Source organism: Cyanistes caeruleus, chromosome 4 (genome assembly GCF_971803275.1).
Source record: "Cyanistes caeruleus chromosome 4, bCyaCae1.hap1.1, whole genome shotgun sequence".
In the NCBI taxonomy this organism is placed as follows: domain Eukaryota; kingdom Metazoa; phylum Chordata; class Aves; order Passeriformes; family Paridae; genus Cyanistes; species Cyanistes caeruleus.
The window spans coordinates 36,965,477-37,037,565 of record NC_141704.1 but is presented as its reverse complement, the minus strand read 5'-3'; the positions used below and the strand labels follow the sequence as shown (position 1 = coordinate 37,037,565).

The following is a 72,089-nucleotide window of genomic DNA, read 5'->3' as shown; positions in this document are numbered from 1 at the left end:
GATTTTGGGATCTTGGATCCCACCTCTTGAAACTGCATCCTGTGGTTTCCTCTATTGCACTTGAGATGGTCTGTGTTCTTTAAAGTTATACCAGGAGCAGCTTAATTTTGAGCCAGGCTAGCTAGATTTTTATGTCACACCTGTAATTTTGTGTCAGACAAGATAGATTTAATAGATTCTGACTCTTTCTCTCCCTGATAAGAATGATTTTTTTTTCTTTTTAATTTTATACTGGTAGAGAAAGAGGGCTTTGGCTGAATAAAATCTATTTAAAGTTTGATTTTCTATTAGAAGTTTTATAATTAGGGAAGGAAAAAATACCAGAAATTACTTGTTATACTATTTTTTTTTTTTCTTGTAGCTTCTTGATCAGTGGCAATCTGGAATATTTTTGGAATCAGCCCATTAAAGCATATTTGAGGCTTAAATTCCAGGTTTATGATAGTATGCTGATTATTTCTGAAAAATGTGGCTGACACATAGTGAATTGCGCTGTTGAGTTCCTCAGTCTTAAAACAAATATCTACAAGTGCATCACAGTCCATACCCACCACTGTTCTTTCATTATTGTAGTCTCTCTTCCTGGAAGATGTAAGATAAGACTGGAATCTGGTGGGGATGGGCTTAGGTGAGTGGGAAAGACATTAACAGTACTGAAGACTTATAGTTACTTTAGATTTTTGAAATCTCTTCTTGGGCTTTGAAGTTTAGTATATTTAGTAATGAAAAAAATGCTAATTTAATTAGCATTTTAATTTATGGATAATTCTGTTTCAAGTTGTCCTTTCCCAAGACTAGTTTTAATATTGGTGTTATCTGTTCCAAAAAATAGAAAGCAAAGATTGCTTTTAGGTAGGGGGTTGAGAATTTACTTAAACATGAATCCCTGAGGAGGAGAATCACTGAGTTCTCTTTAGCTCTACCTTAATTGTATTGAAAAGTCTCAGGAGGTAGTTATATGAAATATCCTCCATCATTTAGAAATTTATAGAAAATTGTTTTAGAGTAAAAATAGTAAGTTTACTTGAGTTACTAGTTCACAGTTTTGAACTGTGCAAAAAATAGCCCATACATGTTGGGATGGGCATTAATTCTCTTGGTAACTGACAAAATTATATTGAAACATTATACATATATACCACTTATCTAAGTGGTATATCTCTTAGAAGCCTTGAACCTGAGTTCCTGGAAAATATTTTCTTGTTATATTAAACAGTATAGCAATATAAATTGTTAAAGCCCAGAGGAACATGTATTTTTGTCTTTATTGCAAATCTTGTTTTTGGCATGTAAGTGCATATCATGGCATGTGCATCCTTTGTTTTCTAGAATTCCAAAATCCAAGGAACATTCTTACAATATTTTTTCTATTCTAATCCGCATTTTATATCTGTTTGCGCAGCAAAATTTTAATCACTGAAAACTACAGATTCATAAATTGTAAGCTTATATTTCATATTTTGTTCCTGAAAATACCTCTTTTTCCTGGAAGAAGATCTGAGATGGAGCACTTTGGTCAGAAATAGCCTCAAGTTTCCATGTACCAAAAGACCTTAGTATTTCATAGCTCTTCCTAGTTTGATTTCAACCTAATTTGGCACATAAATTGTAGTTGACCTCAGACAGAATAATTCAGATGTTTGAACCTCTTAGATGTGTAGCCAAAAGCGAATTGTCTTGTTGCATGTATTTTTAAACATCTGCAAGCTGAGCCAAGAAGCAGAATGCAAATTCTAGGACTTGAAGATACCTGTGAGATTATGAAAATCCCTTTGGGACTGCAGAGAATCTTGGTGCCTATGAACACAATTTTTTTTCCTAGACATGGTGTATTTAGTATTTGCTTTAATTTCTGGTATCAGAAGTAAAAATGACAATAGAAGGAGCTCATCAATAATTTAATAGTAAATGTACAGTCTGAGATAATAACTTTTGTTGAACCTTTGAATGCATATTCCGTGAGGAATGAAGGAATTATTTCCTGCAGTTTGTATTTATGTTTTATTGGGATAGAAGAAGAATCTTTTGTTCATGCATTAAAAAAAAAAAAAAGCTGTAGAAATTAACACTAACAGAATTGGTTCTTTCAATAGCTTTATTTTAGTTAAGTAGGTACCAATACACAGACAAATGATATTTTCAATAGATTGCAGAGGAATTCCCATGCCTCTTAGTTAGGAATAAGAAACTGCTAACTTCTCAGCTCATAAGTGGCATTGAGGTTGGGAGCTTTGAGTACTTGGAAAATTTGACTAATAAAAACTTTGGTGATTTTTTTACTTAATTAAATGTTGCATATATCTCTATAAATTCCCGCCATTATACAGCAATTTTTGCTTGAGATATTTCATTCTCTGTGGTTGTTTAAAGTAGTGGGGGAAGCCCAAGTTTCAGCCTAAGTTTGAGAGAGAATTGTGTCTAAACTTTGATTTTGGACATGCTTGTATAGTCTGAAGCCATGGGTTGGATTCCAAGATGGGATTGTTTGATCCTTCACCATTATAAAGCTTATACAATGGGCTCTGATGAGGTTTTTTTCTGTGGAGGCTGTTCTTACCTACAGTACAGGATTCTCTTGACTACAAAAGACTTTTTATAACTCTTTTGGCCAAACTTCTGTCTATAACATACACTCAACTTCTTCCACCAGCCATCCTGAACCAAGTTTCAAGTCAGTGGTTGGTCAAAAGACTCGTCTGTGCACTGATTCATAAGATCCTCTCAGATTTTGAAAAGTTTCAGTATATTTTCAGAAGCATCAGGAGCATTGATTAAAACAAAAGATCTCATGTGTTAAGGTAATGGGTGTGTGGCACCAAGTTTAGATGGGTTCATATCATGTGCTACTATCCAGCAACACACATTCTGTAGGTTCTAAACTTGCCTTGGGCTTCCTTAGTTTGTCTGTAGGGTTATTGATTCTGAAAGCTGTTGTGTTATGAAACTAAAAGCAACAAATTACATGGGCTCCCACAGGTTTGTGAGTTCATCCTGCATCCCCATGCAGGATCTGCTGCCAGTGTGAATCCACAGATGAGGCCAAACATGCTGTCATCTCTCCACAGAGATCCCTTTTCCTCTGAAAATGTTGATGTTGAGCTTTAGCAGTAGAAGCCACAGCAGAAGTTGCCATGTGTGTTTCCTGTGATATTGGGATCATGTTTGCCTCTTCATCTTTAGTGTCAAGGTGTGCAGGAGCTGTTCCTCTGAATAGTCCCCTCCCTGATCTCATTGGACTAAAATATATCTAACATCCTGCTAGTGATAACTGAGTGTGGTATCTTTTGCAGCCAGTGAAGGTAAGAAGCTGTGGTTATGGTCTTTTTCCCATCTGTGTCATGGAAATCAGCTGTGGTTTCCACCCACAGAGCTCAGAAAAATGTTGGCCTTGAGCTTTGGAAGCTTGAGGTGGAGAAAAAGGAAAGAAATTAACTGAGCTCCATTCCATAAAGCAAAGTATCCAGAAACAAAATCCAGATGGGAATTCGAGTGTATTTTTGAGCACCAGGTCACGATGTTTAGGAGCAATGATTTAGTTTATCAGCAATGAGGAGTAAGCAGTGGCCTTAACTGGTTTAATTTCATTTGAGGATAATAGACTACTGTGGATTTCTGACTATACATTAAAACAGGTTGGCATACCAATACCTGATCCAGAAGAATGTATTAGAACTGTATCCTTAAATACCTTTTAACTTAGATAGGAATCTTTTCAAATCCAGGTTTGAAAGGTGCCAACGATTCACAAGGATGCTCATTGTCAGGGAAAGTGGAGCTCCTCCGAGACTGGTAGTTTTGAGATGTTGAGCTCAAAAACAGCTGCTTGAGCAGTGTTCCAGGAGAGTGTAAACAGGGAGGGAAATCTGCTATATCCTATTTGAAAAAAACAATAGCGTGATGTGGTTTTCTGGGGTTTTGTTTCCTCAAAACTGTGATGCTTTTGATTAACTAACGTTTTTGACCGTATCTAATCATGAGGTAAACTGAAGTGCAGAGCCTGTTTGAGAACTAGTTCAGTTATGAAATGAAGGCTAATTTATTATGAGTTCAAAAGGAAATTATGTTTTTGGGGAAAAAAAATTGGGATCTATCAAGTCAAGTTTTTATGTGAGCCAAAGTGTATTTAGCAGTTCTCGTGGGTTTATTCCTGTCATCTCTTAAGACAGAAAGCAAGGTGTCTTTGTCACAAAGCAACTCCAACTGTATAATTTCAAATGAGGATGTCATCTGTATTGTGGAAAACACCCTTTTTACTTTCTATTTTTCAGGACTTGCTGACAGAGCAGCAAATTTACCACCAACCACCTTTGCCTCACCTTGCTCTTTCCCTCCACAGATGCTGTGGTCTTGCTGAGCCCTTGCCGACCCTTGGCAGCGAGGCTGTGCCGAGCAGGAGGATTGCAGTGAACCTCTTCCCATGCCCCAAATGCTGAGTGTGGCAAAACCCTCTGGGAGGGTAACACAGGTGCGTGGAAAATGTTGGGAACGTGGCTCCATATTGATTTTATATTAATGTTTGACATGCAGAGTGGGAATACTATTCCAGTGGCAATTCCTCTCAAGACATCCACCACTATACAAAATAAATGTCAGTGTTTGCCCTCCCTGCATACAGCCTTCTGTGTCACACAGATGAGTTGAAGATTTTGAAATTTAGGTTGTCCACTCCTCCTTAGCAGAGAAAAATTATTTAGCATGTCCTGAAATCATTGTTTAGAAAAAAACATCAGGGATTTTTTTTCTGTTCCTTTTGCTCTTCTGAGACTTTGAGCATCACTAAATGTTCAGGCTTACCAACAAAGATAAGTGATGAGGTCTGATCCATCCTGCTTTTCTGCTGTTCTCTGCTGCACCTTCCTGTATCTCCCTCTGCCTTTCTGATGACTTCTTAGTGAAAGTCCTGTTCCAGGTAGCCAGTATCAGAGAGCACAGAGATAGAATGCTGATTCTAAGCATAAATGTATTCTGATAAATCACAAGCCAGTGATTGGTAAAACTGAAGTTTCGATAAAAAATTAGTCAAGTTCTGAAAAAACATAAGCCAGGCCTCATAAGAAATTCTAATATTTTTCTTGAATATGCTAGTTTCTAGGCTATTAAAATTATGTTTGGGTGCGATGTGAAGTGTTTGCAATTTTATTGTCAGTGAATAAGTGCACACTTCATAGCTGGAGACTGGAAACCACTATTCCTTTAGTAAAAAAATTATGCACAAAAAAGGAAAAAAAAATAATTCCACACTCTATACTGTCAGCGTACAAAGGCTGATGGTGTGGGAGTGCCTTGAAATTTGCACTGAGAGGTTTTACTCTCCTCTGCTAAGAATGACATCTATAAACATCATGGTGGAGAACACTATCCACGGATACATGAAGAGAAACGTCTAATTGAATTATTTATTGCCTGAGAAAAAATTTGAATAATGCGAAAGAATTTGATTGTCTCTACACTGAGCCTGAAGGCAAGACTGAAAAAGTCTAGGGTGTGATTTTTCCATGATGACTGAAATCAACCAGATTGGTGGGACTTGTATGACCTGTGAACGTAGCTGGTACCTTCTGGCATTAGGACTTGATTGTTGCTGAAAATTTTTTGGAGCTGTCTGTTCCTTTCTGTGGTCTTTATTTTCCTATAGACAGGGAAAAATTAAAATGAGTAAGTTATCATGTCAGTAGGCTTTACAAAAGGAAACATTTTATTTTCATTAAACCAAATATGTTCTCAGAAGAAATTACTTTGGTCAGAGAAAAGATGGTATCCTCACTTCCAGTTTCCCCTGTGACTTAAGAAAACAAACAGAAAAATCCCCATGGTGAGCTAGGATATTTGCCTATTTTAACATTAAAGGACTTAGTTCAGTCACTTTAAAGTAGTAAGAAACTGTAGATACCATATTAGCTGTTAAAAAAAAAAAAGAATCCTTTTTAGAAAAAACAGAAGCACTCATTTATTCACTTAAGCTTAAAGAGGAGTTACCAGGTGGTCTCTTTCCCAAGGTTTGGGCAGATAATGCATTCAAGGCTTACAGAATAAAGAAGCATACATCTCAAGCATCTCATCTCCTCATATTCTTTTGAATTACTGTACAGTAATTTATGTAAGTGGCTTCTGTTGCTCCCTTAATGACTACATAATTTTCTTGCTGTGTTTCCTCGCATAGGATCACAGGATGACTACACAGTTACTGCAGTGATATCAGTACTGAACTAGATAATCTTAGATTTCTAGACTGGCATATCTCCACAGAAAGTGAAAAAAGGGAAAAAACGTTGTGCTTTTCATACTTGAACAAATATAAGAGTGATGAGAAACTAGGTTGTTAAGATTAAGGCAGTGGAGAGGTATTGCTTGAAACTGTGATAGGTTTTCATATCTTAGTTTTAAAATAATACCCCAATATACTCCACAAAAATACTGAATAAAAATATGGCTTTTTGACCATTTTCAGTGCTGTTATCTTCAAAATATTTTCATTTTTCCCCTAGTAAGCTGTCAATTTTAGAAAAATATTTTAAGAAGAGTAAGTCTTTGTGCAGGATTTTGAGTGGATAGTACACCAAAATTATTGCTTTTTTACTTACTGGCAATATATCTAAGGGTAAATGGTATACCAAGTTAATTGAACAATATTTTCTTGTTACTTACTCTTTGGTTAAATAAGATTTTTTCAACAAGATAGAAAATGTCTTTCAGCTTTCAGTTAGATAAAAAGACATACAAATATTGCTTAGTAACACTCTTTTATTAAAATTATTTCTATGAAAAGAAAATTAGGACTATTTAATGTTTCTCCTCACCAAGGAAAACAATACTGAGAACAGAAGAAACTGTTTATGAGGAGTATAAAGTGCATCTCTGTTCTTAGGAGATGCCAATACCTTTTGTTTCATTGTATCAACAAATTTCTCCGATGTTGTGGAGCGCAGTTCCCCTATAGCTTCCGGCCCAGAAAATGATTTTGAGATGCAGTTTAAGCAGTAAGCCTGTAATAGTTTATTATGTTGTGAATTTCCATTGCTCATTCGTATTGTGCAGGTAATGACTTTGGGGGCAGAGAGTGAAATGAAATTCCCCATTGAGTAGATAAACACTCATTTATTACTGCTTCTCTGGGTGCAAAATCATAGGCTAGTTGTTAGTGAGAACCTCTATCAGTTTTTAGCCTTTGACTCCCGATGACTGAGGTAATCACATGACTCATATCACCTCCAAAGGAAAAGGTTCTCTTATGAAAGAGTGGTTGAAAGACTGTTGCTGCATTATTAATAAAAAACAGAGGTAACACAGAATCCCTGATGTCTGAGGATGATGAGGTGAGACTTTGAATTGTCCCACAGGAAATGGTTTTATTTTATTTATTTTCTTCCAGCAAGTTTTGCATTTCCTTTGTTGCCACAGGCATCTGTAGCGCTTTCATGTATAGATTATAAAATGCAAATAGCAACTCTACAGTTGATAAGTGGTTGGAAATGCTCAGTGCCACAGAATAGCAAACCTACTTGGAATGTGTTATCTCATACATACATTTCTATTTTGTAGTACATTCGCTCAGGGTTCCTGGGTAACCTTGATGAGCAAGGATGCTCTGCTAAAGTCACAATGATGGTGATAGGGGATAGTAAAGTACTTGGAGCAAGCATCAAAATAGAGTTCTATTCCTTCAGTGGAAAAAAAAAAATCACTCTTCCTAATCCCACACTCATTGAATTGGTGAAGGGAATGTAGTCAGAGGCTTGGTGTTCCATTAATGATGGATGATGTAATTCAGTAATTTAGTTTAAAATTAACATTTAGTAAGGATTCATCTATGGTTAATTTGTAATAACTTCACTTTTATTTTGATGATTTAGGTTCAATGCTCCAGGAGCCCTGCCTTGGGAACGCTCTCTAACATATTTAGCTGATAATGTTTAACTGGATCCAGGGGAGCAATGACACCTAATCCATGTGAGATTTAAGGAGCAAGAGATTCCCCCCGATCTAGAATATTCCTATTGCTTATAGCTCACTATCATTGTCACCTCTTTCAAAAGGAACTAGTTATCTTCATAAGATAATGCATTTCCTTATATTTCTTATTTAATGGATTTAACTTTCTTCAGGTGTATGAACATATGATTATTTTTGTGCCCCCTGATTTTGCAAAGCAATTTGCAATGGGTGTAAGTGAAATGTCTGTCAACCTAATAAGTACCTACCTAATGAGATAGTACTCTTTAGCAACAATGTGCTTTGGCTAGGTGATATGATGAGACAAGGGTAAGTCACACCATAAAACAGAGTGCAAAATCTAAGTTAATGAGGCCTGGGTTGGGGTTTTTTTTTAGTTAAATTGATTTTAAGTTAGTCATATGTTTGTCTTTATTGCCTGTTCAACAGTTTTATCAGTAAAAAGCGCTGAGGTGCAGCACTTTCAGTAGAGGAACAGCAGCACTCAGCAAGTTCTAAGTGCAGTAGGCTGGTACCATTTGTGTATGTTGGCAGTGGAAAGAACAGCGCTGTGGAAGTTAACAATGTTTGTAGCTCCTTATCATACTTCAGTTGTTCTGTGACTTCCATGCAAGTCCAATGAAAATCATACAGGACGGTCAGCATTCTAGAAAACTTTCCCCAAATCCATAATTCGAGAGTTAGTCAATTGAAGAGAAGAATTTTGGATTGAGATTCAAATACATGAGATGTTATTGCAAAGAGGAAAGTACTAAACCATCCTTTTGTCTATGGGGAGCAGGAGAAGAGCAACAATGTTTTTACATTCCAGTGAGGGAGATTTTAGTTAGACATTGGGGAAACCATTGTAAGTGTAAAATTAGTGAAACACAGCATCTGATGGATTAGAGATGCTGCAGCGTCCCTGTTGAAGATTTTGGGAATGAGGTAGGCAAACTTCTGTCAGAGGCAGGTTAGTGATCCTTGTTGTGAGCAGAGGGGTGGAAAAGATGGCTCATGGCATCCCTACCCACCCTGTCTAGGTCAGCTCTGTTTTTATACTGCGCTTGGGAGGCTGTGAGGTTAAAAACTTTGAATTGCAGTGGCTTCTTTACCCTCATCTCTTTTATGATTGTGTCTCTTTGCTCTTGTTGGGGTATAAGATAAAACCTAATTATACTTTTGACCAGCAAATTTCCACAGCTTTCTTTTCCCAAGAAGGGTATTAAAAGAAAATGCAGTACGTCTGTTTAATACTACCTTAGCCCTGGTTTTGTGTTATTTGGCAGTATTCTTTGTTCAATGAAATCTTTCTTTAATAATTCAAAATGAAAGTTTCATATTGTCATTACATAAAATTAAATCCCAGATTTATGGGTTAACTTCCATTTTTAATTGAAGAATATTTTTGGAAATTAATTAAATTGGGGATTGTAAAATGCTCTTCTAGTTTTTTGGGTTTTTTTATATTGTAGCATAAATAAATAAAGTCCCTTTTATTCTAAATCTATGTAGCATTACATAATTTCCCACATCAATTTAAGCTTCTGTTCTCTAGAGAAGGTGTTATTTACAGTAAAATCCTGTGGTATTCAAAGTAATAAAATGTGTCTTGTCACAGCTGATGAAGACATTGTTTTCTAGAATGGATGGTAAAGTCCATTGGAGCATTAAAAAAGGTATTCTTGGTTTCTCATATGTAGATACAGCCTAAGCACTCGAGTAACCAGAAGAGTCATTGGGATGTCTGCCTGTAAAAATACTTACATGTGGTGGTGAGAAAATAGAAGTACTTTTTGCTCATCACTGTCTTTATTCTTTATTTTTCCTTAGTATCTGACCTTTCTTGCTTTAATATTAATTTGCCTGACCCGTAGTTTGCCTTTCCGTTTCTTCTTTTTGTTTCAGTTCAAGAGCTGGAGCAGGAAAATTGTATTGGAGCCCCACTGATATATTTCCTTTGAATGGTAAAATAATTTAACTGACTGATATCATACAGTCCTAATTAATTTCATTTACAGCATTGGGGATTAGAAAAACACTTTCTAACAAAAACCAAACCATTGTTTTCCACACAAGTGCTTTTTCCAATGTGCTCTTAGATTTGGGAAAAGAGCAGTGCAAAGTTCCATTAACATTTTTTAATTAGAAAAAAAAATTAATTGTGATCTCAGACTTCACAAAGGTCTGTGGCCTTTCTGAGTGCTAAAATAGTGGCATATATATAGCTTCTTCCTCTGTTAAACCTCTTCTTTGAAAAGCACAATTAAGTATATTTTTGCTGCTACTGTCACCACACTCTAGTTCTGTGACAATTTTAAAGGAGGAATTTGCTTTGAGTCCAACAGGATGGGGCTGAAGTGCTACACATGAGAGAGAATATATTCTAGTGGGCTTTTAATAGATTTAAAAAAAACCCACTGTTTGTCTTACAGAAACAAGTAAAGGGCCTCCTGTGACACATAAGATTTTGTAAGCACACTGAACTGGCAATCAGCTAATCTCTAGTGTCAGAACGATATCAGTAATTGGATCCCCTATGAAACAACAGGAGTCAGTGGTGGGTGGATTGTTTCTGTGCAGTGCAGTGCAGGCAGCTGAGTGCTCCGTGCTCAGCTGCGAGGTTGTGGGAGCATGATTGCCACAGTACCAGGAGAATTGAGACAGGTTTTTAATTACCGCTTTATTGAATTATTTGGTATTATTTCTTGCAAGTGCGCAATGAAGCACCATGTGAGAATACTAATTTCTACTAGGTTAATCATGGGTAGTAGGACTTCTGTTGCATGCTTGTAGCCTATTTGTGTCTTTTAGTTTTATAGTAATCATGAGAGATGCCACTTTTACAGCTCTATACTTACTGTAGGTAAATTTTGAGTCAGAAATAATATTGTTTATGTGTTTGTCATATTACGATAAAGTCACAGGAGAGATTTTAGCTTTTCAGGATACCACAATGGGAATGCCTTGTTGTTCAAGAACACAAAAAAAAATTAAAAATGTGGAAGGGAGTAGCAAGAAATATTCTTATTTCTATTTAATTTATTGTTTGTAGTAAGTAGTCCTGTTTTGACTCAACTAATTATCAGAAGCCCCTATTCTGCTGTGAGTATTTTCTCCAAGAGCAATAACTCCTACAAGACAGATGTACTGATATTTTGAAAGAGTTGTTTAAATATTTATGTGTATAGTTTTTTGCATCTATTTGATGTTAAAATATATTTTAGAGACAGCCATGATGTAAGGTGCTCTTTTTCCTTTACTGTCTCAGTCCATACTTCTGTGAAATAGTATAGCATATTTTCTGGGCCATTTAGGCCCCTCAAAATCTAACTTTTTAATCACCAAAGTACCAAATAGAGCCAAGTCTTTGAAACTGTATAAAAACATTTACTATCACATTATGTAGTTAGCATGACTTGAATAACAGCTTCAAGCTTCTGAAGTTAATTTTTCCCTCAGCTTTGACACAATTTTCCTTCACCCATCACCTGCAAATATTATTGAAGATTGAATGAGTCAAAATACTTGAAAACAGTTTTACTATCTTATTCTAAATCTGGAGGAACTCAAAGTCAGTCCCTATTTAAATTATATTCTTTGAGTGGAACTGGAAATGGAGACTATCCCTATGGGGAATAGGGAATATATAGGCAGAGGAATACATAGAGGGAGCATTTTAAAAAGGGTTTTATTTATAATGGATGTTTGTGTGCTCTATGTTTACACGCTATTTTTATAACTTCTTCAGAAACGAACATAATTTCAGCATTTATCATCCATCCACAGTGACACTTTAATTGTTACTTTGCAGATCAGAACTAGGCAAATAGAGGGAGAACAGTGTTGTGTCTTCTCAGCCATGTGTCATTACTATCTGACTAAAAACAGTAAACTGTGGTTTCATGCAGTTAAGGCACGTGCACGTTTCGTGCAGTTAAGGCAGGATTGTAACTGACTTTGTAAAGAGATCAAGGAAGGATCAAAAAAGAGATTTAAGTCCAGTAAGTTTTAATAACCTTTCAAAGAAAGACAACTTTTGATCAGATTTGGCATAGAAAAGATGAGAGTTTTTTCTCTTTTAAATTAATTGCTCCTCTTCCAAGGACTGTTTCATGGAAGTTAGTTCCTTAAATGAAAGTACTGTGGGTGAGCCCAAATTATTTTTGTCTTTTCTTCCCTCACGGGTTGAATTAAAAAAAAAAAAATTAAAAAAAATCAGGTGTATTTGCCTCATTATTTTATTTTGCCTGAATGAATTCTACACATTCTACACAAAGTGTCCTCTTGCAGAGCCCTTAAATATATGACTATGTCTTTACCCTACTTCATTGTCCTCTCCCTGGAGCATTGGTTCAAAGGGGGATTTGGGTTTTTCCTTGTCCTTTCCAAAACTGCTACTGCGGTAGACACACACATGCTCTTAAGTTTTGGGGTTTTTTTGCTTGCCATAACATTCCCAACCTTTAAATGTTTTTCTCCCCTATTTCTGTGAGAAGGCATGTTGTGCAGGGTTTTGCTTCAGCCACTTTTCACATTTTGAGTACTGCCTTTTCAGCTTATTTTGGCAGATTGAGCAAAGTGATAAGATTGCTATGTTGGAAAGTTAGACAAATAGATCAGTCCTGTCCTTGGCACTGATGCTTTTACAAATACTCTGTTTTCTTAGTTGTCTTTTTCGTTTTCCACATAATGCCAGCATCACAGATTCAGGGTCTCAATCAGATCCCAACTCTGTGGTAATCGCTTCTCTTTTTAGGTGTATTTTTTTTCCAACAGCATAAAAAAGATAGTTTTCTTACCTTATTTTCTTTGTGTGAGAAATGCCATTTAGGTTTTACTTTACTTTGACCAATTATATATTTTTTTTTTTTTCTCCTGCTGTTTCTGTGGCTGGGTGTGAAATGAGGCAGCTTCCTGGTTCTCAGCGCTGGGCTGCTTGACAGGCTGTGCTGACTAATTGGTCTCTGCCATTTTCTCTTTCTTTATCTCCTTTCCCTGGCTCTCCCAGTTGGAGCAGAGCCTCACGGAGAACAGCCCACAGGAAAGCATTCTCCTTGAGCTGCTGACAACCACCTCCTCTTCGGTGCTGTTATTAGTGAAACAAAAGCAGAAACCCTCGTGTGGGCTTCCCGCAAGTAGTGAGGAGTCCAGCTGTGAATTAAACATCCATCCCCTACTTTGCAGCTAGGAAAGAAACATATCACTGGTGTTTGAGGCACATATCAGGCGGCTTTTTCAGAACACCAAAGAGACTGCTAAGTTTTTGATGCAATGTTTGTTTTGCCCTTTCAGGAGAAATAATCCTAGCATGTCCCATTTAGTAAGGTAATAGATTTAAGACATGAATCACAAGGTAGGTATAATGTAAGTGTGTAGCACTCCATTCCCACACACTGTATATAAACTTTGAGCATCCTTCTGCTCTTCATATTGAATGACCCCAAATAAAAATGGGTAACTTTACCAGTGTTCAGAAAAGTTAAAAAAAGTTAATGCTTAAAGTGGTTTAATACTGTATTTATCTTCTTCACTAGAATTTTAATTCAATTTGAAAATTACAGAAATTATTTCTATTCATGGCATTTCATAACATCATTTGAGTAACATTTAAATCGATGTTATCATAGAGCAAAGTCAAGTTTTGAATGTGTATTTCAAGTTGGGCATTTAAATATAACATTTGATGAGTTCACACTTGAAGTTCTACTTTGAAAAAGTGCACTGAACAGAATATAGGAATTTACAACTACAGAATCTAACCTGTCTTGATTTCGCCCAATCAAAATACCCTGTAAGTATAATATGATTGTGTTTGCAAAATTTTAGCATTGAATAGTAAATTGACTCTAGTTTTGCACATATTTTCTTTTGTTTTAAGAAGATATATGGTCCAAGGAGGAAGCTTTTGGAGCATCTTTATTGTGTATATCCCTGTTTAGCTTGCTAACAGCTCTTTGCTTCTTTTTTTCTTTGGTCTATTGCTCTGGACTAACAGTCAATTTAAAACCAATGCATGTATTTTTTATTTCTGTTATAAAGACAGTCTTAATTCCAAGGCAAGGTATTTTGATAATTTTGGGATTAGGTTGCTCTTTGCTATGACATATTCCTAATGAACTGAAGTACCATGATTAAATCTTGTATGAACTGTAACTTTAATTTGCATCAGGATAACATTGATAACATCCCAAACACCGCTGTTAGAGACACACAGTTGCCCAAGTGCACTATAAACTGGCGTTGAGCTGCTACAGATTCTGCAATTGACTTGTTGGAGGATGTGCTTAGCAAGATCAGAGTCAGTGTCTTGATATTAAGGGTTTTTCTTGTACATCAGCTTCTTTGATGTCCACAGGAGGTATTCAAACCAATGCAGCTGCACAGTGTGACAAACACCACCAGCCACTATGGCAGATGGCCACCAAAGTTGCTGACCTGCAGGCTAAATACTCGGTTAATTTGAATATTGAATCTTGGATCCATTCTCCCTTACCCCACTGACTCTTAAAAATCAGTGGAAGGCATCAACAGAGAAGTTTGATTTACTTCTTTTTGACCTGACTTCATGTATCTTGCATGTGTATGCATACCTACACACAAAAATAATTCCCAAAGTATGTAGATTGAAATTCATTACTAACTTGGTTTAATTTCAGCTTTTTCAAATTTAAATTCACAAAATATTTAGGTTGAAAAATTTTTATAGTATGAACAATTGAATTTCAATTGTGGTCACTCAGGATTACATCTAATCCTGACTGCTAGATCCCTTAGCCATTTTAAAATATTTTAATTACTAATTATACCTGCACAAAACTATTTTTAAAATAAATTCCAATCTTCAAATCAAGGATATGGTGTGTTTTTCAGACATTTCAGCTGACTAAATGGCTTATAACAGCTTGTACTGGACAGCACCAAAATTATTTTCATCATCATTTTCTCAGTAATATACAAAGCAAAAGTTTGTTCAAAGAAGTTTACTAAGCTGTGGGTTTATCTGGCATCCCAGTGTTTAAGGATCTGTTTAAGATCTGAAATCACTTTCCTGGGAAAGATGTGATGAAGTGCAAGATACTATCTCTGACCACCAGTATCCATCTCCTCCACCCATCTGTTCTCTGGGAGGAGCGGAGGTCCAGCTCACAGAGCCCTCTGGATGGATACAAGGAGGCAGCTGATGAATGCTATGAAGCTTGTCCCTCCTGCTCAGTCCTGTTTCTTCCTGCTGGTGTCTGTGAAGGATGGCCCTTTCCTTGACTCACCTTTGAGCAGGAGAGAGCCACAGAAAAGGCAGGACTGGGCTAGGCAGCAAACATCCTTTATGCAAAGACAAAAAGAGAAGCTTAGGGAGGAGGTGTGAGTGTTGTCTAGCCCATTTTGTCTGCTGTCAAATGCCTTTCTGTACTTCTAACTAGTCAGTGCAGGCAGTTTCCTTAAAAATCAAAATGGGTAACATTCTGGTGTACGTCAATGAATATGCAAACAGACAAATTTGGGGATTCTTTGCCTTCAAATCTCTTAACCAAATGAGAAGTGTTAAAAAACTTCACAGGGGAAGCAAAACAGAACTAGGACAACTTATTATTTAATAGAAGGCATCACTGCTGTCTTTAACTGCTCACAGCTGTGGGTACATATGACCACCTTTCCTTGCTGTTATTCTGTTAACAGGTTTGAGGTAATGCCCCTCACAAAAACAAGAATAGAAATGAATCCTGAATGAGGATCCATTCGGAGATTGCTCTTAAAACTAAATATAGTTTTTAAAGGGCATGTTATGCAAAGTATAGGCCTACATAGCAACCTATGATGGCTGTTCAAGATTTTGAGAAAAAATTAGAAAGATTTTTTATGTTTGTCATAAGTTTTTCTTCAACACCATCTGAACCCTTCTCTGCTGATCACTTAAGTTCATTTGCAAATATGAAGTGAGGGAAAAGAGATTATTCAGAAGAAAAATCTGTATTGCATAAAGCCTTCTATTTCATAAAACAAATCAGATCCAAATTCAACTAGTAGTGATTTCGTAGTTAGCAGTAAACAGTTATTGCTTGGTCAATAACAAAATGAGAAAATAAGGTGATACCTGCTTGGTATTTCTGAAAAACTCTTTCCACCTGAAACAAATGTATTTGCTGTTGTTAATGAACCCTGGAATTGCATGGGAAATGAAGCTGCAGGAATTTTGTAGGACATTTGATTTTTATTTATCTAATGCTCATGACTGACACTTGTGGTAAATGGGGCCAGATGTTAGATAGAAAGTCCACTGTTTTGGCTGCATTTAATTTTTTATTAGACATTCTCTACTATTTAAACCAGAGTACACTTTTCATTAACTTCAGGGGATGGAGGATCATATCCTTGCATCATAATTTTATTGAGTCTTGTTGGAAAAAGTGTTCACATAGACCCTGGAAATGTTTGATGTTTCAGAGGAAACAGACTACATTACGATTATGTTTAGAAAATGAGGAAGAAGACTTTAAATTAGAACAGATTCCTATAGATGGTATTTACATCAATGTCAAGTGCTAGAAAGTTTTACATGGTATAATTCTCACTTGATGACTGGGGTGTGTATTAAAGATGGAAGCTGTTTCCAAGCCATTGCTGTTACTTGTTAGTCTGTTCTACAGCAAAAAATTCTGGCTGTTCATGTGGAAATGACTGAAAAATATCTGTGAAATTAAGAAAAAAACATCTTAAAATTTACCATCTTCAGTAGAAGCTTATCTAATTTTAATGTATGCTGTGGCTTCAAATTAATGTTCCTTTGTCAATAAGCTAATCTGAAAGAGTTTAATTGGGAAGTACCTATTACCCTTTTCCTCAGTGGGACTGAGCTTTCAAACCTATTCCAATTCATCATCAGTCTTGCACAAATTATCTTAGAAAGCCCAAGGAAAATTCAATGGGAATATTTCCCTCAGGATCCACCATACTGATTACAAAAAATATCCATACTTAATACTGAGTTTATGCTTATATCTTCGCACGTTATCATGAAAGAGACTCAGTGTATACATTTGTGTGGAGCCAGTCATGTTGCAAGTGCTTACAGCTCTGATAAATTTTGTAACAGCTTGCATTTACACCAAACTCTGCTTTGCACTTCTGACAAAAATACATATGTAACTCCCAGGGCATAACATGTGTGTTCATTTTCTCACCACGCATGCAAATCTGATGCATCAGACTTGACAGTGTATAACAGAACATTTCCTATTTTGAACTAGCTCTACTAACACTCTGTCACCTTCTGTAATAACCCTTTACCTTTCCTAGGGTGAGCCACAAATGTTTGCACTCATGAAAAGTTGACAGTGCTATGCAACACTGATTTCTTGTCATTACCATCAACTGCATGGTACTATAATGTACCAGATCAGCTGGAACTCAGTTGTGAAATAAAGACCACACAGTTGGTTTTTGGGACCTCTTACATTAGTGTTGTGGAATTCCTATGGAGTATGACATCCTTTTTTTTAAGAATGCATAACTTTCTTACAAGTAGTGTTACTGTTTGGTTTCTATTAGACTGGAAAAATCGTGATTGGCACAGTCTTGGTAGAAGCTTATTTTCCTTTTATGGTTGAACTTAAATTTTGCTGTGTAGGAAACTCGACCTGATTTTCACGAGGTCGAAGGTCAAATTCTTTTACAAATTAGGACAAAATTAGATTAAGTTCCCTATTTTTGGAGAACCTCAGTAATGTTAACATTTCTTCACTTCCTGTATCAAATTTCTGATGCCATCAGAAAGGATGGTTAGCAGCATTGCCATCAGAAAGGAGTGCAGGAATGGCAGGGGAGACCTCTAATTCATATGAGTATTTTTAAATCCATGACAAAATGGTGAAGGCAGTAGGAGATGCAGATTTTCTTCAATGTCCACCTTATTGTAGACCTCTGTTGTCTAGTCTTATCTCAGTTTTACAGTCAAGGAGCTGTTAAATTTTGTCCCTTCTGTTCTCTTATGTTTAAACATGTGTTTTTCCATGTAAAATTACTGACATCTTTAGCATCTCATCCTTTTGCCCAAGAATGCTCTTTTGCACATGAGGAGAAGCTGTTCCTCTGACTGAAACAGAGCTCATATGCCAGGCTTGCTTGAAGTCTCTGGAATAACAGCATGAACGTTTTACCACAAAAAAATCAACTCGTTGCCTTCTTAGGTATTTAGAGATCTGTTTGCTTCCCTTTCACCTGGTGGGTATCTGAAGTCTTAAAATTCATACTTTTAGAGCTTTCTGGGACCCACAGAATCAGCAGATTTCATAGGAAGAATGGAATTCAGCAAGTGACATAACACAAGTCCAAAGCTGGGTGCCCTGTGCTGCTTCCTGCTGTGGCCAGCGTGTTGTCTCTGCAGGCAGTGTGCTGAAGGTCTCCTGGAGGGAGGGATAACTGCATCTTGCTTGTTGTGGATGCTGGGTTTATCAAGCCCTGACACTTAAAAGCATTGTTTATTAAACCAACCAAACAAGGGAATTAAACAGATTATAGGCTTATGTTAGAGCAAGTGAAAGACAGAAAGCGTGTAATTGGAAGGTGGAGTGTTTTGACAGCTTCTGCAGATGGCAATAGACAGAAAGGAGGATTGTGTTCCTAATTTTTTTTATTTATTTTTTTAATAAGACTCAAATAATTCTAGCAGCTCTTTTGAGGGTATTATATTTCTCATGAAATATAAGAGACTGCATCTCTTTGTAGGTATTGGTTATAAAAATTTTACTTGGCCCTTTTTTTTTTTCCTCTTCGCCATCCAGAACATTTTGTGAGCCGTACTATAGTTCAGTTTCTGTACTAATTTTTGAAGTAATGCTCTGATTTGGTTTTGCAGTGTTATCCAGAAGGATCAGGAATTTAAAATTACCTCAGAAACTTTCTGTTATTTTATCACTCAGCAGTGTTTTCATATTCGGTATCATGTCTGACGCAAAATATTTAAATGGAAGATTGTTTCAGAATACTTATTTTTCAGAAACTTATATAAACATAAAAATAATACAGTGAAGAATTCATTTTTACATGCTTTTGGCTTTTTCCTTTTAAAAACCAAAAGGATTTCCTGAGGGATATGCTTGTCTACATCTATTTTCTCTCCAGCATATGAAATGACAGGCTATACAAAGTGCCCAAATATTAATTTTTGTGGCATGTCTGTGTATTCATCTGTCAACCTTCAGTGAATTTTCTGGTTTTCTATTAGCTTGTCCCAAACTGCTGGCAAGCCAAATTTCTCTAACAGACATCAATTCACTGCATTAAACTCCTATTCTGCTCTGCAAGACTTATTGATTATTTTTTTCTCAGCAAAGTGACAAATACCATTTTCATGACAATAATAGAGATTGATTACAATTTTATGGAACAAAGAAGGAGCCAATATTGCTGAAAGAACCTTGGGGCTTATAAAAAATTGGAAAAAAAGATCGTTTGAATTAATAAAAATAAATTAATTAATCTGTTGTTGATGAAGCTGAAGTATTTTTGATATAATGAAAACTACAGTAAATGCATGATAATTTCTGAAGTGAGGCAGATTTAAATGTGTTTGTAATGTCTGGTGCCTGAAATCACTTGAAGAAATACCAGTAATCCACTTTGGAGGACTCAGACTATGAACTCTATAAAACTCTAATAGTAATAGTTTTCCCTATGCAAATGATGACATATGTGTGATCATGTTGTGTTATCTTGGTCAGTGGAAGTTGAACCTGGAAACCTGAGGAAATGTTGTTGGGCTTTGTATAGGGGCTTCTATTGTAAACTTAAAAGGAAATAAATATATTTTGTTTTAGTTTGGGTTTTTTGTATGAATTTCATTTGCATCTCAAGTTATCTTCTTTTCTGGAGATATAAACTGCAGATCGAGCTCCTTTATTCTTCTCTCACACCTTATCCACTCTAAATGAAGCTGGACCAAGAAACAATGAGGGACAAAGATGAGGCTTGGGTATTTAAATATGACTTAGAGTTTGTTTATTCATTACATGGTGTCAACATAAAGTATAATAACAAAAGTCATGCAAGGTATGACAAAATATGTAGTTTACATGTGCTTTTATGTATTATCTTATATTTAAACAAAACAAAACCTGTTAATGGATACTTTCATGTAAGGCAGAGTTTCCTGTGTGTCATATGACTGTAAAATTCACCTCACATTCAGAAACCTTGTATCAATTTAATTTTTGGTTTTTTTACTTCAGAATATATTTTTCTGATTGATGTATAATTGAAAAGCCAAGGTTATGGTACAATCAATGCATGTAAGACTTTTAAGCAAACTGGAAGGTAAGACAGAGAAGAAAAACAGTAATACAAATAATTCCAGTCCCTGAAATGACAGTTTCTTTTGCATTTAGTTTATTCTCTGATTTTCTCCATCAAGAAATATGAAGAACTACAATTTTAGCCTAGGAAATGAAATTCAGAAAATTAAGCTTACGGAGATAAGCCAGAGTAGAATGCTAAACTAATTAATTGTGTCTCTTGCACACATGAACACGTGAGTACAACTTGGAAAACTTTACTGCTGCCTCCATATAAGAAGTTGTAAATTATCACAGCTCTTATTTAGTGTTGAACCAAACATAATCCTGGCTTGAGGCAGACACAAAGAAGAAATGTTTCAGAATTAGTTTTGAGGGCATACATTTTGCTTTGTTTAGCATACTAACAAGTATGTCCAAATGTTTGGGGTTTTCCTTACAGTTCCACATTAGCTATAAAGCTTATAAAGAATTTTTGTTGCTAGATTTTTTTTTTACTTGAAACACTGGGATAATGTACTGTTTGCCTTCTACTAATTCTATATACATATATTTTTTTAAAAAATGGAGAGCAACAGAGCTGGAGATGTAATATTCAAATGTAAAAGCAGAACAAATAAATGAGTACATACATCTGACTGTGGAATTTGCATAGGAGACTAATGGTTAAATTACCAACAGAGACAGTTTCTGTATTTGACTTATCATGACCTTCTGAACTCTTCATATACTGCCCTAAAATTTTCAATGGTAAAGTTTCAACACAAAAGTTATTTCAATAGTTAATGGAAAACTGTTGATCAGGAGAAGGTAAAATCATTATTACCTCATTATAAGAAGGAATGTTTATGACCTTTTAAATGACAGCTGTAGGACCAAAACAGCTGGCTAAACAGGTTGAAATTTTTCAAAGTGGCTGTGCTCTCTTGGGAGAAAAGTGTTTGAAATGTCTCTATGAAATTGGTTGTGATTTGGTCTGAGCGTATTGTGGTTTGCCAATGGGCGATAAAATTCGCGATAGTATATCCACCAGGTTACTTGGAAGAGCACTTGGCTCATTCTCTGCTCTATATCTTACGTGATTTTTGCAGGATGTGCACCTGGGATTTGCAGGAGTCCAGGTGTCATGTATTGCTGGCTGAAAATTGTAAAACGTTGGGCTTCCACTTGACTAATTCGCGGTGTGCTAACAAGTATGTTTATGCCCCAAGAAGTCAGTCAAGTGACATTGTTAATGACTTAGGAACAGTCTCGGTTTTCCTTAAATTTTCTGTGCAGAAAGAAGGCTCTGTCTCGATGAGATTGAGGGGTTGCAGTCAGACTCACGTGGAGCAGAAGAGGATCCTACGACTCCTTAGGGCTGCACAGGTGTGGGCTGGTGTCTCCTTCGGTCCAGGAACAGGCAGAGCTGCTCTTGTGGGAAGCTGCTGCTGTTCAGCCTTTAAGCACCCACATTACTTTCACATGGAAGCAGGGCAGGAGTCTTGGTGCTGCACTCCCTGAGGAAGGCAGAGGGGCAGAGAATGACAAGAGATACACCTATCTCCTGCTGCATGCTTCAACCTTGCTCCTCAAGGCGTGGTGAGCACGGGCTCTGCGGTGAAACGCGGGCACGGTGAGCTCACTGCGGTTCTGACTGGATGGCCTCCCACAGTGTGCTTCAGCATCTGATTTAGGCTACATCCGTGCTGGTGCTGTCTGGTAATGTGCAATATCTTCAGTCATGTATTTCACTGCTGTTTTCCAGTCCAAAATGCTAAGTTGAGAGGAGTTCTGCCAATAAATAGTGTGTTGGAACACTATTGTGCTTCCACGACATTTTGTGAAGCAGGAAAGTTCAGTGACAATTAAACGGTGTCAGAAAACAGTATAAATGCTCTCTGCGACTTTTTGCCAGATTTATTTATAGCTAAGTAATTCTATTTGACTGTGCAAGACCAGGCAAACGCTTCTGAAAGTTATTTTAAATGTTGTCAGCAACTTGAATCTATGCAATTGCAGGTAATGTATCACCAATTAAACAACATGTGAAACTCCTCATAGGAATACTGGCTGAATTTTGTTTTAGTGTCCTCATTTTGGCTTGAGATGCTGCAAGCAGCTCTAGAAATTCTGCTTTAAACTGTGCTACACAAATTAATATTTGTAACTGATCTTGGAAGTGTAATGAGAGAACATGCTTTCTTATTTTAATTTCCACTTTGAAATATAAATTGATTTGGAATCATTAAAACTGAATATAATGCTTGAATGTGATTGATGATTAAATTATCACTGCATTTGCTAATTTTTTAATATCCTGTTTTTGTAGTGAAATCTTTAGGCATTTAGCCAGATTAGGGACTGTGGGATGAAGCCTTACTTTCATGCAGTAGGTGAAGGACTCTTAAATCAGTCTCTGGAGTTATTTAACGGTTACCAATTACTCCTGCATTGTAAACAATCAAAGTGCTTGTATCTGCAGGCAGTAGATAACCTGAAAATCAAATACATCAGCTCTGCCCAGATCCTTGAGGAGATTGTCCTGTCAGCTGAAACAAGAATAAAAGATGTGATTGTAAATAACATTTGTGGGACAAGCGGGTTAGTAACATTCATTTGAAAAATAAATATGGAACCACCTGTAGCCTGCAGTGGACATTAATTGCACATCTGTCAGAAAGCAAAGCCTTAAGAAACTTGCAAGATTTGCTTCCTGATTGGTTTAAGTTATGGTTTGCCATCTTATGATGTGAGAGCATCCCTGATCCGTTCTTTGCAAGGAGGTGTAATGGATAGCACCGATCCTGTCCGAGGTGTTGGAAACTCCTGCAGTTTGGATTCTTTGAATCATGGAGTAACATTTTCCTTTTTCTTTGTGAGAGGGCTGTGTTTATGGCTACATGCGTGTCACGGGAATTTTACTTTAATATAAGAGTTAATGAATGAATTAATTAAATTGAATAGCATTTCTTTTCTGTTAACTTTTTTCTAGTTTTGTTTCTTGTTACCAATGATAAGAGAAACTAGTCATCAGCTATAAATTTTGATTGAAATATCTCCATCCATAAAGTGGATGAGAAAAATAAAGATTTTTGTACAACCTTATTTTAAATGCCATCAGGATTAGAAATAATATAAATTTTATTGACTCTTAAATTAATCCCACAGCACTGAAGTTATTACAGAGTTGGCCAGTTAACACAAGTGCTGGAGTACAAAAAAAGCTTCCAAACCAGTAATATTGTGACAGTTCCATTGAGAATACAAGGCTGATCCTGCTATATATGAATGGTTGAGTTGTGTTGATAGTTTAAGTGGTAAGCTTTTTTTCTATTGTTTTGAGGGAGCGAGAGGGTGGTGATAACAATTTCTTTATAGTCATTTGTGGTGGAAATATTTGGTAAATAAGTGAAATGGAGGGGAAAGAGCAAATCTGTTAGCTGCTGTTTTCTTGTATCAACTCTTTTTTTTCCTCTTAAAGATAGCTATTTAGTCCATTAGTGGGTTTCTTACCCCTTGCAGGCTGGCTTCCTGTAGGTTTCACTGTAGAGTAGCAGGTGTACAATTCCAAAGTGTCTTTACAAGTGGCTCAGCAGGGCTTCCTGTGCCATACATTCACTGGAGACAGCTCATCTGTTTAATCCTTATGTTTTAGTCAACCTTTCTTATTATGCGGACAGGGCTCCCATGCTCAGCTGGATTTTGACTCTCAGAATGAATTGATGGAGCTCTTTGATCTTTGCTGTGTGTTGCATCTGTTTCATCTTTCATCTTAATGCATGATCTTCCTAACTTCTAGCTAATGCTTTATTTTGTTTATTTTACCTTTTTCCACTTGAATGCATCAATTTTATTCTGTCCTTTTAGCATGACTTTTTATTTTCAGTGAACTTGATTGCACAGCTTTAACATTATGATGATTAAGTTGGTACAGGTATTTAAAACACAGGCAAAGACTCAGAGAGCCATGTTGTCTTCAGGGTTGGCATTTTGCATTTTAGAGCCTTGATTGGAACCCTTAAAAGGGATTAGTGTAATTTTTTACACACTTACAGATTTCTGCACCTGGTGATAGTGGTGATAAATAGTGGGCATGCCAAAGAAAGAGGTTGTGACAGTACACACATTTGGAGCAGCTTGCTACTGGGTATCAACACCTGAACTGCAGAGGCATTGAGCAGTAGTGGGCAGAGCTGGTATAATGCAGAACTTTCTTTAGGTATATCACCTTGACAACCTGACACATGGGCATATATATTAAAGTTCATCCCTTCTAAACTCCTGTTAGTTAAACCAGCTCCTTAAGAACTGCTCAGAAGTTTTTACTTTTTCTTAAAAGTAGTTACATTTATTTTCTTAAATAGCAGTTTTGATTTAAAGACATTCAAAATTCTGTTCTAACTCAGTTAAATGCTGAGCTACAGTTACATTTTAGGTTGCCTTTTATCCCCCCTCCCCCCAATCCTAAGTATGACAACAAGCAAGGATTACTCTTTTTCAAATGAAGCCAGCAAATTAGCAATTTTCATTTTACTTTTCAGTTGAAATTAGCACCACCAAAAGAGCATTTTCTAATGGTATGATTGATTCCTCTACTCATACAATAGAATTTAACTTCTGTTCTTAAAAAGATTTAAATCAGTGTTCAGCTTTAAGTGAGAGTAGAAATTTAATTTTTCTCATGATCAATAATGCTAGAGTGGAGAGAGCATTTTCAAATGAACAAAGAGGTCTATGGCAGTACAACTCTTGAGTCTTTTGCTAAGAGGTTTTGATGTATTTCACTGCAGTCTAGCATCTTACATGCATGGCATACTCACTACTATTCCCCATTTTGCTGAATATACACATCATATTTTGTCCCTTTGGGAAGAGCAGCATTAGGACAATAAAGATTTGTGGGATTTTTTTAATGCTCTTTCTCTGGAGAGGGCTCCTTATGCAGAACTTCTACTTCCATGTTTGGTGTGGTAAAACATGGGGCAGATGATTGTTATGTGATGGGGAAACCTACATTTAAAAATTGAGATGGGTCCTCCATCAGTGTTTCTTTGGTTAATGATGTGTTACCTGTTTGGTCACATTACAGGAGAATCTTTCAGTATCCTTGTGCAAATACCATCTTTATAAGTGAGGGGAAAAAAGTATAAAGCAGTGACTTTTGGGAAAGAACAACATTTTTACTTTGAGCTTGTTAGGCTTTATTTAAAAGGAACCATAGCCTCACAAAATTACTTATTTTAGGCTTGATTTCACTGTGACATAGGTAGATAACACTGTTATTAGTGATAATTTCTTTAATGAAGGAGTAAAAAGAGACCTGAATCTGATATAATACAATGACGTCCGCTGTAGCTGCAGAAAAGATAATTTGATAATTTTTCCCTGCTATAATAAATATCTTTTCCCCAAACAAGTAAACTAAATCCCCTTGCCCCCCTCTCTCCATCCCTAAACTATGTTTCTCTTTCTGTTAGATCATCTTCTTCCAGGTACTTTTTGACATAAGACTCTGTAAGAACTCTGTCATGTAATACTGAAAAAAAAAAACAGATAAATGATATTGATGTGAAAACCAGTTTAAAAAAATATAAGGAAAAAAATTTGAATTTGGAAAAATAACAATGGCTGACTTGGCCTCGTTATTATTTATTTATTTCTTTATTTGCCTTTGGAGCTGTTGCTTTTTTACCACTCTGAAATTAATCTGTCGTAGAGTATTATCTGTCAGGAAATTAACTCTTTGTATTGAAAATGCTCATTAAGTGAATTTAGAAAATTATTAATATCCTGGGTACCTGTGTTGGACAGTTTCACAATTTGAGACCTATCTTTGCAGACTCAAAATGAAACTACATTAACTCTATATTTTAATTTTGATTTTAATTTTAATGAATTAGACTATTTTAGTGGTTTATGTTGCTGGATTTTTTTATTTCCTATCGGTTGGATGTTTGGCTTATGTCACTTTGATTGGATCATTGAAGTTACAACCTTTCTAATGGGTCATGTACCCGAGTTTGTTTCTGCCACATTATTAGTGTTTTACGTGTTTCAATTTTATTCAGACAAAATGGATAATTTTATGAGACTACTTCAGCTGTAAGTGCATTTTTTATTTTGGGGAAAAAATATAAAATGACACATTAAACATAAGTACCATATAATCTAAAGAGATTGTGTTGCTGTAGCATGGCAATATGTTTTCTCCAATGTATTTTGTGTTTGTTGTCTCCAGAATAAGCATTTGTTTTATTCAGTTGTTATTTTGTTCTGTGTGTGTGTGTGTGTCTGCCACCCCAGCTCCAGCTTACTGCAGGTGAGAACTTTTACATAAGGAGATGCCTTCAGGCTGTAGAAAAGGCTTTTTAACCACAACATTGGGAATGAGTTTCCTGTAAAACTGTGCAAACACTGCCTTTAGGGGAGAACTATTACTGGTTCCTGGAGTTGTGGTGCTCAGACGTCTCACTTGACCTAGCGAGAGACTCTCTGGGAAGCAGCTTTTATATATTGTCATTCCATTAAGACAATGCAAGTTTTTTATTGCCTCATCTTTACAGAATGATACAACCCCAAACCGCAATTCAAATCTGGAATTTTTAGTCTGAATGTTAATGAGCAGCTTTTTCTTTTTTAAAAAATATGAAAACAAATCGTTTAGGACAGATTAATTTTTTGTAGATTCCAGCTCAGTCTTTCTTATGCCCACAAGCATTTCTATTTTACAGATATGTTGTCAGTTATTTAACTGTACACCCTTGGCACTGATTTTTTGGGTCATTCTGCTATGTAGGTAACAGGACTGAAATTCTTGTCAAATGTGTTGCATTAAGCCATCCTGGCTTTGTGCTAAGTTAACTTCCATGCCACGAGTGGGTAGAAGCCAGGAGCGTACATCAGGAATGAAAATTGCTCCTTACATTTTTTCTTAGACATCTCCAACTGGATATTGCCAAAGGCAGGGTGCTGGTGTACACAGATGCAGTGTCTATATTCTTAATGGTCGGTTTAAGAAGAGATATGTCTGACTACTAGTGCAGGTAATAAAATGCATGGTGAATGGGAGTGGAAAGGAAAAAACATTTGCATCTTTCAGTCTTGTTGGCATCTGGCCACAGCAGGACAGAATAAAAGTCCTTATGTTCACATGTCCTGCCAATATTAAGTGGGAGAAAACTGGACCTGTTCATCATGCTGCAGGTGGAGAAATGGTCTTTTTTCCCCTTTTTCTTTCATTGTCAGTTCTTAGAATACAGGCAAGGTTGTTTTCCTTGCAATGCATTAATATTTCACCTCTGTTCATTCTGTGCTAGGGATTGACACAACATGTGGCCTCTTCACATCTGCCTCATGGCGCTTCCCCCTCGAGAAGCTACGTGTGACCTTTGCAGACATTGTTCTGCACTGTGAAACTTTATTATTTTATTCTTTTCAGTGGAATATATGTGCAGGTTATACTGCAGGCAACTGCTTAAAACAAAATTTAAAAGAAAAAGTATCCATGGCTATTTCAGGTGCATATGACATACAAAAATGAGAAACCATACCATAATGTCTCTGTTGGTAGTTGTGTCTGCTTCTCCTTGGAGTGAGGGGGGAATCAGTGAGTGAGAGTCAGTGTGTCACCAAGCCTTCAGAGCTCCTGTTTTTAAGAAGAGCTTCACTGCAGATGGGTTTTGGTCCTTGGACCCAGGCTCTGCTACATGTGTTCCCTTAAAGCTCTGCACTGGTATACACTGGTATTAGTGTTCCCTCCTGCGCTGGCTTTGTGCCCTTGTGTTACACTTTTCCTTCTCCTAGTTTGTGTTTCCTAGCAGAATCAAACATGTAGGCTTCTTATTAATTGGCAGCCACTAAGCATTAAAAGTTAATTTAAAACCCCACTGGATTGCAGTGTGAAGAGTGCTCCTTTCATTACATTGTTCATTATTTTAAATGTATAATTTACATATATTATTGCTTAATTTCACTTAATTTTTTGTAATGAGGTACTGAATGGAAGATTTACAGGATTTATGAGAGTACAATGGAAGGTTTATTAGATGGACATTTTTAAAGTTAAGCTTACAAATGGGTTTGTTTATTTTGTTTTTTTCTTTAGATAATGGATTCTGGCCTTTTCTGTACTTCTTTCTGCATTGGATCTTTGGGATTTTAGGTTTTTGTTTCTTTATTCTTTTGGTGTTTTGGGGTTTTATCCCCCCCAAAACTCTGTGTTCTAAGAATGTAGCAGATACTGTGGAAATCCTGGAGTAATATTGTCTTCACCATAGTAAACCTCTCTTTTGAGCCTGTACCACCATTATTATGGCCATGGCTCACATTTTCTTTGTTTAAGCTGATATGCTTTTAGTTGACCATGGCCTATCGTTTGTTTTATCTCTCTCCATTCTAATGAAATTTTTCTTTTACCTGACTCTGATTTTACTCCTTCTTTAGAACTCACTTTCCTTTTCTCCTCCTCTGTCAAGCAAGTGTAGTTGCTTCCATGGAGGTCTTTGTGCACTTCCTTTGTCTATTCCCCTTGATATGTTCCCTTTTCTCTGAACTTCTTATTGTATGGAGGATTTGGTAATTCTAATATTTTTGTCTCAATGGACAGGAGAAAAAAAAAACCCAACCAAATATGGCTGGTTTTTCAAAAGGCTTAAGAAATTGAGGGCCAGGTACTCAGAGAAGGTGCCCTGCCCTCCTGCAAAAATTACATCTCTAATTCCTTTAATTTGGATCATCTCATAATTTTTACTATTTATGTTGCTTTTGCCTCAGACAGTTCATAGATAAATAGAATAAGTCAATTTGGAAAAGACATCCAGAGATCAACTAGTCCAGTCTCCTGCTTCAAGTAGGGTTAAAACAGACCAGTTTTGCAATCTCCACGAGAGCTAATAGAGAGAGCTAGTACATTTATCCAGTGTATAAGTTGTTCCACCAGTATCCAAGTATGAAAATGGGTATAATAATTCATGCTCAACAGATTCCTGTCATGCTGTCCATCCTAGTGATGACAGAGGAGAGCATAGTGACAAGCCCAGTTGCCTTGTTTATCATAGCTGAGGGTACATGAAGTTAATTCCATATTTTTCCACGGTGAACTTTGAAGTAATAAAAAGGGGAAAAAATTGTGAATAAGAGGAAAACCTGATGTAATTGTTGAAAACAGACAAAAGCATGTCCTTCTAGGGTCTCAATTTTGATCCTTCATTCCCGATTCTTTAAAATAATTGGTCAGGTCAATCTGTATCTGTCAGAGACCATCCTGTTTGTTTTCCAGTTTTGCCAGCTCAGATCTGTTCTGACAGTTTAGAAACCTAGTCAGGTCTATGCTGGTGTCTGACTGGAGATACTGCTACAGATAGGCTAATGTATCTGATGATTTTGGTTCCCCTTCTAGAAAAACGAATTGGTAGTTACGGCAGCCCCCTGTTTTTGTGGCTTTCTCATGTCCCTTGTTCACTTGCTACTCTCAGTTATTTCTTCTTTTCTTAAATCTATGTGCTAAAATCAAGAGTATTTCTTCCTATTTAGCTTTGTCTAAATAAATCAAGATCTGGTTTGAGTAGAGCAATGGCAATGAAAGCAAATAATTCATTTAGGTCTTCCTTCTGAGTAAAATCCTCTTGGTGGTAGATATTCTAATAAAGTGAATTAGTCAGGAGTTTCTAAGAGTGTCTGCCGTTGCATAGGTGACAATGTGCTGTGGAGGTACTTGAGCTAGATCTCAATTTGTTAACAATTTGGATATAGGATGCAAAGCAGAACTGGTTTAGCCTTCAGTATCCACCTGAGAAGCTGGTTGAATACTTCAACAGTGACATCACATTGAGAACGTAATTTATTTTCTTGTCCTCATCCTTTCCAACAAATATCAGAAAGCAATTAGCTGTGTTTAATAATTTCTATTCCTGTGTTCAGCCTCCTAAACTTTCCAAATGAGGAAGTCACATAGGGGACAAATTTGACTTCTCCAAAGGCAAAGAGGGTCCCGCAGCACTTTAATTTCAAGGGAGCAAGGTCAGGATGTAATTGTTACTCCCACTAGCTGCTGTTTTCTAACTGCTGATATTTTCTGTTTGCATTTCAAGAAAGAGTGAAAATTTCAGCTGAACTACATGTGAAAACTTTCAATTAAAAATATATTGTTTTTAGTAGATTTATTACAGAGATAATTTTATGCCGTAAAGTTAAAAAAATCTTTTTCATGATTGAGACAGTGTTGCTGGATTCAGCCTTAAATATTAAACTAGCTTTCACCTTTACTTTAAGGTGAAATAAACATAAGATCACTTTTTCGGTAAAGATACAGTTTTGGAAAAGCAGTCTTTGGTCTTAGTTCCAGGACAGCCAATGTACCAAGAATACAAAAAACTGATCCTAAAAATTTTTTCACGTCCTTATAAATTTGTGTTCATTGATTATTATACTCTATTTAGTTAAATGGAGCTGTCAGTAGGCATTTTGAAATGTATCAAGTTAGTTGGTGGGGTTTTTTGTACTAGAATTCATTATTCTGATAGCTTCTGTTCTATAACTATTCTGTATATTCTGTTCTGTTCGTAACCTTTGTTTCTACTTCATATGAGTCACTTTCCACTAGTTTGCAGTGCATTTGGTTGGTAATAAAAGGTCTTACAGTAAGGGTGTATGATTGTTTAATGCTGCTCTAAAAGAAAAACCCAAATATATTCGTGTTTCTAGACCAGTGCTGCAATTCACCATCAGCTCAGAGTCTGTTAGGATGCTTTTATATTCTGGGTTTATAACATATTTGCGTGTTTAACCTTCTCAAAGCATAGGCTTCACTTGTGGGGTTTTATGTACAATCAGCCTAGTTGGGAGGAAGATGTATACAGAGAAGCCTTTAATGGTAGCTAACTGCTTCTGTGGGCCCAATTAAGACTATCCAACTGTGAAACAGAGTCCCTGGAGTAACGGTGCGGTCTGCTTGCCCGGGTTTTCTGAGGTGGGGGGAAGGAGTCCTGGAATAGGAGAATATTCAATGCAGCATTGGAGAAAAAAATTTTAAGAGTTTTCCTAGGGGGGAAAAAAAACCAAACCAAAATCCCCAACAAACTCAACACAAAACAAAACTGAAAGAAGAGCAGCCCTCAAACTTTTGGTATGCAGTATTAATAAAGGTTGAGGTCAGCTTTATGTATGCACTGCATTCTAGACTTGACACTGTAGTAGCTGTGCCTGAGATCTGGATGCATTGTTGATCCAAAATCAATCTTGTTGCTCCTCAGAAGGCAATGAGAGATAATAAGTACTATTCACCTGATTGCCTTCCTGTTCTGAGACAGCTGGTGACGCTTGTCTTCCTGATAACCAGGAGTTTCAGATCTAAGGCAGGGATAAAGAAAAGCTGGGAGCTTGCTGAATCTAAATTTGACAGTCGATGACTGTGTAGAGGGTCAGGAGGGATAGAATCTGTGACACGTATAAGAAAGGAACAAAATTTATCTGCTCTGGTTGCAATGATTAGATGTCTCTTTGTCTGGCTTTCTTACAGTGGGTGATTGATTGTACCCGCCAGCTGGCTAATATCATAATTAACAAAGTTGCTACCATGTCTGAGAAGTTTAATCGAAAAAATTGCCGGCAGTATGATGCCATTGTCACAGAGATCACAAGCGCAGCAGTGTTGACTTTTGTACTGGTGGAGCCGCAGGACTATGTAGATGTGCTGAAAAGTCGTTCGCTGGGATAACTGAAGGTATGTTTCTTTCCCTACACATTTTTCCACTGTTCCTTCTTTTGAAAAATAAAGTACATGGTCCTTTGATGATACCTTTCATTTCAGGGTGGCATGTGAAGCTATTCTGTCGTATTTTAAAGCAGTTGCAATAGCAATCTAGAATATGTTTTATCAATGCGTCGAGAGGTGAATAATCAAAACTGTAGTTCAGTGACACTCACCCTTTATAAGTGGTCTTCCGTGTCTTGCCGTTTGCTTTTTGCAAAAAAATGTGGATGCAGTTGTTTCATAGCTAATTTTCTCAGCTGGAAGCTGAGAAATGCTGTTGACAGTCTCTGTTTTAGGAACTCGTAGTCCAGCTTGGGTTTATCTTTTGCAGTATTTATTTTCATACATTACTTCAAGTTGGACTGTAACTTAAAGGCATAAAAAAATTTTAAAAAACAGGGAAAAACCTGTGTTCTTGCATCTGTAATCCACCATAAGAATGTGTTGCTAGAACGCTTTCTTTTGTATATGTGTATTTGTGTCTGTGTGTTTGAAAAGAGAGGAGCACCGATGATGTTAGCTGGGAATTCACAGCACCTTTGCAAAATACTGCCTGAGAATCTCACTTACTCCTTTTGTATGTTTACCTAGTTTTCCAAGTTAAACATTGTTCTGCTGGGCTCTTTTCCTCTGCAATTGTATTTTAATGTGTGTGTGTGTGTGTGTGTGTGTGCACCGTGTGGTGGCTCAGTTATGCTCTGGAGTGTGTTGAAAATGCCAGCCTGACATATTGCTAATGAGTGTGCATATTGACAGTGACGGGGGCGTGTGTCTGTCTGTGTGCCATATATTAAAACAAAAAGAGGAGAGAGACGGAGACAGAGAGAGACAGAGAGACAGAGAAGGAAATATTGGGATGGGAAAGAACAGTTTATTTACATTACGGTATGTCAAAATGTTATTATGGCTAAAAAATCCATTTTAAATAGACACAAGATTTCTTTCTCGCAGGAGCTAATATGGCCATGGTAGGAGGATAAGGGAGACCCATGTATTTGGGTGGTATTAGTATTTTTCTGCCCAATAAATTCTGACTTTTTGGTACCAGCTTCTAAAATTTGGGAAATGAATTGTTTGCGTTTTGTTTCGGTTCTGTAACGAGCTCTCCCTGAGTTTTCTGTTGCTTTTCTGTCTGTGTGTCTTTACAGGTAAAATAGTTCTGAGCATTCAGATGGAATTGTTACAGTAGACTTTTGAAGGAATGTATTGTTTAGTAGCTAGCATAGCTGATGTTCATCTGAAACCAACATTTTTTGAGGGGATGTGCTCTTTTATATTTAACAATTATCTGTTTCGAGTTGAATAATTTTCTCATTTTGAGCTGATATTATTGCAGTGCCAGTTTAAAACTAATGCTGATGTGAATTTTTCTGAGAGACTTTGCAGTTCTCAGTCAATTTAATAGCAGATAAATTGTTCTTAATTGAAAGAACAAGCTACTCTTTTTTATTATTTCTTTATTTTCTTAATGGGTTACACCCCAAAAGAGACTTCTGTTTTGTGAGGAAATACTTCTCTGCAGGCCAGAAACATATTCCTATCATCATTATTATTCCTATCCTCTGTAATGGATTTTAGGTTTTAACTTATCCTTGTAAATCTATTGCTTTTCAAGAGCTGCTAAGCAAAATTAAAAATCTATATTTTGTTTTGAATAGAAAATGCTGTGAGCAGTGACAAAATAGATTAGTATTGTGATTGCAGACAATAGGGAAGATTAAGTTACTAAAACAGTATATTGTTGTTCTAAACTAAAGCCTGTAATATTTTCTGTAATTGAGACTTCGTGCATTGTTAGAACTCGGCTGGAGTATCAAATGGTTGTGAGGATTAGAGCAGACAACTAAAGCAATGTCACAGTAGATGTGGCTGGTTTTTAACAGGATTATCTTCTGAGATGTGTAGAAATGAGCTCTTGTAATAGTTTTGGAGGAATTAATAATTTTAGTAAAATGTTAATGGCAAATGTGCTAATGTAAAGAATTAGAAGATTAGCGATGCATCCTCTTGCATGGAAATAAGAATATAATAAATGTCCTGCAGGTGACTGAAGCTACCGCAATTTTATTGGAGATTAAAGTTTGACTGACCTTTGCTGAGGTGATTAACCCTTCTGAAATTAAAACCCAGTAGTAAATTATTCTGTCCAATTTAAATGCAAACACGAATGATACAGCATACTGTTCTAAGTGTAAGGGAAAAAAAAAACGTTTCAATTTTCGTTTTGCACTCAGTGAGATGTGATTGCAGACAGCGCGCGGCTGGGCTGTGGTGGAACCGGCCAGTGGCGACCTGCCCTTGCTCTGTTGGCTCCCAGCGGAGCAGCCGTGCCACGGGATGCAGAAGTTGGGAGCAGCTGCCTGCCATGAACCTCCACGTGCAGGAATGCCGGCAGGAGAGCGTGGAAGCGTCAGCGAGGTAAGCACTGCAAATCACTGCGGTTATGCTTTATCTGCTAGCGGGGACCTCAAGCCAGCTGATGCGTGCAGGGCCAGCGTGACACAGGTGAGGGTCCCTGGCCAGCCTCACAGGGCAGCTCCTCAGAGATGGGCTGCTCACCTGTGCAGGCCAGCGCAGAATTAGGAATTAAGTTGCATCTGTGTTGTCCTCTGAGCTGCTTTTTCCTTCTCCCCAATCCTGAAAAGTCAGGTGTACGAGCTTGTGGAACTGTACTTTTTGAGTGACAGAGCGCTTCCTCCAGCGCAGGCTGAGTGCAGGTGTGTGAATTGCTGCGCTGCTTCGCGGTTGTGATTCCCATCCTTCCGACAAGGGTGAACAAGCACCTTCTCAGGCTGTAGCCAGCACGTCATGCTGGATGGGTAGGATCAGGACATGATCTTAGTAGCTGTCTAAAGCCTGTGGGATTACTTGCATGTGTAAAGTCTCGCAGGTGGTTGTCGGAGTTGCTGTGGCTATGCTACTGGACAGTATTTAAAAAATCTAGAAAGTTGATTTCCAATAGCTCTTATAACTCTGCTTCACATTATGGTGTGTGTCTGTGTGTGCAAACTTTATTACTTAATATTAAATTGGAAAGACCTCAATAATATGCTTGCTGCATTTTTTATAAATCTTTCATTAAAAGTTGAACACTTAGGAATTCTTTCTACAGTATCTGCCTGACTCTATTTTTATTTAGCAGACAAATGAATGTCAAGGCAGTGATTTGTTTTCTTATGAATTACACTTAACTTTCGCAGAGTAAGAAATCAGGGTGTTGTTATGAAGAAGAATACTGTCTGAAAGTCATTCTGGAGGACTGTAATGACTCTCTGAGAGATTAAATTTACACTGATTAGAGCTGTTATAAATGGATCCAGTTCACATATTTTTGTTGATTTTGTTAGAAAATTATGTTTTTGTTAAAAGCACCAAAATAATGGTAAATTAGAAGTTTTGTTATTTGAGGTTGGCTTAACATGAAAGGATTCTGTTAATCTTCAAGGATTACTGTTTCCTTCCTTCACCTGCCAGTCCAGAAGAGGGAGGCAAGAGAGTCAGGTCTGCACCCAGGACTCTTGGTCTTCGGCATACACAGTACTGGATCAGACTGAGATGGATTTTTTCTTTTCTTTTTTTTTTTTTTTTTTTTTTGCTTTCTTTTTATTTCCTCTCCTTGAATCCACCTCTCCCTGACCACCTGAGAAGAGATAAAATAGCTCTTTGAAGGCTTTTGCTTGCATGCCAACAGCAGTAGTGCTGGGAATTGGGCTGAAGGGCAGAAGGGCTGCTGCAACTGTTTGGTCTTGAGTGGACTTTATGCCTAGTAAAATTTCCTATTTTTTCATGCAGCTGTAAGGCATTAAAATTATAATGAATGTGCCATCTGCATTCCATATTCAGTTTATCTCCTCACTTTTCATCAAGGAAGATTTCATATTGCATCTGTCAAGGTAGGGAAGTCCAAGGAATTGCAGTTCAGAAATTAAGGACCCTGAGGTAGCAGCTCACTTCTGTCTCGTCTTTTCATTTACACTTTAAACAGCCTTCAGAGAGATGGGTTGCTACTTCTGGGACCCAGCGAAGAAAGTGAGGAATAGATAAAAGCTAAACTTGTGGTGGAGTGACCTAAATGGAACAGCTGGCAAAAGTATAGAGGGGATCCTCCAGGGTACTGAATTATACCTTCAGGCTTGGATTAGTGGGATGTTTAACAAAGAGATCCATTTGCCAAAAGGATCTCTGCCTGATTTTTAATTATGGAACTACCGCTTCCTTCAACATTAGCAAATTATTGAGCTTTTTTTCCTCATGTAAAGTGTAGAGTACTAATTGTTGGGTTTTGGCTCTTGCTTTTGCTTTTCTCAAACTAAAAATTTTTGCATGTTCTTGAATTAACCATATGAATACCTGGAACATGAAGCGTTTCAACGGTTTTTATATTATGAATACTGAGTTTCATGCTCTGTAGAGAAAATATATAACTTCAAATATTTATTGTTTTGCTTATAATTCTGGAATGCTCTTGAGTGCTTGTAATAGGATGAAACTTTTCTTTAAATTGAGGAAAACAGTATTTATAGATTCTTTGTAGTCATACATATCTATCATATTTTAATTACCAGTAACTGGAATGTAAAATCCAATGTTTAAATTTTTTTTTAGTAGAGAGGTCCCTCAATTATTTACCATATTTTACAGTATAGCAATACAGGGGAGAAAAAAAATGGAGCTACATGTGCCAGAAATACCTTTACCAGCCAACTTTCATATATAGCATTTTCTCTTTTGAGATAGGCATTATTTCCTTGTCTGTTATCAGCTAATACTACGATGCATTTATTAAACCTCTGCAGAAAAAAACCCTCCAAATCACATGAAATAATGATACTCTAGCATGATATAAAATTTTCAGATGGGTGGTGCATCAGGAAAACTCATGATGAAGTAATAATACAGGCTAAATATGTATTTATTCAGTGTAGAGATTCTCCTAACTGTGCTTACTTAATATTCACTGAGGCACTCAGGCTGAAGAGACAGGGCAGTGCAGTAAAGCATTTCTGGGAAGTTTGTTGGAATACTATATCTGACTCCTTTAGGCAAAAAAAGTGCTAAGAATGTGGCTGGTGGAGGAGGGAGGAGGCAAGGATGTTGTCACTGTCCTCACTTCCTACAGACTGTAATATCTAAAATGAACACTGTTTGTCATTGCGCCTTTTGCTTTGCTCTTTTGAAAAAGCATTTAGCAAGCAGGTTCCCTCAGAGGCAGGTCACATAAGGTTGTTTTGATGATCTTCTCTGTATGTCCATGTTACCAAGTCACATGAGGGATCGGTGAGGTGCTTAGTGTGTGATATGTCATATAGGTGACTGTTGCCCTCTTAAAAAGAAACCCAGAAAAAAAAGGTGCAGTTAAAATTTCTTGTTTGCTCCCACTATTGCTCCCAGTGAAAATGGCATAGGGAACTGCATATACTTTTATGTTGGTCTGATATTTGTTTAGAAATTATCTTATTCAGCATTAATAACATTAGCAGTAGTCCTCATGATTATTTGTAAAGAAAATACCTCAAAATTTTACTCCTGCCAAAAGCTTTCTTTTTATTCTTCCCCTCTCATTTCAATATTCTTTCAATATGTTACTCAGACAATAGCTAAATGAAAATTTAAGGCCATTTTATCTACAGCATTTAAAAGATATTTTTACGATAGGATAAACTGCAATTTTCCATGTAGAGAAAAGTTTCTGAATAGTGAGAAATGCACTGCATTACATATGATTGGAAAACACTGCAATTTCAATAGCTACATTGGCTTAGACCTTCAAGTTGTAACAAATTCTTTTCCTTCACAATGATGTTTTTAGCAGCTATATATTCCACATTGCAAATCATCACAAAATGTATTGCATATTTTCCCCCAGAGCTAGCCTTAAATCAGAGAGAAGATACAAAAATTGTAGATTAATTTTAGGCTTCTGTTAAAAATCAGCAATTGCCGAGGTATTTCTTTTCATCATGGAAAATTAGCTGCAAGTTGATAATTGCATTCCTTGTTCATCAGACCTGTGTAGCTTTCTGAAAGTGTGCATAACAGAGAATTGAATTTGAATAACTTGAATAGCTGCATATGAAAACTCTTGGAGGATAATGTTTCAATGAACATTTCTTCATTCCATTTGAATAGAAATTAAAATTATCTTATAAATATGCAGTTTCTTACATTGCTTAAATGTTTGGGTTTGGGGTGGTTTTTTGTAGTTTTTTGAGGGTTTAAAATTTTGGATTAAGTGAGAGAAAGGGAAGAAAAGGATGTGAAACTTTGTAGGTCAAGGCAGGATATTTCTGAGTTATTTACTACTTTACACTCTTGAAATGGATGGTGGTAGAAATTTCTAGCTTTTTTAAAAGTAAACCAAAATGTGCCCTCTTTGAAGAAATTAAACTTAATTTAGTTGGGGGCTTTTTCATTAAAATTTTCCTGTCTGAAAATGAGAACAAGTTGGACCATCATGTTCAACAGTTCAAAAACTGCTTGAGGAAACACGAACTTTTAAAATCGCTAAAACTTCTGTCTAAAACTAATCCACTCTTTCATGTAGAAACACCGAAGAAAACATTTCTATGAAAAAAATACTGACAAATTTCTGAAAATACAGACCAATTAGTGAGATTTAATTTAGATATCTGTGACTGACTATGTATCATGTATATGTTAGAGCTGATTTACCATTATATTCTTGCCTTATTTGCAAAAAGAGACTCCTACTTATTGAAATATTACTGAAGAATCTAGCTTTCCCCACAAATTACACATTTTTTGCATAAATGTGCCTAATTACCTGAATTCAGTTTTGATTAGCAGTGTTAATTGATGCAGCTGTGGATGGGCTCTGTTTACCTAAATTACCATGTGCAAACAGCAATACGTTTGAAAGTGAATATGCTAAACTGAAAATACTAATTAGCTAAGACAGATTATTATTCAAGTCACATCTCAGAGCTTTTTAATGAAAGCCTGAATGTGTCAGGGCTTTATGATATTCAGACAGAAATGTCTATATTACATATGAATTCTAAATTTAATTCAAGGGAACAGATGGGATGTCGACTGGGGTTCTTCTCCATCGCTTCCAGTATTAATGTGAATATTTTACTCTACTGGATACATTTTTGAGTGTGTGTATGTGAAAGGAGCGTGTGTGAGAGAGAGAGGAGGGAGCCTCCCTCATTGTGTGCCTTGACAATGTGCCAGCCAGGAATGGTCTATTTTTGACTGACATATTTGCAAATTATAGGCACCTTCTTTCCCGGAATGAAGATAGATAAACAAGCTATTTTGCAAATTTAATAAGGCTAGATAGTAAATGGAATAAAACCAAATCACAGAAAGATTAAGCAGATTTCATTAAAAGAACTTTTGCAACAACAGAGGCTTCTCCTTTGGCAAGAACTAAAAACAAAAAAAAAAACTACAGTTTTTTATGTAATGGGACAATTGGGCTACATGTTTCAGATTGTCATGGAAAGGCTTTTAACTGCATTAATCTGTGCAGGAAAATACAAATGCAATTTATTTTCTTAATTTTATTTAGAGCAGCACAGGTTAAGGTATTCCATTATTGCACTAAATCCCTCTTTGTAGTTCAGTGGGATGCAAAACTCTAAATAAGTCATAAAAAAGTACAAAAGAATATCTAGAGCATAAGTGTTCTTGATATAGATCAGCCACCATACTGCATATGTCCAGTTTTCAATCCATTTATTCTTTTGCTTCAGAGCTTAAATATTTAGGGGTCAGCTCCCATGTGAAATACAGTAATTCCATCAAAATCTTTACACACCATGTCTTGACAAAATGAAAAGCCAGGGTTGTAAGTACTATACCGATTTGTACCAAAATAATAATTAGACTTGTAAGGGTCTAATTTCCTTATTTGGACAGTTCTTTTGTACATGTTCTCAACATATTTGTAGTGGTCCTGGTTCAGCATAGATACTTAGGGTTATAGTTATAAAAAAAAAGTCAGATCTTTTGATCTCAGTTGGTCAGAATCTATTTTCTTCAGTGCAATGAGAGAGAGAGAACTCTTTTGACTCTTTTATTCCACCATTATGGTGAAGAGAAATTGTCCTGGTTACTTTAGTTTTGTGGACACAATACTCCTTTTTAAAAGGTTCAATAGTTCTGTTTTTGTGTAAGTTGACACATAGAGCTGATGATATTTTCTGCAAGTAATTATCTAAGGTCTTAAATGTTATACCTGAGTCCTTTAGTCATGGCCTCTTGTACTCCATTAGCGGCAGCTTTACAGATGGAACATATTCCTAAATAAATTAGTTCCAGGTACCTTCATTGTTCAGCTGACAATTAACTCTGGCTGAAGAGGAGAACAGTAGTGGTACAAGTCAGATTTGGACCACTATGATAAAAAAATTGCTTCATTCCTATTACATTGCTAAATATGAGTGATCCTCTATAATGAACTGTCTCTTCAGTCCAGACATCTGACCTAGGAAAAAGCTTTTATCCCTAATAAATCACATTTATCAGGAGCTCTGAGTCATAAAATGTTATACTAGACCATTTAATGTCAAGTACTTCACCACCCTCAATAGAGCTTGACTTCTTTATGCAAGAGTAGCTGAAAGAGAAAAAGAGAGAGAAGCATCAACTCCTGGAACACAGAAAGGGAAAGAGGGAACTACACAAATACAAACTAATTTTAAGATAGAGTTTGGATAAAATCATGAAGCTTGCGTCCAGGCATTGCTCTCACTACCAAATTTCGGGAATAAATAATTCATAGACAAGATCTTTTGGGCAGTTGATGATCTTCAAATAAATTGCTAGATGAAAGAATGAATGGATTAACCCATAGCTTAAAAGAATCTAAAAAGGCCTTTTTTTCCATAGAAAGTAAAGCAGCAACTTCCACATAAATGTTTAAAGAAAGACAACACTTGATGCAGAAAATGTCTCCAAACTTTGACCTTTACTCAACCATTGTTTGAGAGCAAAATCAGTGCAAAAGAAGTCTGCAGTATTTGCTTTTGGCCTTTAAAACAGAAGTTCAGGCCAGAATGTTGGTGGCAGCAGTCAGCTGTTACTCAGGGCAACGATATGATACAGCTTCCAAAAGCTGATTTAGCCTTGCAACAGGTTCTTGTTTCCAGCTGACAATGTAAAGGTGTGTTTGGTATCTTCTGACACATGCTGTGCCCAAACTATGCATCCTACAGAATTTTTATAAAATTGTTTAGTAAAGAGATACAATAACCTTTTTAAGTTTATATCTTTCTGTAGTTCCAAAATTAGCTGGTTTAGGCATAAATTGACCAAATAACAATAAATAAATAATTATGAGCTCTGCAGTCAGCCCTCAGATAAGATGGACACAAAAAATCATGCAGGAAAAATAAGACAGTGTCAGGACTAATTGCCTATGTTTCTTTTATTTCTCAAAAAATTCTGTATCAATAAAAGTGAGTGGTCACCAAATTCCTGTGGAAAATACATCCCTTTTGGTCTACTGGAACTGCAAGTTTTAAAGCACATGTGAGAGCACATGGATATAAGTAAAAAGATTTGAATTATCCAGGAGACTTGGTTCTTATGAAATGTACTTAACCTGAACAGCAGACATGAACCAAGGAGGAATAATACCAAAGGAGATTCCTCACTCAGCACCACCTTGACAGGTTTTACATTCCCACTTCATGTTGCGACATTACATCTCTGGTCAGGGACAAGCCCATCTAAGAATGGAAATGGTTTCTAGTACTGGTTCTATGTATCTTTGATTTGAACTCATCTGTCTTGCCTCTTAACCATTCACGTTGAGTTTCACTTTCTTTTTTTTTCCTACAACAGAAAGACCAACCTGTTGCTAATGGGGAATTTCTCTCCTCAACTCCTCCTTAAATGCTTTTGGGCTTTTATTTTGCAGTCCACATTATAGTAATTCTTGTCATACAGGGTTAACTTGGCAGGACAGATGAGACACTGTGTTGTCTTGGTTTCTGCTCTGTGAATGAGTTGAGTGACTATATATACTCACCCTCTCTGTTTGGATATTTCCAGTGGATTCCTGAGATTTTTTGGTTCCAAAATCAGAGCAATGTTTCTGGTCTTCCAAGCAACTAATGTGTCAGTTTTGGCTCTGTGGGCTCTTTGACTTATTAAGGTATCTCTCAAAACAAGGAGACTGCTGTTCCTGCATTAGGGAATTTTCTATAGTGTACTTCTTTAAGTCAAAAAGTATCTTCTGCTTTTATGAAAAATTTTTGACATTTTTCAAATCTATTCCAATTTCCAGCATTGAATTTCTGAGATCTGATGCATTCTGAAGTAGTCTTTTTGTTACAAGTTTACTAGAACTTCCTACAGTTCACTTACAGAAAATACACCTCAGTTACTCACTTGAGCTTTTTTTAAGTCAGTTTTAGACTGAATCTATAGTACAATTTAATGTTTTCTATTTTTAAAGTTCATTGTATAACATTAAGCAATTAACATTGTCCTCAAGAAAAGGAAGCACATATTACATATCCTTTCTCTTTCACATCCCATCTCAAAGTATCCATTGGTACGAAGGGCTCCTGTTATAAATGCCTCCAGGACCCTGCCAGAGGTGAAGTCCTCTAGTCTATTCCAGATTCGTGTCCCCCTTCTCCAGGCTCCTTTTCTCTTATAGTCCAGTTGATATTTTACGTTCACTCCGTTTCTATACTATCGCTGTATCTCACCTCATCGTTTACCCTGATCCTCTTTTGTGTCTGTCCCTTTCTCCCTGTGCTTGGTACACAATTTGGGTAATTTTGATTTTTCTTGTTGATCATATTTCTCTTCTACTTAAAGATCTTTAGGCTGACCATGAGTTTCAGTTTGGTCTTTATTATAATGCAATTGCTCTTCCTTTCTAATAGTGTGTGAGTAATGCTATGCACCTGAAAAAAAGAGTTCTTTTACCTTTTACCTCTGAAAGGCAAAGCCAAAGTGTGTAATTCTACTAGGCTGCTCTAGACATCTGGGAGTGCTACCACCAATGGTGAATATTTTTTTCTAAGTGTCTTGTGTCAGCATGCATTTCAAAAATGCAAATTTCAAAAATTGCAAACTCCTACTTGATCAACTATTTCTGTGCTATCACAGAATCACACTCATTTTGCATGTGAACTTTTCCATATGCTTTTCTCTGCTAGATGTTCTTATGCCTCTTCTGCTCAGATTCAGCTTCAACCTTCATTTTTTCATTCATTAATTTACTTCATGTCTATATTTCAAACCACCATATGTATGTTAAAAGGGCAAGTGTAATAACTGTATGTTATCTGCAAACTTCCATCAAATCAAGGGTGATAACTAAAAATTTCTTTTTCACATCACTTGTCTTTTTTATTCTACTTTTCAATTAAATTTCATTAATTTTTCTCTGTTCTTCAATACAGATGAAATTATTCCTCTTGTACTTTTTTTGCACTAATTAGAAACAGTCTGCTTTTTATAAAAAATTACTTTCAACTACCTAAAACTACATAAGATAGTGAGAGAAGGAAAAGCAGAGTAGGTCAATACCACCTATTCTGCCACATTAGAGATACTCTGCTTGTTGTTTTGTTGTCCATGTCTGTGCAGAAATATACCCAGAAAGGAAGACTCAAGCTATGTGGATAAACTCCTTCCTTAGGTAACTCCATTAGTTCCTTTGTCTGTGACATTAAGTAGAGATTTCTTGTCTGCTTTTCAACCTCACATAGCTTTGTTCTTACTACCTCTCCTCAATAGTCATTCATTTTTTATTGTGTTTCCCCCATCTACATTCCTCCTCATCGATGACAATGATGCTGCAAGCCTTTCTTCTGGTAGATATTGTTATGTGTGTTTGTGTGAGGGTGCCCTTGTGGGAACTCACGAGGTTCACACTCTGGGCCAGTTCCTGTTTCAGACAGAACTGCCATGAAATGAATAAAGCCTCAACATAAGACAATAAGTTTTCTTATGTTAGCATGTCTGTTGATGGACTATTTCAGGTTTCAATTGTCAGCTGTGCCAAGTGAGAAGCAGAACAAATATTATGAGTATTTGATTTAGTTTGATTCTTTCCTGAGCGTGTGTGCGTGCACTGACTGACGCCTGCACAGCAGTCATGAAACAATCTGTGAGTGGCATTTTTATGTTGCCATAAACACAGAACATTTAATTTGGGTATCTACTATAAGAGACATGATTTTTTAATAATGGCTTTTCCAAGCCTATAGATTCTCAGAAGGAAAATTACAAGACCAGGTAAAAATATGCCTAACTGCATTTAAAGTAGTGAAAAGTGAAAATCTGTAATTGGCATACTCATGTGTATGCATGTACAAATGCATAGCCCATCAAAATGGCTGTAAAGATCACACAGAAAATTTATCAAAACTCTCACCATCTCTCTCTTCTTTTTTCTTGACAGTTCCTCTTTGGTTGACCATTTTTGGGGCATTTGGAGCATATTCCAACAATTGCCAGTGTCTTTTTCTAAACAGCCTAAAAAGTCCTTTTTTTCTTAGATGAAAATTATCTGTATGCTTATTAGTCTCCAGAGTAGTATTAGACTACGTTTAAATCAGAGACTATTTTTATGTTAATTTTCTCTCAGGATATGAGAATGGAAATTTTACTTTTGGAAAGAAGGAAGAAAACTTGGCCAAATTCCCAGTGGAACAAAATACTTCTTTCTAAGCACATGAGCTCTCAGATGTGTAAAATCAAATCTTGATATTATTTTACCCAGCCTTTTTTTTTTTTTTCTTCTTCTTTTTTTTTTTTTTTTGGTTAGATGGTGTAGCTTTTAAATGTTATTGCTTTGATTGGCCTTTTCCTTTTGTACCTATACAATTTGAGTCTGCCCTCAACAATGTCAGTGTGCTCTAAAATATTATGCATGATAACTCTTTCCCCATTTCTTCATTAAAGTATGAACTTTGATTCCTTACTGGTACTATGTATTTCTCTATATGGTCTCTTTCATCTCTTTAGTGAAAAAAAATGACTCTGTAAGTCCATGCATGTGTGAAGGAGAGATAAAAGAAAGATTTTAGGCAAGTCCCTTTGTTTTTCTTTCATTTCCAACTTCAGTTATAAGGCCTCTGAGGGAGGAAAGTACAGAAATTGTTGGGTTATAGTCTGTGCTGGGAGGAGCTGGGGACTCCAGGTACTATCTTGATACGAGTAAAGGAAAAAAAAGTAGTATAAATAGCATGACACAGAAGAGAGGCATAAATATGAATAGTGTCATTTTAACTCTTGTGCTTGTTTGTCAAAGACAAATACTCTGTAAGTGATCAAACGCTGAAATGTTACAAGGATATAGGGGACAGCTACAAAATAATAAAACCACTATTTTTTAACTCAGTGGAAGACTCTTCAGGGCAACAGGTGCATCCATTCTAGTTTGTACAGTACCAAGTAAAACAACAACTTGGGCCTGACCATTCACCAATGGCTTTATTTTTAATATATTATGCATTTAATATATTATGCATAATATATTATGCAAATATATACATATTTATATGTATGTATTAAGTAACTGAAAGGTTGATTTCACTTGACAAACAAGGGAATTCAGCAAAAATTAAGTGCACATTACTGCTTTCTAGCTTTTGTGTGTCTGGTTCAGTGCTGTGTCAGGACAGAAAGCCATAAACAATCCTTGAAAACTCTTTAAAAGAAATTATTGAATGCCTAAATTAATGGTAGATGTTAAAGAAAGTCTGCCCTTAAAAAGAGCTTTTCTTACCATAGCTATTAGGTTTAAATGATTTCAGAGCTGAACTTTTGGAGTAGAACCCACAGAGAGTCAACTTCAATCAGAGTGATTTCTGAGGCTTAAAAAAAGAAGACATTCATGTCCTAGGAATACAAAATTTGAAAAAGAAACCTGTGGTGTCTGTATTGCATTATATAAACTGTAATTTGCTGGGTGATATGACAAACAGCATGAGAAGAACCTTGGCTGCCTCTCCATTATACTTTTGTAGGACAGCTAAACAGTCTGATCACCTATATGTTCTGAGTTCCAAAACCTGTTCTAATACCAAACAAAAAAAGTACAAAAACGGACATTCAGTTTTATTAAATAATTATTTATAGTGAATACAACTTGGAGAGGATTAAACAATACACTGTTGAATACTGAATAAAGATGTTTTTTGACAGATGATTTAAATTTTACTCTAGAAAAATGGTGAAAGGTTTAATGTTCAATGTGAAATTCCCAAATCATTAAGGACTGTGTAGCAGAGAATCCTTTAAAACAACTGCTGATTGGAAATATATATTCACTTTTCTTCTTAGAAATACAGAAAAATTCAAGTGATGGCAACTGTTATTTATTCAAATGTTTAGATTCTCACTCATGTGATCAACCAACACTGAATTTCTGGATGAAATTCTGGGAGGAAAACTCAGTTATAAATTCTTCCTGCACATATGTATATTTTTTGGGATCACTTCATTATAACTTTAATTTAAGAAAGGATTTTCTGTTTCTTCCCACTAAACATACATAAAATGTTATCTCTACCACGTACATACGGTATTTTAATTGCATTTAATTGTTCTCAAACCTAATTTGGTGCATGTTAAGTCTAATGGCATTGGAGCTGGGAGCTGTATCAGTGTGCACATGAGAGGATTTGACAAAATGTAGTATTATCCATAGTAAATCCAAAAGTGTTCTTTTCCCCTATGCCTTGAAAAAGGTCTAATTTATTTTAAGAATGAGTTGCCACTCAAGACATAAACATTACACCTAGTAAAGTGTATTGCAGCCTTTTTTGAGAGCGCTGTATTTCCTTTGTATAGCAAAAAAAAATGACAGGTTCAAATTACACACATCACAGAGTGGCTTTTAAGGGAAAGCAAATGTTTACTAAGTGATTAACTGACAAAGAATCATAGAGTTATCAAATTAGAAAAGACCTTAAAGACCATCCATATCTGGGACCCATTCTGAAGGACGCAAAACAGGTTTAGCTTCCCCAGTATGATGGAAGATGCTGAAATGTTTCTTATGTCTTCACTGAGAAACTTTTTATATTGAGCACAACAAAAAGAAAGGCAACACCAAAAGCACACAAATAAACAAGCTCACCAGCCTTTTCCAGTAGCTAGTCCTTTCAGAAAGAAGACCTGTTGGAGTACTTGGAAGTAGTAAAACTGGAAGCCACCACCTAACACTGCTTTGCTGGAGTTAATCTTAGTAGTTATATCTATCTCTCAAGAATTTCTTCCTCATCTGTAAAACAGTTACCTAAATCCTTTGTATGAGATCAATATAAATATTATAATAATAATAAATAATAATAATATAAATATGTGCATGAGCAACATGGCCTGCTGCAGGTTCAAGTGATGCCAGAGCTCATCTAAAACTAGGATTGTGTCTGGGCCATGCTCTGAAGCCAGGTTTTTGTTGTTTTAGTTTTTGTGGGGGTTTTTGTTAGATTTGATTTTTTTCCTCTTGAGAAGAAGGGTACAGCATGTCAGCTGGTCAGAACAAGACTGAAGAATACATGGGTGACATCTAATCTTGGTAAAAAAAATATGAGAATGCAACCCTCCCGCAAGTCCTGTGAGGACTGACCCATGGTCAGGACAGACAAATGGCATTTTCCTTTGTTATCAGCTGTTTGGGGAGGAGGGGCTTTGTATCAGAAATGAAGGGCAGGATTCATTTGAGTGAAAGGCTTTACAGGGAATACCTGTCTTGTAGCTCTCATGGTAATGTGCTTCCAACAAAAAAAAAATATTGAGTGGATTCATGTTTTTTCAATTGGCTAAAATCACATGCTGGATGGGTTTCAGTAATCTAGTGTTCACAAGACAAAGGCACCTACAATTCCTTTCATTGTTGGGACACAGAATTGCAAGGTTTTCATTTTCAAATTAAATATATATAAATGTTGCAGTCTCCTGGTCACACACAGAAATACAGAAAGTAAGACATCCTACTTGTGGGATCCTGTTACACGAAGTGGTGTTCCACTTGGATCACAGCACTTTAGAATTAAAAGCTGGAAAGGAAAGAAGTGTGATTCCTGCACCTAACCAAAACACTTGTTCAACTGTGAGAATATTGTTTAAAATGAAATCCTGATTAGAAGTAACTGAAAATTTCTCACCTTTCTGAGAAAACTGTTTTGGTGGTTAACTAAACCTACTTTTATATGCAAGTTAGCAATATTTTTAATTTTGTGCAATTTTACCATCAGCATGGCTAATAATCATATGGAAGGCAAACAGTATCATAAAAAATATTACAAAAAGGTGTAGAGTGTTGTCACCTGTGTGTGAGGCTTAAATAGGATCAGCTTCTCACGTGGTTTTTTTGTGCTAGAGTGAGATGGACATCATATGAAATATTTCAAAGATCTACCCCTTCCCTATGTGATACAATGGATTAGAGTTTAAGTTGCCTGTCTGTTAACATGTGCTGCCCTTGAGGAGACGGGGAAAAAAAGGAATAGCGGCAAAGGTAGTGAGGTCTTGTAAACATGGCATGATCTGGCATCATGTTATTGTGTTGAAAATGACATTAAAGTATGTTGATGAGGAAATCATTTTGGAAAACTGAGTTCCGACATTAAATGTTTGTGTCTTGAACAAATATCTTGTCATGATGAATAATAGGGTTTTTTTGGCAAAAAGATTGATAGGGTACATGAGTTCCTCTTTGAGCTTAGGTCAGGAGGACAACAGAACTTAATTTCTCTGTTCTCACTCCTTCTGTTGGGAAACAACAAGAATAAAAATCACAATGTTGTCATGGTGCCTCAGAAGCTGGAGACTTCCTCTGTAGTTACACATCTAAATTCCTATTTCAGTTTCAGCATCATCCTGAAGCTGACAGTGGAAACCTGATTTTAAAAAGTAAGAGTAGTAGAGACTAAATCAACTCTTATAAATCTAGTGATTATTTCTCCCCAGCCCCTTTTCCATACAGGCACTTGTCCACTCCACAAACACTCTTTTCTTCTTTCAAGAGCTTCCTAAATTGTAGAAGAAAGTCTTATATTTAAATTACCTGTCCATTGGAAAGTCCATTTCAATTGAAAGTATCTGCTGCCATTAGCAGAACAATTCCTGATGCTTTTTGTTATTTGCTGTAGGTTAGCAAATTTTTTTGTTTCTGACTTCCCTTCAGAGTCATAAAGTTCTGGAGGACTGACTATATATATATATATATATATATATATATATATATATATATATATATATATATATTTATGTAACTCTTCTGCTGCAATTTTCATGTTACCCTGTGATGTACAGGGCTTGAAGGGAGGGAATATGACCATATGGAAATGGCTTTCTTATCCAAGTGGAAACAGGCTGAGTCAGCTTGCAGGAGGGGTCCATAAACATTATACACTAGAGGAACTCACAGAGCTGTACTTTAATGGCCATTAATTGCCTCTGCTGTGCATTCAGGGTCAGGATACATGGAATACATATGCTTGCATTATGAATGGAAGGAAAAATATCTTCTGAGCAAAATAAAATCTAATGTTAATTAAAATTTTCCAGGGGTTGGGATGGATAATTCTTCTTTTGTGTTCTTAAATCTCTTTTGATTTTAATTGCATGACGAAAAATTGACTGTATGTGTAATGTTAGCAAGTGTTCATATTTGATTGCAAACATCTGTGAATGCTAAGTCAAAGAATTGAATTACTTTAATTGGGGTGGGTTTGTTTTCTGTTTCTTCATGAGGTTTCTTTTTGTATACTGTTGTTGTTTTTTTCCCCAAGACAGCCACACTGGTAATAAAGCTTGTACTGTCAGTATGCTGAAGGTCATTCCTATAATCTATTCAGTAAGATCTGCTCCCCTCTAGGTGAAAAAAAAATTAACTGAGCGTACCTAAAAATGTCTAGAAAATTACACTTACTGATTTTCAGTTATGTATTTCAGATTCACATAGAATTCAATGAGTGCTCAGATCAAATATGAAAAATTGTAGCAAGTTTCCGATGTTATGCACAGGGCTTCCCTCCCTCCTCCCTTCTGTGCTGTCTTAGAGAAACAAGGAAATTCTTCTCAGATATGGCAAAGGATAAAATGAAGTGATTAACATTAAAACATCCCTAATACTCTGTGATATGTTTTAAAAATGGAAACAAAGGTAGGATACGTCTTATCTGTCTGTCGTGGCTCCCTGTGCATCTGTCTGTCTCTCTAGAGCAAGTCAATAAAAATGATTAGAGCTGGCATCTCACAATCGTACACCCTTAAAGCATGAAGCAATAATACTGTGAAGGAAATTTTTTTTTCTGACCTTTTCAAATTACATCCAACTGTCTAGGGAATTTCTCAGTGACTAGAGGTAATAAAGTTCAATCCGTTTTGCCGGTTGGCTTCAAATTTAGCTCCTCAGAAGCCCTAACTTATCTTTCCTTTTTATCTTGGCCTTGGCATCTATTCAGTACAGTAATCCATGCATCTAAATCTTTTTTTCTCTCCGCTCTCAGGTTTAGCTGGTGGATCATATTGTGAAATCTGCAGCCATGAAAGGCCCTCCATTTACTGCACCCTTCAAAACGAAATGTTAGCATGGGAGGCTAAGCTGGTATGTTGCCTTTGAGAGGCTCTTGTTGAATTTAATTAGCTTTTAGATTTCATCTCCATCTCGCATCTCAGCTTTCACCATTGTGTGTGATTTAGGCTTCACTGATTTCCATTATTTAAAACTTTTCCAACTTAGCTGTGCCACTTTAGAATACTGAGGGGAAAGTAAAGTTTAAAGTTCATTGTCTTAAATTGATTTCTATTTCGCTTTTATGATATGAGCTCAGAAACAATAGAGACACAGCCTCCCAATAAGTTAGGATTCAAGTGACAAAGGCAACCATTTCTGCACGTCTTGTTTCTCTTTGTACGCCATGAAGTAAAAGTGGAAACCAGAAAAGAACGTTTTTATCAAAATATTTCTTAAATTATTTTGAAATTTGTAAAAGCTGAAGTTTACTGCTGTCTCTTCCCTGAAATATTAACTCTGTGTTTAGATTTATATCTGATCCTCTAATGAGTGACCTGCAGAATATTCCAAATGTATACCTATCTAAAAGAAGCTGTAAAACACTTGCTTTTAATCATGCAAGTAATACATTGGAAGACATTTCTAGCTATTTTAATAGAGTTACGAGGGAAAGGAGTAGCTACAAAATGGTTTGGTAAAGATAGGAGGTTTGGGTTTTTTGGGTTTTTTTTGTGGTTTGTTTTGTTTGTTTTTGTTGGGTTTTTTTTTCTGAATTATTCTTCATTTTGATTCTGTCTTCTGAAGTGAAGGGAAACATGGTCAGATGGGTAAAGTAAAAAACTGGGAGTTTATGGATCTTGCCCCTGTATGTAAATGGACCTCTGCTAGGGCTGCAATGTTTGTCAAGTCACTCAATCACTTTGTACCATAACCCTGGCTATTATCAAAAGCTCTCAGGGAGTGCTCAGCCGAGGATGAGCACAGGATGGAATCTGACTATTTCACTGTGTTTAATTGATTCAGCTAAAATGAAATAGGGTCCTTTTTAATCAAAATATGTTGTGCTCCATTGATACTAGCCATGTTGAAAGTGGGATAATCAGTAATCTGAAGCCTGCCATGCCTGAAAGAATGGCATTCTCAACAAAATTACTGAGGATATCTTTAATTCTGAAATTAATTTAAGAAAAACAGTATCCCACATTGGCAAGGCTTCTCACATTCACAGGTATTTTTTTTAGTGTTCTTACTGTCACTTCCTGAAAAGAAATGTTGCTAAATTGAAAGATCCAGTTTTATTTTTAATCAAGCAGGCAAAAGCATTTCAAAATTCTTTCATTATTTTACTGCAAAAGATAACATACCTAAATTTGCAATATGCTAGATCTTGTCCTTATTTCAGAGATAATATGGAGGGACATATTAAAGTGTACACAAACACCCAGCTTGCTATTAAAATAAAGTTAAATAAATGTTTGTGTGGATGTGTTCATTTACTTTCTCATCTTGGAAACTCCACTGATACATATAGAGCTATTTTTTCTTAGAAACAACTGTTTTTTAGTCTAGATGAATCAGGCTTCCTCTGATACTCTAGTATTCAGATTGATCTCTAGACAAGCAACCCAAAAGGGTCCATAGTCCAAGTATCAGAGGTCTGAGAAATACCTCATGGAAATAGCAGGTTTTAGCTTTTCAAAGCAATGTCACTGTTGTTGGCTATATATACCTATCTTTTTACAGTTGATGCTTGAAAAAATATACTATAAATAGCCCACATAATATTTCAGGCAAAAATTCATAAGAATGGGATAATTTTGAATGCAAGTGGGATATTAAGGTGGTAGATATGTGAGTTTTCTTTCACGGAATGAGTTCTTATTTCCAGAATTCTTTCTAATTTGCAATTTTGAATGCTGGGCAGCAGCATTTCTGCTGACAGGTTTTTCTGTCATAGTGATGTCAAACCATATTGATGGTTTTCCATTTAAAAGTATTGAAAACTAATTTCAAGGAGAAAGGTTGTGGTTTTTTAAAATATTTTATTTATTTGTTTGTTTGTTTATTTATATGAATTTCATTCAGCATAGTATATATTACATCAAAGGATCTATGCTGTGATATCTAAATGCTTACATTTCTTTTCTTGGAGTGTCAGTGTGGACAACCACTAAGCTAAATGTAGCTATGTTTTACTTTGTCAAAGTAAGGCATTGTGGGTTGCTGAAGGCCTCAACACCTCAGAACAATATTCCAGTTTTTGTTATTACTGAGGAATATCCAAATCCTCTTTGCAAACCAATCCATTCCTTAAAGTAGCTAATTAAAAAAAAATAAAAAATGAACAAACCACAAGTGTCTTTCAAATCAAACATACTATATTATGTCTTATAGTGGGAAACAACAGATATCCTTATGTTTTCCTGGTTTAATGTCTTTGTTACTTTCCTTTCTATTCTGTCTTTCCTGGTTTTCATAAATAGGGAGTACAATAATAATATACCAGGTATATGAAAAATGTGCTTCAGGTTTGCTTTTTCCTCACTTAGAAAACACCGAGTTTAACAAATATTTTTGAGAAGAAAATGCTGTAGATTGAGCCAAAGTAACTCCTGTCCAGTGATGTTAAAATAGGAGATTGCATTGTGCATATCAAAGGGATTGTGTGAACGTTATTGATACACTATTGTTCAGTGTTATTTTTATTTTCATCATTAGTCTATAAAGTCTTAATAATTAGCTCTCTAATTTCCCAGAAAAAGCATGGTAATTTGTTGAACTGGTTGAAGAAAGAAAAAAAAAAAAAGCTGACCAATCTGGCATTGTAAGCTAATAGTATAGAACAAAGCATAGTCATAATTAGTCGAGAAAAGGACTTTCCCTGTTCATTCCAGTTCATAATAAAAAGTGCCTCACCAAAGTGACTTAGAAAATAATACATTCAGACTGAGCAGAATTACCGCCTAGCAGATTCTATTTATCTGTAGCTTAAAAAGCAGCTGCGTTTTTGTAAAAAGCAATGAATGTGGCAGTCCTACTTAAAGGTAGAAGAAAAAGAACACCCCTTGTTTTGTAATAAGGGGATTTTCAATTTAAAAGAGAGAGAGAGCCTGTTGTGTGAAGTATGGTTATTACATTCACTGTATTCTATCTCACCCACCAGGAGGCTAATAACGAAGGAGTCAGTGAAGGAGACCAATGCCACGAGGGTTATCTCGCAGCCCCAGATGCTGGATAAGTTGAAGGAGGCAGAATCGCTTTTGGATGACATTCAGGAAGGCCTTGAATGATTATCTGGCGAAGAAAAGACTATTCTTTCCAAGGTAAACAGTCCATTTCATCTGTCTGCTGTTGGTGTTGGTGTAAAATATGTTTATATAAATACCACTAAAGTTCATTTTTTATCGTTTTCCAGGGTTTTTTTTCCCTAGATGCAGCAATGATCTCTTAGGAATACTTTTTGAGACAAAGGATCCACTCCACCTCCAACCACACCTAAGGAAATGCTTTGAAGGAATTGACAAGCTCACTTTTAATCACAAGAGAGAAATTACCCACATGGAGTCAGCAGAAAATGAAAAAGTAGAGCTCACGCTGCGAATAATTCCAGCAAATGCCAAGGGGCTAGTTGAGAAATGGCTTCATGAGGTGAATATCTTTAGCTCTTACTTAGGGTTTGGTCACTGTATGATCATTTTCTTTTTTAGGAGCAATGAATATTATAAGCATATACTAAACAGCTCTCTGAATATTTGTCAAAATGTTGACGGATTTCAGCCTTATTGTTGTTATTTATTGTGAGTAATTTAACATCTGCAAACACGCAGAAATTAATTCTGATAAAAAGCTCTCGAATCAGGCTGTCAGCAGAAGTCGGTCTGTGTCTGAAACCATATGTCTGAATATATGTTTGAGTCTACATGTATGTGTTTTGTGCTTTCATGGTGTAATGTCTGTAGTTCAGGAGGATAATATGTAAAAAATAATCAAAGAAATGTAAGATTTTTGAATGCTTCCCTCCACCCTGCAGAAAGTGTGTCCCATTGTGTTGGAGGGGTTTAATATCCAATCATTTTAACAAAAGGGAAGAGAAATTATGTCACTGATAACATCCTAACCTTTCCCCTTTGGGCCTCTAATCTAAATTCATTGGTTTCAGTACGAAATTAGTTTGGTGACCTTTTTTGTTTGCTTTATATAACCTTCCTCTCCCAGTGGATAGGAATGGGACCTTCCATTCTTTTTTCTTTCTGGGCATTTTTCTTCCACGTGCTTACCTTTCTCCTGTGGCAGGATCAGCCCCAGGAATCCTACTTCCCCTGTGATCATTGTTGCGGGCACTGGTCTCATCCTCAGTGGCTTGTCCCTGGGTGCTCCCTAGGCAGGGGTAAGTGGCAGGGACTGGCACCCAGCTCCAGCAGGAGAGGGGAGGGGAGGAGGAGGGGGTTTGCTGTTTTTAAAGCCAGATGATTGGGCAGAGGCTGGGGGAGAATCCCTGGGCAGCGAGACCTGGAGCAGGTGGCAGGATAAAGGTGTTTGGCCCTATTCTGTACTGAGTTTCTACTGGCTGGGTGAGCAAAGCCAGGCTGCATAAGCCCACTTGTGAATTCCCTTTTCCCACACAATGAAGCAGCAATGTGCCAGCTTTGGATGGAGCCCCTTTAGGGAGTGACTGCATGCAGTTTACAATGATCCATCTGCATCATTATTCAGGATGAAGGGGTTCAGGATTATTCAGGGAAAGGAGAAGAGTGGGGATGATTTAGGCAAGCCCAAACACTTCCCACCCTGCTCTCTCTGTCAAGCCAGTAGATTGGTTTTGGATTAGTTTACAAAGTTGTCTTCCATTAAAATAAAATAAAAAGAGTGACATGAATAAGTGGAAGTCCTGAGGAGCTCAGGAAAAACCCAGATTCTCAAGCCTATGATATAACTTTTAGTTTTCACTTTCTTCCACAAATGAAACAGGGTTGAGGGGGGTGAGCAGCTGTGTTTATTTTAATACATCTATTTTAACCCTCTCCTAAAAACAAATGGGAAGGTTTGGGAGTGCATTAATCCGGATCTGATTAGTGTCTCTTTCTCCCTCAAAAGTGCAACCTGAGATTAATGAATATAAACTAGAGTTTCATATGCAGTCTTTAAGTCATTTGCATGTTTTATGCATGATAATTGAATTTATTTATGCACTTCCTTTCATTTAATAATTTCTCGCTCTTTTCTATGCTATCAACATTATATTATGCAAGAAGTAGGATTTGGTAGGCGAGAAAGGATAGCAGTATATAAATCAAACCCGAGTTAATTTTGAGTTCTAGTGTCAACACTAGATCAGAATTAATATTGGTCCCATGCCAGTGGGTTTACATGGCTGGGAAGATGCAAAATATTTTTGGTAAAGCATAGACTTTTAGCTTGAGACATTTCTGATGCAGCCTAGTTTGCTTGCAAGTGCACAAGCAAAATTATTTTCAAATGGCAGTTAAATTATTGTATTGACTTTTCAATGACCCTAGAGACTTGTGTTTCTACTTGGCCAATTAGTAGTAATAAGAAGATGAATAGTAATTACACTAATAAATAACTGTGTTCAGACCAGGACCTCAGTATTATAGTCTGGGTTAGAAAATAAGGCTATTTTATAATTTGTCTCATTTGGTTTTTCATCAGGAGAAATATGGACTTTGGAGCTATAGTAAATTTGTCATAGCCAAGAGGGCAAAAGTCCAAGGATGAGAGGGTCATGGAGCTCTGTGACAGTAGCTGTTTTAGTGTCATAAGCAGGGAATCTTGTCCTGTTGCTGCAATTAAGCTCAGATGTCTTAAAGATGTCTTAGTGTTGGAGGCTGATTTTTTATAAAGCATGCCAGGAAGTTACTCAGGAAAATTAGGAAAAAGATGCTGGTAGTGGTGCTTTCATAGCCTTTATCTATACCAGTTTCTTTTGTGTCTCTTGTCTTTCCTTATGTCTTGAAAGATGTATGTGGAAGTGATATTTTTCTGTGGTGTCCTGTCTTTTATCAGTGAACTAAATGGTTGTGTCATGTGACTGTTTCTTGATTCTTGTAGGTAGGAATGTGTTTAAAGGCTAAAGCTCTGTTAATTTGTGATGTAACCATTTCAGTGTCTTTCTTGTCATTGAAATGTAGTTTAAAATGTTCAGTAATGTAGCATGAAATCATTGGTTAGTTTTGGAATGGTGGTGAAATCATGTGAAGAAAATAAGTATTGCATCTGATCAAGATAAATTCACTCTAGTGTTTTATGGCTTTTTATTCCTATGTGATAGTAATAAAGTCTCATGTAGGGATGGAAGCCATGAAATACATTGTGAAAAATCATCAACTCAGATGGGGCCATCAGGATAGCATGCGGTAGTTGTAGAGTTATTGAGAATGATTGGAAGATGGTTTAGTGTGTCATCACTTTGACTACCATGTTTTTTGCATTTTGTTTTTTCATCCTTCACCCATGTAGTTTGATGGGAGGAAATCAGTTTGTAACGAGACAATCCATCTTTACATCAGTGTTCAGTATTTAAATTGTTCATGCATCTTTCATTTTCTGCCAAAGATAACACTGTATATGAAACCCTTAGCTAAGAATTTAATATAGCTAATAAACACATGCCAAAATGAATACAGAGAAATGCCAATGAATTTTTAAATGCTTGGAAGTAAGGAAGGAAACAAAGAAAGGTCTACCCTGTTAGTAACTGGTCCAGATTCTTTATTTCCATGTTTAAGAGCAAATCTGATATGTAATCCAGGGATTAAAAAATAATTCTTTTCTCTGTTTGCATGTCTTTCTGAAAGTGCTTGTTCTTTTCCTCTCTGGAACTGAGATGAAGGCTGACAGTGTGTTGGGCTCAGAAACCAACTTCTGACAAATTCCTTACAGTGCTGCTATTCCACATATTGCCTTACTGCTCCATCTCCTTTGCTTTTGTGTACCAATTTCCTTTGGGACTGTTTGAGGGAATGTTTTTTATTCTGATGCAACTATTTCCAATTTTTTCTGTTGTAATATTTCTCTGAAGCATATGTTAATAAAACATTATTGATTTCTTGGTACTTTGACTCCTTTATTATTTCTCTTAGGCATGATTTTTTTTCTCTCTGCTAAAAATACTTTATTGTAGCTAAGGTCATCTTCTGGTGAAAAGCTCCAGAAATAATTAGGCAGGATGTATATTTCCCATTTTATTATAAATTTTAATTTCTTCTTTAAATAAATCAGCACATGGAGAAATTAACCACGATTAAATCCACAGATGTTGTGTGGCAATTATTTCAGTCTTACTTGGGCTTTAAAAGGGTAGGCACAGGTTTGCTTCAATGGTGCCAAGTGAAAGAAAAGTATAAAACCTATAAAACTCATTATCTTCAGACTCCTATTAAAAGAAAAGCTATTTTCCTCCTTATGTATTAATAAAATTTTTCCAGTAGTATCCAGGGTCTACAGCCAAGACAGTAAACTGTGTTTATTTTTCAACTTTGCATTTGGCTAAGATAAAAATTGTCGTCATCTTTTCAAAACCTACTTTGGTGGTAACTTTTCAGAGACCTGAGACAAAGTATTTTACACATGGGCTCCTGTACTATTTTTCTCTATTTCTAGCAGTTTAATGATGAATTGCAATTAAACTATTCTGTTGATAAATTTAATTCATCTTTACTGCAAACTATACTTTGAAAAGTAGTCTGCAATACCACCAAAATATGCAGAGCATATTTTCTGTACTGTATTTTGTTTCCAAATTATTTCAAGAATCAAAAGTTACAGTACTCTGAAATAACACCATAGGGTGAGTTCATGCTTGGAAACTAGGCACTAGAATGGCCTAAATGTTTTCAATAACTCTCTTCATGGCATGTTTGCAGATCTAACTCCATTACTTCAGAAGCAACTCCAAGTGCCCATGGGCATTCAGCCCTGGAGTTAATGAGCAATGACCTGTCCTGGAGTGTTCACACCTTAAAGTGTTAGTGGAGAGAGGGTTACTTTGGGTTTATATTTTCTTTCTAATAGTAGTTCATCTGTAGATGTTGCAGATAGCCTTCTTTAGTCTATTATTTTCTGAAAAAAAATTTACTATTTATATCCTAATTATTTTCCTTTCCCTCTGCCTCCAGGGTAGATCTGATCTTTTCTTTCTTTTTTTTTTTTTCTGAGCACGAAATATGCTTTCTTATAACTCCTGAAATATGGCTTCAGATATACTTCTTTGAATTATGCATTGTAAGACCTTGACAATCAGGTTTTAAATGACACCTTGCCATGATGGCAAAAAGAGTATTTTTCTTGTCAGTGTCAAATTGAGTAAAAAGTGTGTATGTTTAAAATGTAGTCAGTTGTCAGAAAAAAGCAAGGTCTTGTCACAAAGATGAAATGTTAAGGTTACCTCTTTGTTAAATATATTGTAAATGTCTATATTATGTGTGTTCTTAATAAATTAACAGCCTTAGTCAAGAGCAAGACAATGTTCTACGTATACCTTCAAAAGTCTGTCTGAGGTAGTGGACATATCAGCTCTCAGGAGAAGCAGCATCTTGGTCTCAGATCCAAGCAGGATTTCCTGTCTTTCAGGAAATTTCTTTGCAAATAAAAAGAAGAAAAATTTTGCGAACACCTTGAGTATCACCTGTAAAGGGGGCAAGTCTCTGAAAGCAAGTGCAGTGTGTTTTCCATGGCCTGGATTATAAAATCAAGAGCCATGGTTTCCTGCTGGAGCTAATGCTTTAAAGCAGTCTTCAAGGGCAGCATCGTGGAGAATAAATTACAGCAATTTGATCTGGATGTAAGAAAGTCTGTTAATTGTTGGGAAGGCTGTGCCACTGAAGGGAGAAGAGAGGTTTGCAATGTCTTTACAAATATAAAATTGGAAAGGCTATTTCTGGAGGCTGGCACTTACCTATTTTCCCAGCACTATCATTGTTGTGCTGATGTCAGCATCAGTTCACTGTTCATCCACAACCCCATGGGGGGTTTTGAAAAAATCAGGTATGGCATTATGAGACAAAAGTTGGAGGAGCTATGTCATTTTGTACAGTTAGGGGGTGGAAAGATTTATACAGAGAGCGAGAGGGAAAAATAACGTTTTCTGATCAAATTTTTCTGTGTTATTTGAATTCTTAGAGATAGTTTAAAAGGTGCCTTGTCAACCTACTGCTTTATTACCTTTAAATCATTGTCTCTTCTAATTTTATTAGTTTTCCTTGATTTCTTAAAAAATGTTGTACACAACTTTTTATTTTTCATTCCTCTCCCAAACATGCTTTTTAATTACAAGTTTTTTAATTAGAAGCTATCACCAGAACTTCTGGAAAATATTAGATGAGTTGGTTTCTGGTTTTCTAACCTATGGCAGTTATTGCTAAAATAAAACTAGCACTTTCTTTCCATGGAAAAAGACACCTATGACCAGAATTGTGCCCATCTTTTGCCAGCTCAGTATGATATACTCAAAGATATAACACATCCTTACAAATTTTCTTCTTTTTATTTTATTCCCCATACTTCTAGGTAGAACTCAGAATCCTTGTTCCTAATTATCTACTTTGGGCAGCTAAATGTTTTGAGAGGATATTTTTTCAACTTTGAAATTAAACACTTTGGGTTGACCTAAGTTTTCAATAGATTTGATCAATCCTATGTGTCATTTTGAATGAGTTAACTTCATTACTTTTAGAACATCAGCAAGTAGGAAAATTCTAAGAATCATTACAGAAAAAAATAAAGTTTGACCTCTATTTGGGGCATACAGGTTTTTTTGTTATTTCACTTATGCTTCCTAGTGGAATTGTCATTTTTTTCCTACCTCCAGATGAAAATAAAATGGGTAGGGTGTCTCCTTGGTACTTCAGCCCTGAAAGCATTTGGTAATCTGAAAATTTTAAGAGTAGGTGTGCAGAGATGCCCCGGTCTGATAAAATCTGGAGACTAACAGTACTCAGAGGTGTATCAAATTCGGTGCTTAATCTCTGGCCAGAGTTCTTGCATTTTCTGCAGAATTTTCTGTGAGTGAAGGTCTGGTCATGCTGAGGAGCTCCCCACTTATGATCCATTTCAATACATTTCTGTGGGATATTTTTCCTGTCCTCATTGTAGTCTTTTTCCACTGGCAATAACACCAGACCAGGAAACAAAATGTAGGGGGACAGGGCGAGGTAGGTAGGCAGTGGAGATGGGGAGCCAAAGAAAGGATCAGGGGGTTAGTGAAAGCTGCATGACTGGATTCATTCCAGCCCTCCTCTGCAGAGAAGCTTTTGTGAAACTCACTGTGGCTTCTGAAAGGAAGGTCCCTATTCATCTGGCCACTGAAGGAGATCATACTAATGGGCTCCAGGATCACAAAGACACACACCACCTGCTGTCATGAGCGCAGGTCAGGCTTTGTTTGCTGAGCTGAATGCTTTTTTTTTTCCTTTAAAAAACTGTAGTGTAGGTATATATTTGGCAGAGTTTATGATTCTTTCATGTCAGAATTTCAAATTTTAAAAGATAAGAAAGAAAAACAGATATTGTCCATGTAGTGGCAGGTAGAGATAGGATGTATTTCTTGCCACTGACGCTAGGTAGAGCTCATAAGAAACTTCTGGAATATGAAAAAGTGTAGATAATAAAACCATATCTCAAATAATTTGATTTAAAATTAAGACATTAAATTTAAACTGAACTTAATTCTTCAGTTAATTAATAACTTAATTCTTATTGAAAAACACTGCTTTGGTACATAGTATTATTATACTCAAGTTTTCAAAAATAACAATGCATTTTAGCGGTCATTGAACTTTTTAACTTAATAAAACTTTTGTATTTATTTTCACATTAACAGAATAGATCTTTAATTTTATTTGGCTTGTTAGAAGAAAAATAAAAAATCTATATTTTTAACAATTCTATCAAATTTGTCCTTTGAGAGAAATAGAAAATAAAGGACCTATAACATAAAAACTATTCAGTGTAGACTGTTTCACATTCCCAGAATCTAATTCATAGTAATACAGGATTCTCAAGATTGTTAAACTTTGTCCTGAAATAAATAACCAAATTTGAAATGTAAACATCATAAAGAATCTGGTTTTGACATCACAGGAGTTCTGCCAATGGTGTCTGAAGTGTGTAACAGGTCTTGTATGTGAAACAACAGATACCATCTCTTTTTCTTATGTGACTTCATGAACACCTATCTTGAGATAATACACCTATCTGTGTAGAGATAATAGCAAACTTTTGAAGGATGTATTGTGATAATTGAATGAAATCAGTGCTTGAAGCAACAAATGTAAACATCTGAGTTATTGCATGCCTAATCCAAGTAGGAACACAGCAGCAAATAATTTGAAAACTAAACTCTATTTTTACATCAACACGGTTAGACAAAAATGCCTTATTAAGTAATTGTTATTGTGACATAAGCTTTATGCAGTAGCTGAATTACTTGGCAGAGCTAAAACGTCAAGATACCTTGGGAATCTACCACATTCTTTAATTTTCTGATTGATTAAATGCATTATTTGACATTTTGGCAGAGCTTTGAAATCACGGCATAACAAAGGCTCCTTTCATTGCTCATTATTTGCTCTCTTCAGGCTTAGCACAGATTCTTTGAAATGAAAGGTTTAAGGTGCTTCTTCCCTGGGTAATTTTTGTTCCAGTTCGCATTTTTGCTTAGAGTGTCACATTTCCAACTTAAATTCCCTGCTGTGTAAATGCAGTTCCTTATAATGGCAGTATAACCTATGGAGATATGTAATCTTGAAAAACACTTTTATGTACCTCACAACAGTGGTACTGTAGAATTCAGCATGACCAGTCTGCTATCAGAGAGGCTCTTAACCCTTCCTCCACCAGCATTTTCTGGACTTTGGGAAGCTGGGAAAAGTGGTGTGTATTTTTGTTCAGTTTGTGACAACGTTCAGCTTTCTGCTGACCTAGGGGCAAGAAGAAAACATCATGCAGCAACTTTGGGGGACAGTTCAGAGACAGCTGGGTAGATTGGAGGTCCATTGGCATTGTCACCTTGATACCAGTGTGCAAATGTACTGCCTAATTGCACTTGGTGTCATTAATGAGCAGCAGTCAGACAAGACAAGCTTGCTTTCAACTGCTCAGTTCTCTCTACTGAAAGGCATCTCATGAGGGTACCTACAGGCTTATAGGCTGTTCTGCACCACGTTGCGTGTTCTCAGCCACAAGTCTGGTGGAGCTGGACAGCAAGCACATAGGTGAAGTGAGACTTTCAGTGTCTTTTACTCATGCACTTTAATGGCAGAAATCCTTGGACATGCTGAGTGAGGGACTCGTGTTTGCAAACCTGTGTCTTTTCTAATACTGTGAGTACAGTTGAGTCAGATTGCTTTGATAGTTGCCCTCAGAGGGGTCTATGTGTCCTCCCTCTCAGCTGTGGATAGCAGACTGGAGCTACATACTCCTGAGGACAGATGTAACAATTCCACTGCTATGGCAAAGTTTCTGTTCCAAAAATTCCTTCCATGAGCCTGCATTAATAATGGATTTTCTAACATACAGCCCAATATTTACATGGTCTTCTATGAGCTCCAGACATGCTTTTTGAGCTGTGATGGGTTCATGAACCGTACACACTGCCTGCTATTCACAAAACTTTGTGTTAAGCACAACTTTCTATAATCCATCTCCACCTCTTGTGCTTTTCAAGAGAGAGAAATACCTTTGAATATGGAAAACTGGGGTTATAAACTCACAAAAATTAAGGTGTGATTCTTTCCTTCTCCCATACCATGGGAAGATGAAATGCTAGTCTCCTGTTAAGCACTAACAGATGTGTCTGCAAGGTATGAAGTTCTACTTGTGTGTCTAAGAATCCACATTTGTTTCCAGTCATTACAACTGGTTCAGAGGGGATGCTCATACCTGCCATGCTTCCCTTCCCAAGAGTGGGGACAGGATCCCAGTCATTAGCAATCTTTTTCTGAGGTTATAACTTGAATTGGAATTTGTATGGCAGCCATGTCTGTCCAGACTTTTTAAATTTTTCTAGCTAAGGGAAAACTTGTGTTTCTGATATTTCTCTACTATAAGGCAGTTTCAAAACCAGGGTTGGAAGACACTGTGTAATTCTATACATGACTTTATTCTTCTGAAGTAGTGATTCTTGAAATCAGACTTGCTCAGAGCTGTGTTATAATATGTTGCTTTCAATTGTAAATACCTTGATCAGGCTGAAATTTTCTATGCCTGTTGTTTTCTTCAGAAAACAGATTACCAAAAATATCCAAACCAAAACCTTGGATTCACAAGCTATTTTAGGAAAAAAAAGTTTCAACATTGCAGTAATAGTTTGAGGTGAGAGTCTATCCACTGAATGTAAGCTTTCCAACACTATTCATGAACTATGTTACTGCATTAGTTCGTAAATAGTATTTATGTTCATATGATACAATTATGAAATAACATAAAAACTTAGGAAACAACATACACAAAATCAAAGAACAAAAAGATGTCTAGTTCTCTGTTTTGAATTGTAGGCACATACAAGTCTCAAAAGAAGGGAAAAGAAACCTTTTACATGCATTTTGACAAAGTCTTCTGTTACATATTAATAGTAGGTCCCATGCTCCATAGCAAACTCAGTGGAAAGGGCACTTGGGACCTAACCTTCATCATGGTTACAGAGACAGGTAGGGTTTCACCTGAAGTGGAACAACTTTAGTTGGAAAGGGTGAGGAATTTGCACTCCAGATATCCCAACTCTGATATCCAACATGAGTTCAAGAGTTTTCAGGTAATGCCTTAAGCATCCTAATAACTCAGCTGGATAAGTATGAACACCCACCACCAGTATCACATCTGGAATGAGGTGTTTTTAGAAGTTGAAGGGTTTAGAGTACAGCTTTAGAGTACATTTAGGAATTGTGCAGTTGAGGTTGGGAGGTATCAGAAGGAAACTGTTAATATGTGAATTTTAGGAATATGTATGTTCCCAGAGTCGGAAAATAAAGGTATTTCTGTGCCTAATTCCTGGAAAACCATATAATCAAAAGTGAGATTTATGTGAGGAAAAATGTGATTGTGCAACTTATAAATGGCAAGGGAGTCTGTGTATAAAACATTACATGTCTCTTCACGTACCACAATGGTTAAGGTTTTAGACATGTGCTTGAATTATGGCTGAAGTAGCTGCAGAATGGGTGCTTATAGCATTATAGCTTTCCATGTACATGCTTTTAGTCTGCTGCAAATTAAAAGAAATATGACTTTATACCTCAGTCATTTCAATTTGCATTTTCTGAGGGCTGGCAGCAGTTACTGGAGTTCAGCTGATATGTGGAGGCTGGATTATGGGTCTGAACCCAGGGCCACAGCAGGATATCAAGTGCATGCATGAATCCTGCATGTGAAGCAGGTTATAACAGTGACAAAGTCATTACTGACTTGATTTAAAATGAAAGAAAGCAAAATTCCCAAAGGTTTTACATCTTACTGATAATGAGATCATACCGCAGTTTTATTTAGTGTAAGACTGTTTAAGTGCTGGCTCTAGTGATAAAGTCATCCCCTTTGGGTCACATCTCTGCATCTGGTGAGCCTCAGCTCTAGAAGGAGCAAGACCTTCAGGTTTCATTTCCCTCAGAGCAGCAGCATGTGTGTGATCAGCCATGCTGCTTAGGAAGACCTTGCTTAAGCACTGGATTTAGTCTTTTCAGTAATGTCACCTCGTCATAAATTTTAGTTCTCACTTTGTTGTCTTACCCCTGTATTAGACTCAAACTGTCTACCACCATGCAAATAGCTAAGATAAGCTCTAAATTTGCTGAAGGAAGGTTCTGCCTTTAAATACAGGCAAGCTGGTGCATGAAATTTTCCTTGAATGTGTCACAGGTCAATTTTCCTCAATTTCAACCCTGTAACTTAATCCTAAAATTCACCTTGGCTGGTTATGCTTTGGTAAATATTCAGTTCCTTTCTTATACTTTATGTTGCACTATCTGCCTCTAGTTAGCTCAGTTTAGGAAAGCACCCTAGGTAACAAAAATACAGCCTCAAAATGAGCTCAACTCAGCATATAATTTAGTTCTGATTTTATTTAAATGTCTATAATATTTATGTTGTATTTTGCACTGTGAATGTATTTGAAAGTAAAAGCTCAATGGATTAGTTCTATCCAGAGTAAGTGGTAGTTAATGAAACCTTTTATTAATAAAGTTTAGATAATTATCTGTGTAATTGTACAGACAAATAATTCAGTAATTTGGAATGATTTATTCTATGTATAATGATACTTTATTCCCTTTAAGTGCAGTTTAACACGTTAATTACAGAGACTCAAGGGACTTGTGAAGAGTTATTCCAGTGATCATATGCTATTAATTCTCCAGGGACACTGCTTTTTTGGAAAAGCACCTACAGAACAATTCAAATCTCAAGCCAATATGCAACATTAGCAATTAAAAATTAAAAAAAACCAACGAAACAAAAACCACCCTGCGTTGTGAGGCAGGTTTGGGTTTGTTTATTTTTTTGGCTTGGTAGATTTTGAATTTGGATTTGATTTTTGTATGAAAACACACCAGATCATTTCATCCTGTCTTTCCATGTGACAATTCCTGTAAATTGCTAATCTTCAGGTTCTTATGGTTGCAAACGCCAGGGAGATAAATCTGGTATTAAAGAAAACAGATCACTCAGTGCTGTTAGTCAATAATGTTAATATGTACCTCTGCTTTAGTCTGTGATGGCATCTTTTCCACTGGTACCTCAATGATGTCTTTTGCAAATGCAGAACACAAAATTCTTGCAAGCACTTGTTCTGTGTGAGTAATATATGCATCTAATCCTCAGGTGTGGAAACATCAGCCCCTATGTCATTGGAACTATTGCTGCCTGACAAAAACCTCCATTTTTGTAAATGAAAAGGTTTGGGGGTTTTTAACTTTTTGATTTCTTTAGGGGTTTTGTTTTGGCCATTTGTTTTTCGTGGTTTCTTTCTCTGTTTTCTTGGGTTTGTTTTGGTTTGAAAAATCTCTGATTACTGCAGGGCAGAACTTTGTGAAAATGGCTGGTAAGGGGTGGCACAGTTAAAAGATTTGGGTGTGCTGGAGCTGTTATGATCCTTGTTTTGAGTACCAGCTTCATGCCAGGCAGCTGGGAGCCCCTTGTCGCCCCAGGATGTCAGAAACCCCAGATCTTTTCTGTGCAGCTGGAAGAGGAGCTGCCCAGGCTTGGCTGTCACAGATGTGACAGGGGCATCACTGCGGGCTTCCTGGTGCCTTGTTACTGAGCAGGGATAAGTCTTGAAGCATGCGTGAATTAAAGTTCTCAGTGGTGATTCCACTCCATGTAAATGGGAAACTGAATAACACCAAAACTCTGACAGTTCTATTGATCATCTGTGCAACCTGTGCTTCAGACAACTCTCCTGGGGAGTCATTTTTCAACAGTAGTACCTTCTGACATGTCATACTCCACACATGTGAACTGTGTAAGTTTGAATGGAGGTAGAGGGAGGGAAAATGGAATCATTTATTAGAAATAGATATTGAAACTGCAGTCATGTACACCAGAAATCCTGCTGGTGAGTTTGCCACCTCAGTCCTGTCCCATTGATCCCTATTTAGACCAAGTTATAGGTAACAATTTCTTGTTTAAATGGTTTAGATTACCCTGAAATCAAACCTGACCTTAAAATTGATAGGACAATAGGTGCATTTGAGGAGGCATCTACTTCCAGTTGCACAGAAATTCTTCTTTGCATTCACTATGTTCAGACCTATCATCCAGAAGACATCAATGCCCAGAGGCATGCAACCAACTTGAGAAAATGTGCTTTTTCCCAGGTTATAAAACTGTATTTTCTGGTCCCAGGTTTCACTTTGGTGGAAGTACCAGATCCATGGGTTAAAAAAAAAAAACCATGCAGTTCTTAAAAACAATGTATATTGCATAATTTCTAAAATGTCTAATTGTGAATTTTTACACAATTATAAGCAATATTTAGCATATGTAGCAAAGATGAGGGGATTCCAGATACAGCAGAGGAAATCATGGCATTAGAAGATATTTTGAAAACTGCAGCAAGAAAAATCAAGTGCCATGAAGTAGCAGCGTGTGGAATATAGAGTATGTCATTTATTTAGTAAATATATAGATCACCATTCACTGATATTCAGAATGTGCTAAACTGAGAATGTACTGATGTTATTAGAAAACCTTAGTAAGTTTTTAGGTGATGGCTCATTAATGATTTAATCTGTCATATGGTTTATCCATATATAAATATCCATATAAATTGTGGATATTTATCATGCTGTTATTGTATCTAAAATATTAAAGAGACGTATATCTGATTAAGCTAGGAAAAACTGTGATAGCTGATATTTTATCTTAAGGGCAATATATAAAGGGAGCCTTTCTAGCCATGCATAAGTGTTCAGACATTATAATGTGCAGAACAATATTGATCTCTCAATATGATGACAGATGGGAACAGCAATGAAAAATCAGAAAGTACCCAAAGGGATGGAAGTTGTGACAGGTTTCCAGATCCTGCTTGCAGGGATTTCCCAAATCTATTGGCTAGAGCTGTTAAAAAAAAGGCAGAAATATATTAATATTAATTCACAGAGTTCGAATTCCTGAACCAAGCCAATCAACTCGGTTGTTTTGAGAAAGGTTATTCCTAAAACTGAGTGAAGAAGTAAAATAGAATTTTTAATGTGTTTCAGTACAAGCTCTTGCTTTTGGGAACATTCTGGGAGCTGCCAACACGGGAGCAAGAAGCAGAAGTTGTCCAGAGAGTAACCTGCACATAGATTATGTTTCCCTGTGGTTTCACTAGTAGTTTTTCCCCTGTGTCGTGGTTTTAAACCAGTAACTAAAAAAAAATTATTTATGCTACCCCATGACACCCTGCTGCTCTTGAGAGTTCATGAAAGTGCCCTCAACAGGGCCAAATGGAAATAAAGCATTTAAATGAGGGATAATAAGGATTGCCATGAACTTATGTCAAAGCACATAACAACATGAAAGGTGAAACTAATTGAAGAGCTGATGTATTGGAATACAGAGAAAAAAAGTCTTAAAAGTAACTTGGAACACATAATAACCAACACGTTCTCAGAGGATATCCATATGTGCTACACTGTTGGATTTTGTGTTTTGGGCACATAACTTTATAGTGTATTGCATTACTGAACTATGTTATTTTCTCATGAAGTTCTTAGGCAATAACAATGCAGTTGGATTAAAAAAAAAAAAAAGAAAAGGAAAGCTTTTTGCAGCTATTTTTCATCTCAAGGCCTCACTTTGTCTCTCCCACATTTTACAGTCTCCTCTTCCCCTGCATTTTCTTTCAAATCAGGGACAACTTGGAGGAGATTGCTGAAAGAATTAAAAGTACAGAGCCAAAGGAAAACTCTAAAGTAAGTGTTGTTTTTGAATATGTTATTCTCATTGAAAGCCTCTCAGGAAGCAAAATCAGATGTCTTTAAAAACATTTTTGAACAAAACAAAAATCCCCTTTTCCTCTTGTGTTTGGCAAATCACCTTCAGGCAGTTTGATAATCAGAAGAGGAATGCTTTTACTGAAAACTCAGGAGAGGATTTGCTTGTTGGCCAATTTACCCACTAAGCTATTGATCCTTCTGACCTTGGAGAAGAGAACTGAAAATACATGTATGACATCTAAGCACCATTTCAGCTTAGAAGTTGAAAAAAAACTTAATTTTATTTTTATTGTGAAAATTTACATCCAATCACAACTTTCAGTCAAGTGTCTTGCTGAGCCTGACATGTGCATTAAAATATTTTGGAAAAGGATCAGTGTGATGGTAGGAAAATGTTCTGGAGAAAGGCAGCTACAGAATTATTCCTTTTCTCATTGCATGAGACACAGTAGTGCTCTTTGGGCCCCAGGAGCTATAAAACAAAGTTTTACTGAGCACATCCTTTGCACCATCCTGATCAAAATTTCTGCTACGACAACATATTTTTGATCACTTTTATAACCAAATGCTTGTGCAGTGTTTTGGGGGTTGTTTTTCACACTGGTGTTATATATTTATAGTAAGGGTCAAGAAAAAAAGCCAGTGGCCCACTTGGAAAACACCTTCTGTAAATTTTGTTAGAACTTGTCCATAATTTTTACTCTTTGTACTATTTGTTCGGATCTTCACTTGTCTTTTTTACTGAGACTTTTTACTGAGACTCTGCCTTCTCCCACCACCATGGCTGTTTTGGTGATTATTGCAGACAAGCACTAGGAAAAGTTTAATAAAAGGAAAGCAGATTTTCCATAGGTTGACCTTTTCTATCCTTGCCTTTAAGCCAGTCTTTTTCTCAGGAACGGTTAGCATTGGCAAAGATGGAAAACCACTTGTGCTGAACTTGCTCCCCTGCCACCAGCCTTGTAGAACAGAAAAGCCCAAGAGTTGTACACACAATGATACAGATTCTTGTCTCTTCTTTTGCCTATGAGTTACTGAGAAAGCCCAGGTCTTTATTACCAGTGAACCATGGCTGGTTCTATGCACCTCAGCTACATTATGATGCTGCTCTGCCTTGTGCCATCAGATTAAATTATTCTGGACATTATTCAACACAATCTTAAAAGCTAAAACTAGATGTGGAATCTACATTCTAGTGGGGATAGATTTGGGGTATTCTTTCCAAATGAAAGTACCACATTTCTATGCTTGTTTCTCTTGTCTTGTGCTTGCTGAGCTATAGTCTTCCCTGCAAGCTTCCCCAGTTGCTGCTGATGACCAAAGTGGCCTGCAGGTGATTTAGAGAGCATGTCCTGACACAGTGTCCTAACTTAGCAGCAGAGCTACCTCAGCCACAGTGTGAGCTCCCCCAGTGTGGATCACAGCAGCCATAAGCAGCTGGGAACCAGAGAAAGTCACAGTTCAGGCTGTTTATGAGGCAAGAGACTCTTGATTCTTATCTAAGCTTTTAATGCTACTAAAAAAAGGAAGGAACTAAACACCTGAGGTTTATCTCACAGGGGTTTCTCAACAGAGATTTCACCTGTGCCATGCAGCAAAGCTGCCACACAAGGGACTCTTTCTCAAAAACCCCCAAAGGTAAAAATTACCTGCCTTAGCAAACACTGAATTTGAAGTTGTTCTTCCAGAGGAAGTTAACTACTGTTAGCTGTGTTAGCACTGTTGTTATGAAAACACCTCTAAGATATTTTAATGAACAAGAATTTTACTTGAGGACTGCAGACTTCAACAAAGTATTTTCTTGCCTCTCTGCTGCAGAAATATAGATGAGATTTAAAAGCCACAGTAATTTATGAGCTGTACTTAGAACCTATAAAGGGATATCTTGGATTCAGAATTGTTTCATTCCTGATGCGATTTAGAAGATTAAACTGTCATATTTTAGCACAGATAGATGATTGCTATAATTAATCATGTACCATGAATTCTATTATTTAGAAGCTACTTCATATAAAAGTTGAAAATAGTTTTTATACGTTGCAAAATTAAGTAGCTTTATAATTATATTTTATAGATATATGTTGATTTGTTTCATATGCAGAGGATATTTACTTTACAAAATAATCCAATATACTGAATGCATACCGCAAAACAATACAGTAATGGAGTGTTTGCTAATGACTTCAATTTAAGTACAGCCTGTCTAATAGCTGAGATAAGATGTTACTAAAAGAGTGTGCTAATGATTCGAAAATTACTACCAAAATTGTGTTCAGTCTTGGAGGGGTTGCAGACATAATTGTGCTAATAAATATACAAGTCAGCCCTGATTTTAAAGCTTGTATCCTGATTACTACAAGTTTTAGAAATCAGACAGAGCTAAATCATGCTGTTGTGCTCACATGAATAGCCTCTCTGGTGGCACTGCTCATTTGAGAAAAGAGAGCAAAAACACCCGTGCTAGACAGAAGCACATTAAACATTCATAAATGACTGGTTAAAATGCTTAACTGTGCATGTTCCTTCCAATTCTATCTATTGAAATTCGGTCTATATGCAATCCTGAGCATAAGTTTGGATGTAGGTGTATAGAATTTTAAAATTTGGCTAAGACAGGACTCCGATCCTATCTGTACCTTACTGTAAAGTATTTTGCGTGTACCAGTGTCACTGTCACCTTTTAATACATTATTTAGGTGCTCAAAGTGCTCATCTAGGAGAATATAAACCTGAATTCAATTTCTTCTCTGTCTGCATCCTCTAAAGTTAAGTCTTCCAGATTCTAAGAAAATTATCTAAAAAGAAAACTATTAAAGAGGATAAATAATAGCTTCTTATGGGAGCAGTGTCAGTTTGACCATGGCTCAAAACAAATCTGGTCTTGGTTTCTATTCTCTGCTTGGGTGCATGTGTAGTTTACCTTAAATAGGAAGAGAATAAAATATATTAAATAAATCTTGGGACAGAAACAGAACCAAAATTAATTATTCTCAGCAAGCCAGCCTCAACATGACACCACCCCAGAAGAGCCTTCAATTTGGTAATTAGCCTGTAAGAAGAGGGCTGCCTATTTGTGCCTCTGATGAGGCATGAGCATGATATGGGGTTAGGGCTGGATTATCTTAGCAGCACTCAGATATTCCTGGGAGTTGCACCATGAAAAATTCTGCAATCCCAAAGCAGATGTTTGGGAAGCTATGGTACTATTTCACAACTGGAACAACAGTTAGTAAATCACAATTTGG

The 72,089-nt window shown here is 36.5% G+C and overlaps 1 long non-coding RNA gene across 1 annotated transcript; it reads left to right on the top strand.

Annotated features, from left to right (window-relative positions):
• The first annotated feature begins 29,559 nt into the window (after positions 1-29,559).
• On the top strand, positions 29,560-57,489 carry LOC111937358 (uncharacterized). The gene is made up of 5 exons (XR_002868576.2): positions 29,560-31,917; positions 34,182-34,365; positions 50,409-50,506; positions 53,580-53,739; positions 53,832-57,489. It is a non-coding gene; the product is annotated as an uncharacterized LOC111937358 (long non-coding RNA).
• The last annotated feature ends 14,600 nt before the right edge of the window (positions 57,490-72,089 follow it).